The sequence below is a fragment of the Pempheris klunzingeri genome, chromosome 7 (genome assembly GCF_042242105.1).
Source record: "Pempheris klunzingeri isolate RE-2024b chromosome 7, fPemKlu1.hap1, whole genome shotgun sequence".
NCBI classification, from domain to species: Eukaryota; Metazoa; Chordata; class Actinopteri; order Acropomatiformes; family Pempheridae; genus Pempheris; species Pempheris klunzingeri.
In genome coordinates, this window is record NC_092018.1 from 18,043,632 (window position 1) to 18,108,363 (window position 64,732).

General features: G+C 42.1%; 2 protein-coding genes across 2 annotated transcripts; one reads left to right on the plus strand and one right to left on the minus strand.

The window, feature by feature from the left end:
- The first annotated feature begins 978 nt into the window (after positions 1–978).
- hapln1a (hyaluronan and proteoglycan link protein 1a) lies at positions 979–9,484 on the plus strand. The gene is made up of 4 exons (XM_070834206.1): positions 979–1,245; positions 5,985–6,329; positions 7,025–7,327; positions 7,526–9,484. The coding sequence occupies exons 1-4, from the start codon at positions 1,155–1,157 to the stop codon at positions 7,813–7,815; spliced, it is 1,029 nt and encodes a 342-aa protein (XP_070690307.1). The 5' UTR covers positions 979–1,154; the 3' UTR covers positions 7,816–9,484.
- Positions 9,485–13,211: 3,727 nt separating this feature from the next.
- Positions 13,212–53,319, minus strand: LOC139203621 (neurocan core protein-like). Its single transcript, XM_070833442.1, has 16 exons — positions 53,256–53,319; positions 50,840–51,223; positions 49,538–49,712; positions 49,257–49,384; positions 46,808–47,101; positions 42,626–43,876; positions 37,003–37,938; positions 29,977–30,195; positions 18,844–19,401; positions 18,625–18,738; positions 18,352–18,465; positions 16,633–16,791; positions 16,242–16,324; positions 14,090–14,234; positions 13,768–13,950; positions 13,212–13,674 (listed from the first exon to the last, which is right to left on the minus strand). Exons 1-16 carry the CDS (start codon positions 53,317–53,319, stop codon positions 13,517–13,519), a joined length of 4,965 nt encoding a protein of 1,654 aa, XP_070689543.1. The 3' UTR covers positions 13,212–13,516.
- Between the last annotated feature and the right edge of the window lie 11,413 nt (positions 53,320–64,732).

Sequence of the window (64,732 nt, forward strand, 5' to 3'; positions counted from 1 at the left end):
CGAGAGACCACACAGACCACACTCTGCTCATGGCTGGTCGCAAATCAGTGTCCTGCCACCCTTGATCTGCTCTACTGTCTCTGCTCTGCTGCAGCATCATAAGAGAGTGAGAGAAACATGGAGGCTGGGTATTAGCAGACTTGGTCTCTTACCTTCTTGGGTACAGATGTTGAGACTGTTGAAATAGGAAGAGAGAGCCTCTAGTGTATGTACAGAACAAAGTCTATAGAGAAAAGGAAGAAAGGGAAGAAAAGAGAAAGTGATAAATAAAAGAAGCAAAGAAGAAGGACAAAGGAGGACCCGCTAAGTACATAATCTTTACGGCTCTTTTAGGTTTTATGGTCTTGCGTCAAACATACATATAAGCTGACAAGGCTGCAAAGTGACTGCACATTGCTTATATCACAAGTGTGTGTGTGCGTTTGTGTATGGACAGGAGGGAGGTGCATAGAGTTATGTATGACAACAATATTTAACTTATGAACATTAATTATGATTGAGTAATTGAAACAGAAATACTGAAATGGGGCGTAAAACCATAATGAATCAGAGTGAATAAGAATGAAAACATACCAAGGCTGCAAGTTGTTTGATGTGATGAAAAGTGATTTTTTAATTCTAAGATTATGTTTCACTCACTGCTTCGCTCTGTGTAATCAGCTCAATAACATGACATAAATCTTGTAATTTTTAATGAATTGCATTCATCGCAAAACTTGTAATTGTAGTTCCACTTCTATCTGATATACGTAATACTGTAGATAATTATCTGCAGGTTAATTGTCTGGAGTTTTGCTGTATCCTCCGCTCTCCCGGAGAGGAGGGAGTTTTTTTCGTAAATCATGTGGCAAATGGGAGCCAGTATAGAGCTGTGCATGGTGATGGGCTGAGGGGAGGGGGAGTGGTCTCAACCATGCTAGGCTACAATAAAAGGCACTTGTCTGGACCTCTGAGGAGCCCAAACTTTCCAGTAGCACCACAGACGGCTGCTGCACAAAGACAGACGGACAGAGGGACAGCTAGATGAATAAAAATTAAAAGAGAGGAAAAATTAGAATATTTAAAGCTTGGCTATCTTAGTGCATTTTTTTTTCCTTTCAAATCTAATATTTATATTTTTATTGAAGAGGGCCCTTTGTGTGAAAAAAGAGAAAATGACGAGTCTGCTGTGCATCACAATAATCTCCCTGACGTTGGCTGCCAGTGCATACAGTCAGGTGACAAGCGCTACCATGCCACCAACAGGTAAGATTTAATTTATGTAAAACATTTGATATGTAAGTATGTGGTTGATTGTGTGTGTCACCATCTTTTGTGAATGTGTGTGTGTGTGTGTGTGTGTGTGTGTGTGTGTGCGCGTGCGTGCGTGCGTGCGTGCGTGCGTGCGTGCGTGCGTGTGAGTGTGTGTAGGTGTGTGTGTGTGTATATGCAGCAATGTTACCGTGGAGAAAAAGGATGAGCTGTGTAAGGGACCTGAGTAAAGTGGTACCACAGCTCAGGCTTGTGCAACAACAGGGTCATTGTAGCAGTAGGTAACACGAGTCGTCTCTAGGGTAACACACACACACACAGACACAGTGTGACTCACCATTGACTCGCTGCATACAGACCACCACAGCATGGACTGACTGGTGAAAACTGTAAATCATCCCGTCATTCACAAAGGCTCACTGCCTGAATGAGGACCACACCACTAGTACTACTGGTTGAACCCTGAAAATGGGTCACAAGTGCCTCAGTGGCTGAAACTGGGCTAGTAGTGCTTGTCCCTGTTTGGATGTAAATCCCTACCAGTAGTAATAATAATAGAATTTGCTACAGTAAAGTCTTGACCTTTTGATTCGTTCTGTCATTTTATCATTTTCTCCCTGTTGTATACAGAAAATGAAAACCTGGAAAGACATCTTATCAGAGGGCACCTGCACTCTGTTATGAGCCTGTTATAAGTCAAATTCACAGGATGACACTCTGAGATAGTTGCTGCAACTGCAAGGTATGAAAATACCAGAATAAATCCGCTGCTGTGGTGGAAAAAAAAAAAAAAAAAAAGAAAAGCTAGTTACAGTACCATCTCTCATGTTATATGGGTGATATTCAATACACTCTCTGCAGAGAGCTCTGCAGGCTGACTCGGTAGATGTCAAATTAGGGATGTCTCAGCTCTCTCTCTTCCAAGATGGGAGGGAATGTTTTTTTTGTGCAGAAAGAATAGTTTCACTGTGGGAGAACAGCTTTTTTATCCAAATATTGAAATTGCTCCCATTGGCTGGTGATGTCAGGTACATGCATGTTTATACATGACCTCACTGTGTGCATTACGCGAAAGCATTTGCTCAGGCCAGCTCAATCGTTGTTCCATACAGAATAGCTTTTATTAGCCATATGAGCAATGTATTCTCTGTCTGTTCATGGGGCGTTGCCTGTCCTTATACCTACTGACTCACTCTAGCATTGGGAGCTTTTGGAAATCTGCCACGGTAACGGGAAGCCTGACAAGAGCGAAGTTAAGATTAACGACCCTCAGCCAAACGTATAGAGCCCCATGCTGAACAGTAGCCAAATTACTCTGTTTTTCCCTGTGAGGTAATAGTCTGTTAAGTCAAATGCAGACTGTAGTTGTTGGTTACTGAGGCTTGGCCTGGTTGCCAGGGCTGGGTGGGAAAAGGAGCTTGGCTGGAAATGAGCTGAGGCTGGGGGCTGAGTGGGAAATGTGCTCAGGCCAGGAGATGAGATCCTGATGGAGCCATATTTGGTGCTATTTAGTCTGAAACGACTCAGATGACAATCTGCATGTGTAGTGCATATGTGTACTCCTGTGAGCACACACATACACACTGTGTTTGTGCTTGTTCTGCATAGAAACAAAGACAGAAAACAGGAAAGAGTTTATTGGAATGAGTGTGTAGGAGTTCACCTGCTGGGTTTGTCCCAGCTGTGCTTGTTAATTATTTCTCCATATTGACACAAGCAGGCCAGCAGCAGAGGAGAACAAAAGTTGTGGAGCATTGTAAGGCATCTGTCTAGCTTCTCTGTCAGAGGGCGTGGCACATTGTGCACACTGTGATACAAACATACTATGGCTGTTTTCTGATGATTACAATCCTTTAATAGAAGAGGGAAGTGAGCCAATTAAACATTTTGTTCATTCAATAGTTTAAAGTGCAAATTATCGGTTTAGCGGTTTAATTGCATAATTACACTCTTGCAGTTTCAGAATATATAGTTCACTGGCTTGGACCACTGTAATGTTGTTGTTAATTTGCAGCTCGGTGTTACGAAGAAGCAGATGGTTTTAATCACTTGCTAATACACCCTTTAACAGAGTGAGAGAGAATTGTGCTCCGTCATAAAATGGCAGTAGGCCTTGGCTACAGCTGCAGAGCTTTTTTATTGTCATGCACATGCGTTCATTTACTTCTTTGCTGTGTTTTCATTCCCTCCGTACTCCACCAAAAATAATAGTTTTTTTGTGCAGACTGCAAATTTATTTCATTGCGCAGCCCAGTGTTGTGTTATAGAATCACATATGAATTTTATTTTTGTTATGTTAAATGTGACACCACCTATGACCTCAGAGCGTCTTGTATAAATAGGATGTGGTTTGAGGTGTGACAAACAAAAGAAAGGCTCCCTTCGCTTCCTGAAAGACTAAGTACACATAACAGGCTGTTGCTTTACGAGTGTAGCGTGCCCCACATGGCCGGGGCCACATTTTCCTGTGGGACATGTGTCTGCCGGTAACTGCAGGAGCAGGAAAGAGTGTGGAATTACTTTGAACATGCTTGTCTCTCTGTCTGCTACTGCTTTCTCCCAGGCATCATTACCTTCAAGGTTGCTTTAGAATATATGATATATCTGAGAGGCTCTTTATGCATCCATTTAGTGTTCTTTTAAGGATTAGGTCAGCGTGTATGCAGTATTTAACTCCAGTCTCTTTCTCTCTCAGTCCTTCCATCTAAATTTTAGGATTACAAACCACATCCAGTGGTTGGTTTTTCATCTCTGGATAGAACAATGTTTCCATGAAGCAGTACAATGAACCCCTTTATTCTCTTTACTCCGATTTCCTCAATTTGGAAACATTTAAGCATGTTGGATAGCATCACATCTGGTGAGCTCGTGCTGACGTCACCATCGCCATCACCTTTGCCAGGGCTTCTGATGAGCAGTTCAGTCATCCTGGATCCCTCAGGTTTAAATCACACTCACTGCAACTGCTACCCATGCAACGAATTTATGAGGCATGGTGGAGCAGTGAGTCATTCCTCAATGACAGAACAGGCGAGGAGGAATCTTGTACAGACTGCCTTTAAACTCTGCACTGCTTTCGAAGACATCCGTAATTAGCAGCGACAGGTTGTAAAGTACCTGGCATGTTGCTGAACAGTCAAGCGGCGAGTCAGACAACTGGGTGTGGTGACTGGCTAATAGAGGTCGTCTCGAGCATATGAGATGTTTTGCAATGAAAGAAATGACAAAATGGAAGAAAAAGTGGCATGAGGTTGGACTGAAGGGTAGATTAAGTCTGTCAGCAGTGCTTCTGCTAATTAAATCCTTCTGCAGGAGAGCTCAATACTAACGATCTGAGCACTACTCTACAAAGTCCAGGCGTCTCCTGTGTGGTTAGAATGGAGTATGGAGACTGTTGAGGCATGGGGTTCAGTTTCATCCGTTTCAGTATCACTGCTCTCTGGGAGCACATGTGGGATTGGTGGCAAGTTTTGGGTTGATCAAAGCGGAAGGCAGCAAGACAGTGGCTCCTGTAATTTCCTGTATTGCTCGTGTGGGAAGCATTTTCCCGGTTGAAGAGTCAGTAGAACAGTATTCCAGTCATGGCTCTGGTGCTGCTGCTCGAAGTGAGGCGCCTCAACATAAATACTGGCATCAGTCAGAACGGAGAGGCAGACTGGTTTGGACGAAGATTGTCCATATTGAGCTACTGGAAAGAAACAGAGCAGTTCAAGGTTTTTAGTGAACATTAGACATGGCAACCCAAGGACCACTTTTATAGCTCAAAAGCCAGATGAGCTAATCACTTATGTAATTACCATATTATTACCGAATTAAGTCCTAAGCACTGCAGAGTTTGAACTCTGTTGGTAAGGTTGATTTTTCAAGGCAGTAGATGAGGTGGTCAGGGTCAGGGGTCGTGTATATCCATCCATCTGGTGCTTATTATTGCCTGGCAAAGGCCACCCTATGCTGGCTGGGGTCATCTTAACTAAGCAATCCCTGTGAGGTCTAAACATGGAGGTCAAATGACCTACCGCTGTGAGTTTAAGGGTGGCCTAGTTTGGCCCGGGAGGGTAGAATGGGAGTGTGCAAAATAAGCACACGAAGGAAGAAAAATTATGATGACAGCCAGATTCTTTATAAAATTAACTATTATCTGGTTACTTTTCCTGTTATTCACTTAGTTCCGGAAATACTTCACACAAATCAGATGGAATAGATGAAAGATAAGACTTCATTTTGAGGGTGAAGGCTGAGGAACCAATGGTTTGTAAGTGCCAGGACTGTCAAGAGCAGGAAGGAGGCTGAAGAGGACAATTGGCTCCGGGGGCTGAAGATTGGCTGCTGCCCAATACTGTATCTATTAAACTGAACAGGATACCCCCAGGCTCTTTGATAGTTTTGTGTGCGAGAGTGCTTTTGACTTTAATTGGATATGTGTATGCATGTGTGGTAAAATAATACAGTATACACTAACCAAAACATTCTGTGGAAGAGTTATGTACAAGAAAGGATGGCCAACAAAGAAAAAAGAACTGGGAAAAGCAGTGTTTGGGCCTTTTTCCTATTTTGGTTTTTCCTAAAACTGAATTTTGCTGCATCAGTTTCATGCCAAGCACAAAATCAATGCAATTTTGGATGGGATCTTTGGAATCAATGTATGAAAAATTGTTCAAATTTATATAAACATTACATAAGATTTTCCACCACTGAACCCTGTTGATGTTATATCATGTTTTCCTCTTCTGCAGTTATGGTTTTTGCTGAACTAGGCGCCAATGTCACCCTGCCCTGCCGGCTGTTGTCCAGAGACATCATGTCCTTTGGTAGCATTGGTATGCGAGTCAAATGGACCAAGGTGGCAGATGATGAGGCACTGAACGAGGATGTGCTGCTTTCAATGGGATTCCACAAGAAGACCTATGGAAGCTTTGAGGATCGTGTCTTTTTGCAGGAGCAAGACAGTGAAGATGCATCCTTGATAATAAGTGATGTCTCCATGGATGACACGGGAAAATACCACTGTGAGATCATCAATGGGATGGAAGACACCGTGCAAGAAATTACGTTGGAAGTGAAAAGCAGTCTCCCTGATGGTAAATCTTGTTTTTTTTATATTTGTTCACAAGCTCTTTGTGCAGTCATTTCATACCGTATACATGCATCCTTTCCCTGTTAAAACTGTATGATTCAGAATTAATCATCTTCTCCACCAATGTTTTGGTTTCTATTTATTGAAAACATCCACGTTTCCTTTTCTTGCGCAAAAAGAAAATGAAAAGAACAGACAGCTTGTGATGATTTATCCAAACCGCTGTAATGATTCAGTCATGATTACATTTGAATACCGTTCAGCATAAGTAAACAGAAACACATTTTCCATCTTTCCTGGTCTATATTCTCTCACATTTGACTGACTCAACAGATTTTATAATCACTAAATTGTCTTCCTTTTACAAAGAGCCATATAAAGAGAAACTGCTTTTATTGCAAGTTAGGGTTATTTACATATTTATACACAGACTCCTGAAACCTAGCCTAGTGACACGCTAAAGACTATCAGGGTGTTTAAAACATTATGTGCATACATTATTTCTACTTTGGGTCCATGCAGTTAATGCAGTTTAAAGTAACACATAGCTTGATTTTTTCGTCCTTGTAGAAGAGTAGGTTTGCAAAGTACCAACATTTTGCAAGCTGCTGGACTTTAAAGACTAATAGGTCCACATCATAAAACTAAACACAGAGTGACATATCATTACATTAATTCAATCTTCTCTTCCTCTCTCAGATGGTGTTGTGTTCCCATACTCCCCCCACATGGGCCGCTACAACCTGAACTTCCAAGAGGCTGTGCAGGCCTGTGCGGACCAGGGTGCCGATGTTGCTACTTATGATCAGCTGTATAACGCCTGGATGAGCGGTCTGGACTGGTGCAATGCTGGCTGGCTGAAAGATGGCACCGTTCAGTATCCCATCACAAAGCCCAGAGAGCCTTGTGGTGGCTCCAACAGCGTGCCTGGCCTCAGAAACTATGGCCTCCGTGACAAGATGAGTCAATACGACGTGTTCTGCTATTCCCCTGCACTCAAGGGTGAGTTTCTTTTTATTTGTCTATCCATTTTCTTGATTCATTATTTTTGTTATTCATTATTCTTGTGGTGGGCTTGTCCTGCATGACCTAACTTGGTAGACCAATATGGAAATAATAGAAAACCTTCGACTACTTGAATTCTTAATTAAGATGGCAGTTCTTTTCCTGATCGCTTCGCTTTTTTGCTTCTGCTGTCAGGACGTTTCTATTGGCTGGTCCAGCCCGACAGTCTGACCTTTGACGAGGCCGTGCAGGCATGCTTAGATGATGGTGCAGAGATCGCCAAGGTGGGCCACATATTTTCTGCCTGGAAGCTCGAGGGTTACGACCGCTGTGATGCTGGCTGGTTGGCTGATGGAAGTGTCCGCTACCCCATCTCAAGGCCACGCAAGAACTGCAGCCCCACAGAAGCTGCCGTGCGCTTCCTTGGATTCCCAGACAAAATGCAAAAGTCTTATGGTGTCTACTGCTTCATGGCTGAGCAGTGAGGGGTTAGATAGGAGTAGGGAAGCCATAACCACCAAAGAGCAGCAAAAACCACAACCAGTAAAGTCAACAATAAAGCATAGAGGCTTTGGATTTTATCTAGCATGAACTCAATATGAAACTGTGATAACCCTTTTTAACTCATAAAAAAAACAAATACTGTACACCTTACATCCATATGCAATGAATGACAAAATATTTTGTAGCCATTAAGTTTTGTTTTTCTCTAACTGTGCATCCATTAATTTTACACAGACTGTCGGGAAAAAGGCAACAGTGTTAATGTGTGACTGATGTGACAGAGACAAGAACTTGGTGGTTGTGAAACATCATCTAAGTTTGGTTTGTCTTCCACAGAAATTTAGATGTGTGAAGTTTAAGATTTAGAGCATTTATGTTCATGAGCAGATGGCTTTTGCTGCTTTAAAATTTTTCTACAGAACAAAACAATGTGATATTTTATACATTCATCAAGTATCACATCAATGAAAGATTGATTACAGAATCCTAAACATAACTTGACTACCACTGCTGAGCTATAGATACAGTATGTACATGTTTTATTGCAGTAAATACACAACTGGATCCCTCTCTAATCAGAGTTGAAGCTCTTATTTCACAGCAGAGAGGTTTTTTCAACCTGAGGAGTTGTGATCATATTTTACTGCTAGACAAGAAAATGAATGTAAATGTCTTGATGGACTGTGACCTGATCTGCATTGATAGTTCCCATTAGATCAACTCCTAGTTACAATTTGAAAGTCATTTTACTATCATAACCTTATGCAGTATGTTTTTTGTTTTTTTTCATTAATTTGTTTGTCACAATTTTTTTTTATTTTTACATGTATGTAATGTTCTTTTTAAGAAAAAAAGTACAGATTCTGTCAATGAAATATTTTTTTGTGAAGTGTAGTGTTTAGACAACTTACATCTGGCACATACAAAATAGCAGTAGCAGCAGAAGTATATATCTTCCCCTTTTGTCCTAAACAAAACCTTCCAACAAATCGCAGGCAAACCTGGTTGTCTAACAACAATTCTCCAACATATTACAGTGGTTACAAGTACAACTAACAAATATATGGGCTGAAATCCAGTCTGACTGCTGAGACAGTTTCGCAAATTCTCACTGAGGTTGTGAACTGTAAAAGGTAAATTTCCACTTGCACTCTATTCTTTAAAAGACCTGAGTAATTCTGATGTCCATTTACACTCTTAAAAAAGGATTCAACATGGATTAATCATGCCGTAGTGACTAGATCTAAATGAATATTTGTGAATAAAGAATCAAAACCAACAGTTTCCTGTGGATGACAGTGAGAGCGTATTTTGGACATACAGAGCTGATGATATAAATGTGTGCCACAACTAGGAGACAGCACTCTTTTTGGGTATAACTTCCAGAATTTGATATTTTGTGTTTTGTTTTTTGTTACCTTATCCTTTTATACCTTTTCTAACCATGGGCACTGGCATATAGTACTTCCTGCAGGTTACAAGTGGTAATATGGTGATGCATTGTTTGTAAAAGCAAAACTTAAAAATGTCTGTTACACTTGTGCATTTGTACACACTTGTGCATGACAAAAAGGTGACGGTATTTTTGTATCTTAGCACCATGTACCTTTTTCAACAAAGCAGTTTGAAATAAAGATTACAACTTTTGAATCAATTTTTTCCCTTTTTCAACAATGAACATTTTGATTTCAACAGGATCCAAACGTGTTACCACATGCTTTATGTGAACATACAGAGGCTTAAGTGGAGATTAACCAGTATTGTTTATGCTGCCATGGCCAGGAGCCATGTATCTGGCATAAACCCACTTCACTGAGAGGACTTAAGATTAGACTCTTTTCACATTTATTTATTCTTTGGCATTTTTTTATTCAGCGCCAGGCTGCCAGCACACCACGAAGTTAGACAAAGGGAACAATGCCACAGTCTTTAAGAGTGCTTGTGGGAATGGGGTCAGATTTAGATTTAGTTTGATACAGCAGTGAAATGCGAGACAAATGTAAATGTGTCTGATGGTGAAAAGTCTATTGATGCAAGCTTTCTGTCCTCGGACGCTGAAGCTGATAGCAACATAAAAAAGGAGAGATAGTGTAGATCTTTAGATCAGCATAGAGCATCCTAATAATGATGTTGAATTTTAAGAATCAAATCTGAAGAGTAAACTATAGTATTACTTCCCAGGTGAATGCACAAACCATTGATGCTTAAGCACACTTGTGGCATAAAGTGAGCTTTTTGTTGTCTGAGTTTGTTTATGCTGGAAGCAGACAGTAAAATTGATAATTGCTGTTGTGGACAACCATTGTCTCATTGTTGGCTGAATTTTTCAGTTGTATGGCTACATTTAATTTGGTTTGCTTCTGTGGTTTAGATTCCAAACCAATCAAACTCTGTGCAGGTCTGATGATGCTACATCCCAAATGCAAGTCACTCACCAGTATCTAGATTAAGTTACGTGACAGGAAAATAGCAGAGTAATGAGTGAATGATAGACACTCTGCATTGAACTAGACAGGGTCTGAGGCGCCTGTCAAGCCCAAGAAGCTGTCAGGAAGAGCCAGGGTGCATTTCCTTTCCAAAACAAACACAGAAAGCTTATTAAAGCCCAGGGAGACCTGGGCCGAGAGGTCTAGGTTTTTCCGCTGATCACCCACGAGACATCTGCATTTCATGAGGCAAGAATGTAGGTTTTACTCTCGCTGGGGCATCCAGGAGCAACCTTTAATTACAAACCAAGTCCTCTCTAATGACAGAGTGGGCAGTCACACTGAAAACCACAGCAACCCTCACTTACACAAAGATTACATCCACCAAGTTGATGTTATTACCCTGGTAATAGTGGTGAATTGTAATGTATTCAAAAGGCTTCTGATTTTACACCAAGGGAATTCATCTGCTGACATTTAAACCACCATTAGAAGTATTTGCCATTCAAGAGGAGCTACCTACAGCCATGCTATCGACTAAAGACACCGTGGTGTGGTATACATATGCAGGTCCACAGTTCTGCAGCATCAGACCTTTTTAGCATATGCATCACTGTCCCCCATCCTAGATCTTACTCTTTATGCTCGCTTTAATTCACATTGTTGCATCCTATCTGCTCCCCCTGAATGCACCGTCTGTCCACCGAGAGGCTTGTTGAATATGTCTGATAGGATTTGTCTGATATATGTACAAGAGACTGCAGTAATTTGAAGATGGGACATTGGTTCTACGGAGAGTGACCGTGATTCACAGAATTTTAGTGTGTATTTTCACATGATGTTTCCTTTAGTTGTGTGAGTGCTTTTTGGGAGGAAATGAAATATTTAGAAATTAGTCTGACAGCACTACCTGCTGGTGAAACGATAACACTACTTACTCCATACAACATGTATCTTAGTGGCAGGTGACCCAACACCCGAGATCCTTTTCAAGCTTGCTACTCTATCAAAGCCCAACAAAACCAAAAGACAAATGATGGACAGTTTAGTCCCTCCGTTCCACCAAACCTGCATGTCTTTGAAGACACAACATCTGGAGAAAATCTACGCATAACACAAAACCAACGACAGCAAGCACAACACTCAAATGCCATACACTGTTCCAAGTACCTTTCAAAAATTTCTGCAAAAGGTCCAAAGTAAATGTTATTAGTATATAATAGCCCTCTGATTGACTGGTGCTGCAGCCACCAACCCAGCCCCACCTCGTCCCTCTAAGGAAAAGCAGTATGGAAAATGAATGAATGGATGTATAGTATATAATATCCATATATTTTATTTCTTTTGGTGATTCAAAGCAGGAAAAAAAAGTTTGATCTCATTTAAAAAAAAAAATCACAAACACCCCAGACATTCACATTGTAAGATAAAAAAACAAACTATTATAAATATAAAATGATAGTATATGCACATTAAGTCTGAAACACACACACAGACATTCACAGGCAGACAAAACAAATACATTGTTCCATTAAAAAAAGAAAAATTTAAATGCTGGAGACACACATAACCATCTACATGTACAAACATATTGTTATTGTTTCGGAAATAACATTATTGCAGCCGAAGGGCCCTCCAAATTCTTTGGTCCACTGCTGGCATTAAAGGTGTAAAAAGACCTATAAATCCATAAATTTTTGTGTAATTTCTCATCTTCAATGCATCTCACTTAGACAGTCTGTGATTGTAGCTGGTCTCCTGATGAGCATTCAATAAAAAATATATGAAGAGCACTTTACTGTTGAGTATAAAACAAGTAAGGAGACCAAGAGCAGCTTGAAAATAAATTATATGCATCTCTGCCAAAACAGCCGTTACGTTCAAGTCTTTTTGAGTGTTTCACAAAATACATTCTCTTAATGGCTGATTCCAATTGACCACAATAACAGAAAAGTAGAGTGTGCAGAGAAAAAGAAGTTACCTAGAAAACCACCTCAAGCTACAGCACAACAGCGACAGATGAGAGCAAGACTCTTTGGTGTGTAATTATGAACAGTTATTGTAAACATGCAGTGGCAACTAATTGTAAGTTACACACATGAGCGGAAAATGGAGGCTACTTGAGCCACACATCCCTTCTTCCATTCTAAAATAGTTGATGGACATCGATTTCCACAAGTGGATAAAGGCTCTGTTGGTAAGTACTTAGAGAGCACTCTCATATCAAATTACAAAAAATCATACAAAAGAAGTATCAGTGAGTTTTAAAAAAGTATCTCTATAGAAATCCATCCATTAAATTCATCTCGACAAGACATCAATGACACCCAGTGAAGGCTGGAGCTAATGAAAGATGGTCATTTGGTACTCTGAAAGCTGCCATTACAATTCTCCAGCAGTTAACTGAGTAATTTGGTGAAATTTCCCCAGACTTGCGTGTATTATTAATCTGATATCTGAATAACCACTACCAGCGAAGCTATGAAATCATGTTTTAGATTTGTGCCTCTGCTGATTAGGTCTTAAGATAGGAGAAAGATTCTTTATAAAGGTTTACAGCTCTGTAAGTGTGTGATATAGTTTTCTACTAATGTAAACTAGTCCTTTGCATGATCACTGATGCCTCCATTTGTGTTCTGAGAAACCACACTTAGATCTCTTGACGTATAATAAACAAAGATACAAATTTGAGGACTTCAATATATATATATATACATATATATATATGTATATATATATATATATATATATATATATGCATGCTCATTAAAATGAAGTCCAGCTTAAAACAGCATGACAACATAATGGATTCCTTTACATAAGATAAGCGCTATAATTTCAAAATAGCTTTTTTGTCCATGACTACAGAACACTTATGGTGATTTTAAATAGCACGGTCGGTGTACAAAGGTATTAGACAACAATCATGAAAGTGTTATTTGATAAGCTAAGGACAAAGGAAAATCTTCCGAGAATGATGAGTGTACTTTTTGCTTTCCAGTAGCCAGCTGAAAGTATTTTATCCACATCGGCAATGTTATAAAACAGTGCCCCTTGATAAGAAAAGTCATGAATCAACATCTCTTTAAAAGGCACTTCATTGAGATTCCATCATCATCCAAAATGCAAGAAATCTGCAGGTTATCCTCTTGGTTTCTTTGATGAGTTCTCCCTTGTGGGAATCCTTTTCCTCTCTCCACACAAGCTTCAGCCATGTGTTCTCGTCTCAGGGAAACAGCGCCATGTTACATTGCAATCACTGTCTCTTCCGCTTATGTTCAGTCCTGTCTCTCCTCCCTCGGTAGCGCTGGTGGTGTAAGCGGAAGGCCTCATCCGGCCATCTCTTGAAGTTGTTGATGCTGTAGAGACTGTTGTGTTGATGTCTTCTCATAAAGGTCCTCTGGTAGTTTGACGCTGTCAGAGAAAAATCATATATTAGCTCTAAGACAATGATGGTGTTTATTGATCCTATGCAGTGAGAGCCATCAAGAACAATGGTGTACTTACGGTTCATGCAGCTGATTTTGGGGATATCCCATCGTCCATCCCCACGACAACGGATGGTTGGGACGTGCCTCTGAATAAAGCCTGTCCGGCACTGGTACCTCACCAGCGAGTTGATCTCATATCTCTCGCGCTTCTTACCAAAGGTGCGTGCATTCTCCACCAGAGGAGGCTGGCTACAGGCCACTGAGAAACAGAAGGGCCACGAACATTGAAGTGAGGAACTTTACAGTAATATTTGCGTTGTCTCCTCATCGATCCATGCATTCACTTAAATAAGAGATCTGAGAGATTATTGGTACTAATTCAGCAGTCATTTTTTTACCTGTGCCCTTCTTGCAGGTGAAGGTGAGGTGGTAGTTGCAAGGAACATCGTTCCACTGGCCGTCCTCATGCCATATCATCACTACGCAATCCTCACCAGAAGTGAAGAAGCTGTCAGGTTGGTTGGGCCTCCAGTTTTCATATTGCTGAGATAAGACCAGAGCATAAAGAGTGAGACACTATGATGACAACTTTCTTTGATGTAAATATCTATTAAACCTGCCATAAAACACAAATCTGACCCAAACATCAATAAAGATGATATTAGATTTTATCATTACGGCCTATTTATAGACTACTTATCTATTATGTATATCTAGTCTGTCAGATAAAGTGCATGACATCACAAGATATCTTGGTAAAGATAACCATGTCAGCAGATGAATGGCACAGAAGTATTCCCAAAAATAGAAATCCTGTGCTGCTTTGGCAGCGGTTTCCCATCACTGTCATTTAAATTAACATCCACAAGAGGGAGCAACTACATCTTTCTGGGAGCTAATTTAGACACAGTTGTGACCTCATCATAGTTCAGCTCTGAGGGACCCGTGCAAGCTCTGTGTAACAAAAGTCACAGAAACCAGCACATTTATCAAATGAGCTTTCAGGGAACTGGCTGCCTTACTGTGCACAGGATGACCAGCTATAATAGTGGACAGGACAACGAAGTTTCTAAGATACAATGCTGTCCACTGTACTTTAATTTAGATTTTTAACGAGCACACGCTTGCATTACTTCATATACTAGACATGACTGGTAAATAATACAGGTATAGGACTATAGGGCTTCGCGACAATGGAAACCTGTAAGTGTTATGTCATTACATCACACAGTCTGCATGCCTAGCATAACATGTGTAATTATGCAGGCAGAGAAATCCATACACACACACACAGATGAACATCTACACATTAATACAGTATACACACAGCTGTAGTGCTGCAGGGTATTCAACCAGGAATTGATGCTACCTGCGGTCTTTCAGCGCATTCTAGGTTCAAACGGTCTCTTCAAAGCTACGACCCCCCTCCACTCCTCCAATCATGCCCTGCGGCTCTGCTACTCTGTCATTATGGTTAACAAACACACACCGACTTCCTGCTCAGCTCAAGTTAACAAATGGGTGACCCATCAACTGCACAGCAGGTCTGCATCCTCCTCAAAATAATCAAACAAACTTTGATCACCAACCCAGCCACACACATATAAATATACATCATCTTAGGTGTTTCAATGCCCTTCTTTTAATGCTAACCAATTTTCTTTGGATTTTCCCAAATGTAAATATTTCACAGTTGTTTAGAAGTAGTCCTATTTATTATATTTAAATCCTCTTGAGGTGACCACCCACTCAGCCCCCCTGGGCTGCTTTTATCCAGCTTTTTCTCTCCAAGCACAGGTGCTGTCCATCTGTGTGTCTGCTTGCCTGGTGGCCCTTCCCCCGGGTGGCTGCCCGCTGGCCGTGTCTTCTGCTGCGTGTGGGGGTTGAAGGGCGGCCATACCTGTCTACGCCTGCCAAACTCCCCTCTACACAGCGTCACTCACACCCTCATCACCCCTCAATCTCTCAGCTGAGGAAGGGTCTCCGTAGGCAGCCTATGCTTATCTTTTAACCCCCAGGCTTCCTCTATGCTTCCCCTATCTCTGGCCCTGGATGATAATCTTTGAAGTGAGGACATCACTCTGTACAACATGGATGCACATAGTAATTAGCCACTTTCTTGTCTAGTGAGGGGGATCCTCATCAGCTACAACCACTATAGCAAACACAATCCCACTCATGTGTTGTTTTATAAATACTGCATGTGTGAACAATGTGCATATCTCTCTGTTTCTCATTCGATTACATTGGGGTGTCATCTCCATGCATTTTTGCAGCTGTTGGTTTCGTTGTGCTGGCTCACTCTAAGTAAAATGATTCTGTGGTGCCTTACAGCATGCTCTGCATCAGATTTATTACCAGAGCAGACACACTCCAGGGTGTAGAGACACGACGCAGAGGAGAGTACGTCATGAGAAAGCCACCACCCCTGAAAAGAACGACTCTCCCTAGATGACTGCATCAGTCATCGGCATCTTTTTCCAAATATTTACGTTGTCTCCGTGCCATGCTTGTTGAGACAAAAATATGTGAGAAAGCAACCTATCTTACCATAGGGCTGCCGTCAGTCCAGCGGAAGTCGCTGTCGAACATCTTATCATTCAGGCCGATCCACTGGTAGTCCTGTCCAAGACCTGCCATACAGAGTAGAGTGAAACACAGCACATTACGTTTCTCTGTAGCCTTATGTCCTTTTTAGGACTGCTCAGTTACAGAAAGCGCAAGAGGAAGAGAGAGATAGCGATAGCATTTTTGATGCCTGACTCAATCTCCTGTATTCACTGTACAACTACATTTGTATATTTTGTGTGGCTTTAAAGGAGAAGAACTTGTTCTGTTCATTTTTATCACATAGGTTTCATAAAGTGGGACTTAAACATGTACAAGTAACATGTAACATATACTAATAATTAATTATTTTCAACTGTGATCTTTAACTTACGGTTGACAAACTCTTGCTCCTCATGGGAGAGGATGCTGGTGAGATGAGCCCCCTGCATGCGACACTCTCTCTCTGCTCCGTCCCAGTTTCTTCTGTTGGGGAAGTACTTGTAGCAGTGACCCTGAAACTTATGCCAGCCATAGTCACATGCTTCTGTATCTGATAGGACAGAAAGCGAGAGGGAAAAGAGGTTTAAAGGAAAACAGCAGCAGCAGCAGATCAATGGATATAAAATGCATTAAACTTTTAGCTGTCACTTTTTGTCTACGCATGTATTTACCTTGCCACCCTGTCATTCGTAACATCTTCTAATCTACTGCATCTACAGTACTCTTAACACCTGAGTATACTGACCCTTCAGGCCTGCTGTAATGTTTTAGTACTGTCTCTAATCAAGGTGAAAGAGGAACAACATGATGAATTAGTGTCTCCTAAATCAGCGCTATGGGACGTGAAGTCAAAACAAGAAGGAATCCAATTAAGTGCTTAAACATGTGATTATTGTGCAAATTCAGATTATTCTTCTCAGAGTTCTTCAAGGGTATTCATTAATGCAAAAGCAAATCAGTAAAATAAGATTTCAAATTACAGTCAGGCTCATTAATGGAACATGAGCTATGCAGTCATAACCAGGTCAAATTAAATTCATAGACTTAATGAAATTTAAAACAGTCTTAAGATAAAATGTGGTGATGAAATGTGTGTACATTTTGCACCATCTCAGTAGAGATTTCCCAGTCACACCATGATACCACCCTCATCTTGACCCTACCGACTGTGTGTTTATGTGTGTGTGTCCCAACATCTACGGCAGCATTTCAGTTTATTGTCTGTTTGTTCCTCCCTCGCCTCCTCAATCCAGCTTTCAAACATTAACAGAGGTAGAATCTTTCTCTCCGTGTTACTTTTCCTCCCTTTTTCCTGGCAAAACTTTGTGGGACAGCAGCTGCATCTGAGTACACAATCTGGGTGCGATTCACTGATGAGTGACCCCAACAAAATTAGGGTGTAGACATTGGTCAAGAGAAATCAGCCAAGGCAGATGATGCCCTGGGTTCAACACTCTTGGGATGACGGTGGGACGCAATAGGGAAAATAAAGTGAAAAACAGGGATATGAGAACTTCAGATTAAATTCATCTACTATATTTCAGAAAGGCCTAAGAACTTAGGAACTTCATTTTAATTTCCAGTCTAATTTTGTTGTCCTAGATGCAAATATCAAGAAGTGACTTGAAGTCTGGCACACCTGGAGTGAAGTGTATGCCACATTTGACTTGGCACTAAGATCTGAATGTCTGAAATAGGGTACGCTGAAAATGCGTCAACTGTCTGTGCGTCTGAAACTTGTAGTAACTGAAGCACGAGGGTGCTTGACGTAACCCAGGTACTATCAGATAAGACAGACCTTCAGGCAATACTGTAAACAGACCATAAAAAGTAATTGTGTTGATCAGATAAATGTGGTTGTTTGTGACTCAACTAACGAATGGGAGAAACCTGGCACTCTATTTTTTCTGATTTATTTATCAGCTACTCAGAGGACTGATTACATTAAGTGTCTAAATATATTACCAAATGCAAGGCAAGAAATAGTTTATATTAAAATAGTTGATTTAGATGGATGGTTGGAATAAGTTACAACACTAATGAAATGAAAGCCCCCCCCACCCTCAGAAGAAACTGGGGAGAGAATCAATCAAATTCAACACAAACTTACCCTCCTCACAATACAGCCCAGAGTAGCTTGGGAGGCACACACATGTGAAAGAAGCCAGCCCATCCACACATGTACCTCCATTGCGGCAAGGGTTTGATTGACACTCATCAATATCTGCACAAGAAACAGACAAAAATAATGATAAAAGACAGCCAGAACAACTCCTAGTCCCTGTGACATTAAAACTAGTTTTAGGATAAATGTGATGCTTCTTGGGTGAAAGTTAAGGCAGCGACATATTGCAAGAGGAACTCTCAATGCACAATATGTTACCTGTTTCACAGCGGTCTCCGGTGTAACCAAGTGCACAGCTACATGTTTGGATGCTGCCACTCTTGAAGCACGATCCTCCATTCTGACAATATTTTTCTGAACACGAGTGAAGTTCTGTTTGTAGATTGAAAGAATAGCAAGATAAAAGTTGCGTGGTTACATTTATTCTAAGTTTATACATTTGTTATTTTCCAATGAAAGTAATTTGAAGACATGTACCTGGAATTTCAACAGTCTCGCCAACAATGGTGTGCCCCAAATTGACTCCTATGTTAGTTGGAGTTGTTTTCGCCCCTCTTAGTGGTGGTTCTCCTCCATCAAAAGATGATGGGGTGGTGGCTAAAGATGAAACTGTCGATGGCTGGCTTTGTGCTTGAGCTAATGTTGTCTCTCTATGGAGTGTCATGGGTATTTCAGTGGGAGATAAGACATCTTCCTCAGTTTTCCCAACAAATTCCTCTTTCCCAGAGGTGTTATCAACGCTAATGGACTCCATTGTTGCTGCTGTGGTTGTATCTACCTTAAATACAGTCTGGATTTCATCTGGTGACAGAGACTGTTGCTCAGTCATGTTGATTTTTGGCTTCTTTGTTGTCATAATCTCTCCAGACATACTCTCAGAGCTGACAGATGCACTCTCCAAACTGTCTGACCCACTTTCAGATTCAACGCTAGCAATAGAGGGTGATTGAGTCGTAGCAGACACTGCTTCCTCTCTTGGTGTTTCATTGTTTGGTGGAGGTCCTTCAATCATGTCAGGGTTAGATGCTCCATAATCTGGGGTCAGATAATCAAAATTCTGAAAACTGTAATCTGGAGATAGTTCAATCTTCACACCACTTGAAACCTGATCAACAGTGGGTTGAACTGTCCCATCTTCCACTGAAGCGTCAGCCACCGAAGGAGAGATGGCAGGTACAGTTGTTGATTCTGTAATCTGGCTTGTTTCATGGTTTACATACATAAGGTGTGTTGTGGTCAGTGGCACATCCTGAGAAGAATCATCAGTGTGAGGGCGGTGTGTCAGCGTGATCTCTGATCTGGCTTGTTCAAATGACTTCTGGGGAGTTGTTAGGTGTTGTACAGGGGAAACTGTTGCAACATATTGGACCATAACATCAGGCTGCGAAGGTGCTGATGTTGAAAGGACATTTGAAGTAGGTTCAAAGGAAATATGTTCAGCTGGGTTTGGAGTTGCCACTACTTTCATCTCTGAGCTTGTAGAGATGTCTGCAGTAGGAGTGACAGAGTCAGAATTGATGATATCAGATGTCCTGTCACCTTCTGGTAAAATGACGCTAGTTTCTGTTGATACAGAGATTTCCTCACTCTCTGATGATGTCTTTTCATAACTTTGTTTATCTGTTGAAGTGTCTGTCTCAAGTGACACTGCAGTTGATTTCTCGGTGGCAGAGGGGGAAGTGGCAGTCTGTTCACTCTCTCCTGTCACAGATTTGGGTGATGTTGATGACTCTTCAGAAGCCACTTGATCAGTGACATCTGAAATGGAGGGCACCAATGGAGTCTCAGTGCTTAACAGTGAAGATACAGTTGGGTATGTAATCTTTTTTGTTTGCACTGAAAGTGAAGAAGTTGTTGCCTCTACAGTTTGTTGACTTGAACTCTCTGCAAACGGGTCTACTGAGCTGAAGTCTGAAGAAGATGCAGTCTCAACAGCTGCAGTTTCTTCTTCAGGTTTTACAGATTTATCAGTTCCACGTTTTGGAGTTGTGGATTCAACCCCAGTAAGCTCTGTGCCTATGGAATCTAGGGTTTTCTCTGTATCATGTGAAGTTAATGCAGCATCAGTAGATGTTTGCTGGAATCCACTGTCTATAGGTGCTCGGCTTGGTGCTACACTTGTCTTATCTACCAGTGATGTGGCTGTAGCTCCAGTCTGGGGAGTCACATCACTCGGTTCAAAATGCTGGCTTGACTCCTCACTAGGCAACATTGTGCTTGTTGTGGCCATCACAGTTTTCTCAGAGGATATGTCAATGTGGGGATGATGAGTGAATGTGATCTCAGACCTGGCTTGTTGAAAGGACACCTCAGACAGTGTTGTATCTAGTTTTGGGAGAAAGGTTGTGACAAACTGAATCATCACATCAGGTTTTGAAGTGCTTGTGCCCTCTTCTTGTGCTGGTATTGACACTGCTCTATCTGTAGGGGATGAAACAGTTTCCGACAATGATGCTTTCTCACTCGGTTGAGTTTCATTCTTTTGGGTCACTGTGGTGAGTTTTTCTGTGCTGATCAGAGGGGATAATGGAGTGGCAACAGCCTTTTCACTCTCAGATGTCACTGATGATGCAGTTGTGGCTTGTGAGGTCTCATCCCCAGAGCCTTCCATACCTACAACATTTCTGTTACTTGCCACTGAAAGATTATCGGTGCTGTAGGGAGGATATAATGTTGTTGTGGATGGCATTTGGTCCAGCTTCAATGTACTATGCAGAGGAGCACCTGTCTGCGTTGTGGGCTCTAGAAGACGTTTGGTAGTCTCAATAGGAGAAACTGTATATGGTGTAGTTAAATCATATGTTTCTTCAAAGCTTGACTTAGTGGACACAGTAGTAGCTGGGGTGGCCCGTGGTGTGGATGTGACCTCCTCTTCAGTGGATGCCTCCATACTAGAAATACCTTCAACAGTTGATGGTTTTGAAGTGGACAGTAAATATTCAGAAGATGTTGACGTTGATGATGAATTACTGGTTGAGGTTTCATGTAAAGTTACTTGTGTAGGATAAAACAAGGTGGCACTATCAGTCCCTGAACCCTCTGGTTCTTCTGTGGCTTCCAGCTTTTGTGTCATTGTAATTGCTGTGACACCCCCAGCTTCCTCTGTCTGAATGGTTGGGTAAAATGAAGAAGAGGGAACTATGGAGATAGTATCTGCATCGATGATAGTATCATCTTTGGTGATGAGCTCAGGAGTGAGGCTCTTTTCCCTTATACTGTCTGTAACTGCAGAGAACAGCTCATCTTCATTGTTTGCATTTTCTGTGAATATGATGGTTTTGCTAGTTGATGGTTTAGACACATGCAGGACCATGGTAGGTGTTTGTTCAGTTAGGTCAGTCTTGGCTTGGCTGCTGGGAGTAATGATCACAACCTGCTGGTCTGTAACACTATGATATATAATGGAGGGAATAGGAGTGGATGTCAGTGTGAATCCATCAAGCTTATGTTCCCTGCTGGAGCTTACTGTGGTGACGTCAACCGAAGTGTGATCACTAGCTGAACTTCTAATTGTATGGGGGGACATAGTTGCAAAGGATTGCGTTATGTCCTCAGCTTCACTAACATCATCTTTCTCAGTGATCGAAACAGGATGTTCTGTCACTTCAAAAGTGACAGGGCTTTCTGTTTCTGGAGTAATTTCACCCTCCTGTGAGGAAACTTGCTCATCAGATGTTGGTGTAACTGAAATAAAGGTTTCGGTTTCACCTGTTGCTTCTCCAAAAGTGACACTCTCCATCACTGATGGCCTTAGGGTGAAAGTCTCAGTGGTTTGGTCACCAGAACTGTCTTCCTCTGTCAAAGTAAAGGCTGGACTTGGTGATGATTTTTCGGTTGCGGATGTAGTCGTGTTAACCGACTGGGCAGATGTGACAGCATGTACTATTGTAATGTTTGGTTTCTCAGTGCTGTAGAGAGAAGAACCTGCAGTTACAGTGGATTTTGAAATATCCGATACTCCATATTCCATTTCATGTGATGCCGTTGTTGTTTGAGGTGTCTCTGTGCTGAACAGGGAAGAGCCTGTGCTCTTTCTACTATCTGCAGATGCACTTTCATGAAATGATGCTGTTATTGTTGGTTTCTTTGTGCTAAGCATTGAAGACACTGTAGTATCCAATTTAGAAAGCACATCAGCAGTAAAGACACCTGAACCACCCTCTTCTGTATACACTGAGCTTGTACCTGGGGAGGGAGCAGTGCTACTCATAGGTGGCTCAGCTGGCCTTTCAGTGACTCCTGTGGAGGAAGACACTGGTTCCAAAAGTAAAGGTGTCTCCGTGCTATAAAGGGTTGATGATGACACAGACGATATCTGGGTGAAAACATCAGCTGAGCTATCCTGAACTGTTGAAGTGTACATTTTTGGAGACATTGCTGTTGGCTTCTCAGTACTGTAAAGAGAAGAAGCTGCAGTGTCGGTAGGTTTTTGTGTAATAGCATCATCAGCAGACTTATCCATTGTTTGGTCACTTGGGCTTGCCTCAGTTACAGCCACAGCACTGGATGAGAAAGAGACTTGTTTTGTTGCTGCTTCAGTAGTGGACATTACAGGAGAACTTGTGACTGGTCCAAATGTAGTTGACCATTCGAAAGACTCAGTACCTGAACTCTCTTCCTCAACTGCACTGTCTTCTGTAAAGTCGCCACTGCCTTCCTCAGTAATGTAAATCTCGGTTCTTGTCATGTGTGGAGATTGGGTCGATGACATAAATTCCTTTGTAAGCTGTGTGCTGGAGTGAATCGGAGAAGAAGCACTTAATATTTCAGATGTGTTTTTAGTTTCATCTATCTCAGTCTCATCTGTGGCTACAATAAAAGCCTCCTCGGGTTTTGTGGTAGTCTCAAAGGGTATCTCTGCACCAGATCCGTCTAGACTTGACTCTGAATCATCCTCAGATGAGTCACCAGAACTTACGATGTCAATGTAAGTAGAGGTTTCCTTTGAGGTAAGCGCAGTGACACTGGGGATTGCCATGGGTTGAGAGGTTTTAAGTGTATGGGGGCTTGTTGTTACAGTTGTAAATTCTATATTACTTGAACTTTCTTCCTCAACAAATGTGAAAGTTATCGATGGTCTGAATGTGGGTGTTGCTATGGTTGTTTGTTCCACATAGGGTTGCTCAGCCACGGTGGGTGCTGAGGATTGGGTTGATGTCTCAGCTATTTGACTTACATCTGTTGCTGCAGGGAATAGGAATTGGCTTTGAGAATCTGGCACTGGTGTTGGTTTCTCAGTACTGTAGAGAGAAGAAGCTATGGTCACATCAGATTTTAAAGCTTCACTTGAACCAGTACTTTCAGTAGTTGTGATCACAGAGTCCGTTCCAAGAGTCACTATGTTCTTTTCTGTGTCAGGTGACACAGGTTTTTCAGTAATGTTTAAAGAAGATGTACCAACTGGAGATTCTGAGCTAGCACTTGTTCCAGTGGCAAGTGATGCAGTTGTTAGTGTTGGCTTTTCAGTCCTGAACAAGGAGGAGATGGTGGTTGATGTTTTACCAGAGACTTTGGTGGTAAAATCAGGGGATAGATCATTATACTCAGTGCCATCAATGATAGGAATGGATGGACTTGTGGAGCTTGGAGATGTAGTAGCTGTGCCCTGTGAGCTGCCAATCACTATAACTGATTGACTGCTTGGTTCCAGTGTTTGGTCTGTAGTTGGCATAAAAGAAAGGGTGGATGATTCCTCTTTTAAAATTTCAGTTGTTTGCCCAGTTGAGCTGTCTTTGTCTGTAAAAGTGATTGAAGAACTTGTGTGAAATTCCTCAATGATCTGGATGGCTGTGCTTGATAACTTTTGAGGTTGCTGTGTAAACTTAATGCCTGATGTTGACTGCACAGATGTGGTATCGCTGGACATTGGTGGTCCAGTTGTGTAAATTACTCCACTGGTTGTAATGTGTGTCACCTCATCTCCTGAGCCTTCGGGGTCTTTGGAAGACAGGATTGCACTCATCTCATGGTCTCCAATCACAGGAGTTAGTGTTGAGAAAACAGATTCAACAAATGCATCTGTTCCTGTGCTGAGATCCAAGTCCATATTCATTGGCACAGATGATATGGCAACAGTTTCCTCTGTTTCAGGTGAGAGTGACATGGGATTATTCACACTGTAAAGTGGAGGGGCTGCAGTAAAAGTACTTGGTGAGGAAAACCTTTCAGTTTCATGTGAAACTGTCACTGCTGGCTTGTCTGTGATAGGCACTGAAGAGACAGTGGCTGCAACAATTGATGACACTTCAGGGCTCAAGGTGATGGAAGGACTGGACTCCACCATTGTAGGCTCACTGCTAATCACATCATCTATGATGTCTGTATGAGTCGATGATATTACAGAGGCCAAACTTGGAGACGCTGTTGTTGTGCTTGTTACATTCTCATCAGTGACTGAAGAAACTGATGGTTGTCCTGTAAGTGATTTCGTATCTGTTTCAGGACTTTCTGTTGTTCCAGGTGACATTACTGCTGGTGCATCAGTGCTGTGGTGAAAAGACGTACTTGTGACAGAAGAAGACGTCCGAGTGAACATGTCTTGGGTTCGGTCACCTGAGCCATCTTCATCTGGTGGGGTTGGGGTAGAGCTTTCCTCCATCTTCCCAGAAAATGGTGTCACTGAAGGGCTTTCTGTATGACTTGTGACATTAATGTCTTGTTCTTTAACTGACAGAGCTGTTGGTTTCTCTGTGCTAAATAATGAGGAGGCTGAAGTGTCTTTGCTGGACATCTTAGTTGTCTGTCTACCTGAGCTCTCTTCATCTGTTGTTGGGAAAGTAGTACTTTCCATTGGTGTGCTTGATATTTTTTCAGTCTGACGTGTGGTTGCAGTGTATTGAGTGTATTCAGGTGACTCTGATGTCGGTTTCTCTGTACTGTAGAGTGATGAAGCTGCAGTAACAGCTGGCTTTGAAGTAACACTTGTTTCACTTTCAGGTAACTTTGTGACTGAAGGTGACTGAGAACTCAACATTGAAGAGATAGTAGTGGCTGTGATGATTGACTCTCCTGTGAAATCAGCAGTGCTGTCTCCAGAACCCTCTGCATCTGTAGTACTGAGGAATGATGCTGTTTCAGGTTTCGAGGTTGATCCAATGATTGAAGGAGTGGACTCCACCATTGTTGAACTAACCTGTTTTCCTTCAATGTCTGAAAAAGCAGATGATGTAACGGGAGATGTTGCTGATGGTACCTCAGTGCTGTACAGAGAAGATGCACTTGTGAGTGAAGAGGTCTGGGTGAACATGTCGTGGGTTTGGCCTCCTGAGCCATCTTCTTCTGGTGGAGTCAGACCAGAGCTTTCCTCCATCTTCTCAGTAAAAAGGGTCACTGAGGGGCTTTCTGTATGACTTGTGACAGTAATGTCTTGTTCTGTAACTGGCAGAGCTGTTGGTTTCTCTGTGCTAAACAGCGAGGATGCTGTAGGGACTGAAGTGTCTTTCCTCAACATCTCAATCGTCTGTTCACTAGACCTCTCTTCATCTGTTGTTGGGAAAGTAGTACTTTCCATATGTGTGCTTGATATTTTTTCAGTCTGACGTGTCATAGCAGTATCTTCACTTTCAGGTGACTTTGAGGTTGGTTTTTCGGTGCTGTAGAGTGATGAAGCTACGGAAACAGCTGGCTTTGATGCTACACTTGATTCAGTTTCATGTGATGCTGTCACTGATGGAGTCTCTGTAACAGACATTGAGGACAGGGTGGTTGCCAAAATAAATGACTCTCCAGTGAAATCAACACTACTGCTTCCAGAGCTTTCAGAATCAGTGGTAGTCATAAATGAAACGGATGCTGTTTCATGGCTCTTGGTTGATCCACTAATGGAAGGACTGGACTCCACCATTGTAGGCTCACTGCTAATCGCATCATCTATGATGTCTGTATGAGTCGATGATATTACAGAGGCCAAACTTGGAGACGCTGTTGTTGTGCTTGTTACATTCTCATCAGTGACTGAAGAAACTGATGGTTGTCCTGTAAGTGATTTCGTATCTGTTTCAGGACTTTCTGTTGTTCCAGGTGACATTACTGCTGGTGCATCAGTGCTGTGTATAGAAGACGTACTTGTGACAGAAGAGGACGTCCGAGTGAACATGCCTTGGGTTCGGTCACCTGAGCCATCTTCATCTGGTGGGGTTGGGGTAGAGCTTTCCTCCATCTTCCCAGTAAAAGGGGTCACTGAAGGGCTTTCTGTATGACTTGCGACAGTAATGTCTTGTTCTTTAACTGACAGAGCTGTTGGCTTCTCTGTGCTAAATAATGAGGATGCTGTAGGGACTGAAGTGTCTTTGCTGGACATCTCAGTCGTCTGTTTACCTGAGATTTCTTCATCTGTTGTTGGGAAAGTAGAACTTGTCTCTGGTGTGCTTGATATTTTTACAGTCTGACGTGTGGTTGCAGTGTCTTCACTTTCAGGTGACTCTGATGTTGGTTTGTCAGTACTGTAGAGTGATGAAGCTACGGAAACAGCTGGCTTCGATGCTACACTTGATTCAGTTTCATGTGATGCTGTCACTGATGGAGTCTCTGTAACAGACATTGAGGACAGGGTGGTTGCCAAAATTAATGACTCTTCAGTGAAATCAACACTACTGCTTCCAGAGCTTTCAAAATCAGTGGTAGTCATAAATGACATGGATGCTGTTTCATGGCTCATGGTTGATCCACTGATGGAAGGACTGGACTCCACCATTGTAGGCTCACTGCTAATCGCATCATCTATGATGTCTGAATGAGTCGATGATATAACAGAGGCCAAACTTGGAGACGTTGTTGTTGTGCTTGTTATATACTCATCAGTGACTGAAGAAACTGATGGTTGTCCCGTAAGTGATTTCTTATCTGTTTCAGGAATTTCTTTTGTTTCAGGTGACATTACTGCTGGTGCGTTAGTGCTGTGGTGAAAAGACGTACTTGTGACAGAAGAGGAGGTCTGAGTGAACATGTCTTGGGTTCGGTCACCTGAGCCATCTTCATCTGGTAGGGTTTGCGTAGAGCTTTCCTCCATCTTCCCAGTAAAAGGGGTCACTGAAGGGCTTTCTGTATGACTTGTGACATTAATGTCTTGTTCTTTAACTGACAGAGCTGTTGGCTTCTCTGTGCTAAATAATGAGGAGGCTGTAGGGACTGAAGTGTCTTTGCTGGACATCTTAGTCGTCTGTCTACCTGAGCTCTCTTCATCTGTCGTTGGGAAAGTAGAACTTGTCTCTTCTGTGCTTGATATTTTTACAGTCTGACGTGTGGTTGCAGTGTCTTGAGTTTCAGGTGACTCTGAGGTTGGTTTCTCTGTACTGTAGAGTGATGAAGCTGCAGTAACAGCTGGCTTTGAAGTAACACTTGTTTCACTTTCAGGTAACTTTGTGACTGAAGGTGACTGAGAACTCAACATTGAAGAGATAGTAGTGGCTGTGATGAATGACACTCCTGTGAAATCAGCAGTGCTGTCTCCAGAACCCTCTGCATCTGTAGTACTGAGGAATGATGCTGTTTCAGGTTTCGAGGTTGATCCAATGATTGAAGGAGTGGACTCCACCATTGTTGAACTAACCTGTTTTCCTTCAATGTCTGAAAAAGCAGATGATGTAACGGGAGACGTTGCTGATGGTACCTCAGTGCTGTAGAGAGAAGATGCACTTGTGAGTGAAGAGGTCTGGGTGAACATGTCGTGGGTTTGGCCTCCTGAGCCATCTTCTTCTGATGGAGTCAGACCAGAGCTTTCCTCCATCTTCTCAGTAAAAGGGGTCACTGACGGGCTTTCTGTATGACTTGTGACAGTAATGTCTTGTTCTGTAACTGGCGGAGCTGTTGGTTTCTCTGTGCTAAACAGCGAGGATGCTGTAGGGACTAAAGTGTCTTTCCTCAACATCTCAGTCGTCTGTTCACTAGACCTCTCTTCATCTGTTGTTGGGAAAGTAGTACTTTCCATATCTGTGCTTGATATTTTTTCAGTCTGACGTGTGATAGCAGTATCTTCACTTTCAGGTGACTTTGAGGTTGGTTTTTCGGTGCTGTAGAGTGATGAAGCTACGGAAACAGCTGGCTTTGATGCTACACTTGATTCAGTTTCATGTGATGCTGTCACTGATGGAGTCTCTGTAACAGACATTGAGGACAGGGTGGTTGCCAAAATTAATGACTCTCCAGTGAAATCAACACTACTGCTTCCAGAGCTTTCAGAATCAGTGGTAGTCATAAATGAAACGGATGCTGTTTCATGGCTCTTGGTTGATCCACTGATGGAAGGACTGGACTCCACCATTGTAGGCTCACTGCTAATCGCATCATCTATGATGTCTGTATGAGTCGATGATATTACAGAGGCCAAACTTGGAGATGCTGTTGTTGTGCTTGTTACATTCTCATCAGTGACTGAAGAAACTGATGGTTGTCCTGTAAGTGATTTCTTATCTGTTTCAGGACTTTCTGTTGTTTCAGGTGACATTACTGCTGGTGCATCAGTGCTGTGGAAAAAAGACGTACTTGTGACAGAAGAGGACGTCTGAGTGAACATGTCTTGGGTTCGGTCACCTGAGCCATCTTCATCTGGTGGGGTTGGGGTAGAGCTTTCCTCCATCTTCCCAGTAAAAGGGGTCACTGAAGGGCTTTCTGTATGACTTGTGACATTAACGCCTTGTTCTTTAACTGGCAGAGCTGTTGGCTTCTCTGTGCTAAATAATGAGGAGGCTGGAGTGTCTTTGCTGGACATCTCAGTCATCTGGTCACCTGAGCTCTCTTCATCTGTTGTTGGGAAAGTAGAACTTGTCTCTTCTGTGCTTGATATTTTTACAGTCTGACGTGTGGTTGCAGTGTCTTGAGTTTCAGGTGACTCTGATGTCGGTTTCTCTGTACTGTAGAGTGATGAAGCTGCAGTAACAGCTGGCTTTGAAGTAACACTTGTTTCACTTTCAGGTAACTTTGTGACTGAAGGTGACTGAGAACTCAACATTGAAGAGATAGTAGTGGCTGTGATGAATGACTCTTCTGTGAAATCAGCAGTGCTGTCTCCAGAACCCTCTGCATCTGTAGTACTGAGGAATGATGCTGTTTCAGGTTTCGAGGTTGATCCAATGATTGAAGGAGTGGACTCCACCATTGTTGAACTAACCTGTTTTCCTTCAATGTCTGAAAAAGCAGATGATGTAACGGGAGATGTTGCTGATGGTACCTCAGTGCTGTAGAGAGAAGATGCACTTGTGAGTGAAGAGGTCTGGGTGAACATGTCGTGGGTTTGGCCTCCTGAGCCATCTTCTTCTGGTGGAGTCAGACCAGAGCTTTCCTCCATCTTCTCAGTGAAAAGGGTCACTGAGGGGCTTTCTGTATGACTTGTGACAGTAATGTCTTGTTCTGTAACTGGCAGAGCTGTTGGTTTCTCTGTGCTAAATAATGAGGAGGCTGAAGTGTCTTTGCTGGACATCTTAGTCGTCTGTCTACCTGAGCTCTCTTCATCTGTCGTTGGGAAAGTAGTACTTTCCATTGGCGTGCTTGATATTTTTTCAGTCTGACGTGTGGTTGCAGTGTATTGAGTTTCAGGTGACTCTGAGGTTGGTTTCTCTGTACTGTAGAGTGATGAAGCTGCAGTAACAGCTGGCTTTGAAGTAACACTTGTTTCACTTTCAGGTAACTTTGTGACTGAAGGTGACTGAGAACTCAACATTGAAGAGATAGTAGTGGCTGTGATGAATGACACTCCTGTGAAATCAGCAGTGCTGTCTCCAGAACCCTCTGCATCTGTAGTACTGAGGAATGATGCTGTTTCAGGTTTCGAGGTTGATCCAATGATTGAAGGAGTGGACTCCACCATTGTTGAACTAACCTGTTTTCCTTCAATGTCTGAAAAAGCAGATGATGTAACGGGAGATGTTGCTGATGGTACCTCAGTGCTGTAGAGAGAAGATGCACTTGTGAGTGAAGAGGTCTGGGTGAACATGTCGTGGGTTTGGCCTCCTGAGCCATCTTCTTCTGGTGGAGTCAGACCAGAGCTTTCCTCCATCTTCTCAGTAAAAAGGGTCACTGAGGGGCTTTCTGGATGACTTGTGACAGTAATGTCTTGTTCTGTAACTGGCGGAGCTGTTGGTTTCTCTGTGCTAAACAGCGAGGATGCTGTAGGGACTGAAGTGTCTTTCCTCAACATCTCAATCGTCTGTTCACTAGACCTCTCTTCATCTGTTGTTGGGAAAGTAGTACTTTCCATATCTGTGCTTGATATTTTTTCAGTCTGACGTGTCATAGCAGTATCTTCACTTTCAGGTGACTTTGAGGTTGGTTTTTCGGTGCTGTAGAGTGATGAAGCTACGGAAACAGCTGGCTTTGATGCTACACTTGATTCAGTTTCATGTGATGCTGTCACTGATGGAGTCTCTGTAACAGACATTGAGGACAGGGTGGTTGCCAAAATTAGTGACTCTCCAGTGAAATCAACACTACTGCTTCCAGAGCTTTCAGAATCAGTGGTAGTCATAAATGAAACGGATGCTGTTTCATGGCTCTTGGTTGATCCACTGATGGAAGGACTGGACTCCACCATTGTAGGCTCACTGCTAATCGCATCATCTATGATGTCTGTATGAGTCGATGATATTACAGAGGCCAAACTTGGAGACGCTGTTGTTGTGCTTGTTACATTCTCACCAGTGACTGAAGAAACTGATGATTGTCCCGTAAATGATTTCTTATCTGTTTCAGGACTTTCTGTTGTTTTAGGTGATATTACTGCTGGTGCGTCAGTGCTGTGGAGAAAAGACGTACTTGTGACAGAAGAGGAGGTCTGAGTGAACATGTCTTGGGTTCGGTCACCTGAGCCATCTTCATCTGGTGGGGTTTGCGTAGAGCTTTCCTCCATCTTCCCAGTAAAAGGGGTCACTGAAGGGCTTTCTGTATGACTTGTGACATTAACGCCTTGTTCTTTAACTGGCAGAGCTGTTGGCTTCTCTGTGCTAAATAATGAGGATGCTGTAGGGACTGAAGTGTCTTTGCTGGACATCTCAGTCGTCTGTTCACCTGAGCTCTCTTCATCTGTTGTTGGGAAAGTAGAACTTGTCTCTTCTGTGCTTGATATTTTTACAGTCTGACGTGTGGTTGCAGTGTCTTGAGTTTCAGGTGACTCTGAGGTTGGTTTCTCTGTACTGTAGAGTGATGAAGCTGCAGTAACAGCTGGCTTTGAAGTAACACTTGTTTCACTTTCAGGTAACTTTGTGACTGAAGGTGACTGAGAACTCAACATTGAAGAGATAGTAGTGGCTGTGATGAATGACTCTCCTGTGAAATCAGCAGTGCTGTCTCCAGAACCCTCTGCATCTGTAGTACTGAGGAATGATGCTGTTTCAGGTTTCGAGGTTGATCCAATGATTGAAGGAGTGGACTCCACCATTGTTGAACTAACCTGTTTTCCTTCAATGTCTGAAAAAGCAGATGATGTAACGGGAGATGTTGCTGATGGTACCTCAGTGCTGTAGAGAGAAGATGCACTTGTGAGTGAAGAGGTCTGGGTGAACATGTCATGGGTTTGGCCTCCTGAGCCATCTTCTTCTGGTGGAGTCAGACCAGAGCTTTCCTCCATCTTCTCAGTAAAAGGGGTCACTGACGGGCTTTCTGTATGACTTGTGACAGTAATGTCTTGTTCTGTAACTGGCGGAGCTGTTGGTTTCTCTGTGCTAAACAGTGAGGATGCTGTAGGGACTGAAGTGTCTTTCCTCAACATCTCAATCGTCTGTTCACTAGACCTCTCTTCATCTGTTGTTGGGAAAGTAGTACTTTCCATATCTGTGCTTGATATTTTTTCAGTCTGACGTGTGATAGCAGTATCTTCACTTTCAGGTGACTTTGAGGTTGGTTTTTCGGTGCTGTAGAGTGATGAAGCTACGGAAACAGCTGGCTTTGATGCTACACTTGATTCAGTTTCATGTGATGCTGTCACTGATGGAGTCTCTGTAACAGACATTGAGGACAGGGTGGTTGCCAAAATTAATGACTCTCCAGTGAAATCAACACTACTGCTTCCAGAGCTTTCAGAATCAGTGGTAGTCATAAATGAAACGGATGCTGTTTCATGGCTCTTGGTTGATCCACTGATGGAAGGACTGGACTCCACCATTGTAGGCTCACTGCTAATCGCATCATCTATGATGTCTGTATGAGTCGATGATATTACAGAGGCCAAACTTGGAGATGCTGTTGTGCTTGTTACATTCTCATCAGTGACTGAAGAAACTGATGGTTGTCCTGTAAGTGATTTCTTATCTGTTTCAGGACTTTCTGTTGTTTCAGGTGACATTACTGCTGGTGCATCAGTGCTGTGGAAAAAAGACGTACTTGTGACAGAAGAGGACGTCTGAGTGAACATGTCTTGGGTTCGGTCACCTGAGCCATCTTCATCTGGTAGGGTTTGCGTAGAGCTTTCCTCCATCTTCCCAGTAAAAGGGGTCACTGAAGGGCTTTCTGTATGACTTGTGACATTAATGTCTTGTTCTTTAACTGGCAGAGCTGTTGGCTTCTCTGTGCTAAATAATGAGGAGGCTGTAGGGACTGAAGTGTCTTTGCTGGACATCCCAGTCGTCTGTTCACCCGAACTCTCTTCATCTGTTGTTGGGAAAGTAGAACTTGTCTCTTCTGTGCTTGATATTTTTACAGTCTGACGTGTGGTTGCAGTGTCTTGAGTTTCAGGTGACTCTGATGTTGGTTTCTCTGTACTGTAGAGTGATGAAGCTGCAGTAACAGCTGGCTTTGAAGTAACACTTGTTTCCCTTTCAGCTAACTCTGTGACTGAAGGTGACTGAGAACTCAACATTGAAGAGATAGTAGTGGCTGTGATGAATGACACTCCTGTGAAATCAGCAGTGCTGTCTCCAGAACCCTCTGCATCTGTAGTACTGAGGAATGATGCTGTTTCAGGTTTCGAGGTTGATCCAATGATTGAAGGAGTGGACTCCACCATTGTTGAACTAACCTGTTTTCCTTCAATGTCTGAAAAAGCAGATGATGTAACGGGAGTTGTTGCTGATGGTACCTCAGTGCTGTAGAGAGAAGATGCACTTGTGAGTGAAGAGGTCTGGGTGAACATGTTGTGGGTTTGGCCTCCTGAGCCATCTTCTTCTGGTGGAGTCAGACCAGAGCTTTCCTCCATCTTCTCAGTAAAAAGGGTCACTGAGGGGCTTTCTGTATGACTTGTGACAGTAATGTCTTGTTCTGTAACTGGCGGAGCTGTTGGTTTCTCTGTGCTAAACAGTGAGGATGCTGTAGGGACTGAAGTGTCTTTCCTCAACATCTCAATCGTCTGTTCACTAGACCTCTCTTCATCTGTTGTTGGGAAAGTAGTACTTTCCATATCTGTGCTTGATATTTTTTCAGTCTGACGTGTGATAGCAGTATCTTCACTTTCAGGTGACTTTGAGGTTGGTTTTTCGGTGCTGTAGAGTGATGAAGCTACGGAAACAGCTGGCTTTGATGCTACACTTGATTCAGTTTCATGTGATGCTGTCACTGATGGAGTCTCTGTAACAGACATTGAGGACAGGGTGGTTGCCAAAATTAATGACTCTCCAGTGAAATCAACACTACTGCTTCCAGAGCTTTCAGAATCAGTGGTAGTCATAAATGAAACGGATGCTGTTTCAGAGGCCAAACTTGAAGATGCTGTTGTTGTGCTTGTTACATTCTCACCAGTGACTGAAGAAACTGATGGTTGTCCTGTAAGTGATTTCTTATCTGTTTCAGGACTTTCTGTTGTTTCAGGTGACATTACTGCTGGTGTGTCAGTGCTGTGGAGAAAAGACGTACTTGTGACAGAAGAGGAGGTCTGAGTGAACATGTCTTGGGTTCGGTCACCTGAGCCATCTTCATCTGGTAGGGTTTGCGTAGAGCTTTCCTCCATCTTCCCAGTAAAAGGGGTCACTGAAGGGCTTTCTGTATGACTTGTGACATTAATGTCTTGTTCTTTAACTGGCAGAGCTGTTGGCTTCTCTGTGCTAAATAATGAGGAGGCTGTAGGGACTGAAGTGTCTTTGCTGGACATCTCAGTCGTCTGTTCACCTGAGCTCTCTTCATCTGTTGTTGGGAAAGTAGAACTTGTCTCTTCTGTGCTTGATATTTTTATAGTCTGACGTGTGGTTGCAGTGTCTTGAGTTTCAGGTGACTCTGAGGTTGGTTTCTCTGTACTGTAGAGTGATGAAGCTGCAGTAACAGCTGGCTTTGAAGTAACACTTGTTTCACTTTCAGGCAACTTTGTGACTGCAGGTGACTGAGAACTCAACATTGAAGAGATAGTAGTGGCTGTGATGAATGACTCTCCTGTGAAATCAGCAGTGCTGTCTCCAGGACCCTCTGCATCTGTAGTACTGAGGAATGATGCTGTTTCAGGTTTCGAGGTTGATCCAATGATTGAAGGAGTGGACTCCACCATTGTTGAACTAACCTGTTTTCCTTCAATGTCTGAAAAAGCAGATGATGTAACGGGAGATGTTGCTGATGGTACCTCAGTGCTGTAGAGAGAAGATGCACTTGTGAGTGAAGAGGTCTGGGTGAACATGTCGTGGGTTTGGCCTCCTGAGCCATCTTCTTCTGGTGGAGTCAGACCAGAGCTTTCCTCCATCTTCTCAGTAAAAAGGGTCACTGAGGGGCTTTCTGTATGACTTGTGACAGTAATGTCTTGTTCTGTAACTGGCAGAGCTGTTGGTTTCTCTGTGCTAAACAGCGAGGATGCTGTAGGGACTGAAGTGTCTTTCCTCAACATCTCAATCGTCTGTTCACTAGACCTCTCTTCATCTGTTGTTGGGAAAGTAGTACTTTCCATATGTGTGCTTGATATTTTTTCAGTCTGACGTGTGATAGCAGTATCTTCACTTTCAGGTGACTCTGATGTTGGTTTGTCGGTACTGTAGAGTGAAGAAGCTACGGAAACAGCTGGCTTTGATGCTACACTTGATTCAGTTTCATGTGATGCTGTCACTGATGGAGTCTCTGTAACAGACATTGAGGAAAGGGTGGTTGCCAAAATTAATGACTCTCCAGTGAAATCAACACTACTGCTTCCAGAGCTTTCAGAATCAGTGGTAGTCATAAATGAAACGGATGCTGTTTCATGGCTCTTGGTTGATCCACTAATGGAAGGACTGGACTCCACCATTGTAGGCTCACTGCTAATCGCATCATCTATGATGTCTGTATGAGTCGATGATATTACAGAGGCCAAACTCGGAGACGCTGTTGTTGTGCTTGTTACATTCTCATCAGTGACTGAAGAAACTGATGGTTGTCCTGTAAGTGATTTCTTATCTGTTTCAGGACTTTCTGTTGTTTCAGGTGACATCACTGCTGGTGCGTCAGTGCTGTGGAGAAAAGACGTACTTGTGACAGAAGAGGAGGTCTGAGTGAACATGTCTTGGGTTCGGTCACCTGAGCCATCTTCATCTGGTGGGGTTCGGGTAGAACTTTCTTCCATCTTCCCAGTAAATGGGGTCACTGAAGGGCTTTCTGTATGACTTGTGACATTAACTTCTTGTTCTTTAACTGGCAGAGCTGTCGGCTTCTCTGTGCTAAATAATGAGGAGGCTGTAGGGACTGAAGTGTCTTTGCTGGACATCTCAGTCGTCTGTTCACCTGAGCTCTCTTCTTCTGTTGTTGGGAAAGTAGAACTTGTCTCTGGTGTAGCTGATATTTTCTCAGTCTGATGTGTGGTTGCAGGTGGCTCTGAGGTTGATTTCTCAGTGCTGTCAAGTGACGAAGTTGTAGGAACAGCAGTTTTCAACGTATCTCTTGTTTCAGTTTCACGTGATGCTGTGACTGATTGTGAGTCTGCACTAAGTGTTGAAGAGACAGTGGTTGCTGTACTGATTGAAACTTCAGTGAAATTTACAGTACTGTCTCCAGATGTTGGTTTGTCAGTACTGTAAAGCGATGAAGCTGCAGAAGCAGCTGCCTCTGAAATATAATGTGATTCAGTCATTGGTGCTGTACTTTGTGTTGAGTACTGACTGAAAAAATCAGTGAACGAGGCCATTGTTGTCTTGATAATTTCAATAGCACTGTATAAGGGGGAATCAGTGGTTGTAATGTGAGAGAGAGGAGTTGTTGTCTCTTCTTGTTTCCACTCCTCATGCATAGTGGTGGGTGTTGACGTTCTTTCTGACTCACCAGTGGCAGTTGCTGATGTTTTATCTGTCCCTGTTGTTTGTTCTATTTGTGATGTTACCTCACTCTCCCATGTAGCTCGATCTCTTACATTTAAACTTGAAGGTGATGTTGTAGTCTCTGCAGAGAAATGCGAAGGTGGGTCGGTTGTAAACATGTTTACTGTTTGAACCCGTGTACCCTCCTCCTCTGGTGCAGACATTACATCAGTCGCAACTTTCTCAGTAGGTGAGACAGAATGCATCTGACTGTCTGTACTCTCTCCCTGACTTGTTACTGTACCCTCTGAAGATTCAGCCAGGGTAGGTGCTACAGATGCTGATGAGTCAGTGCTGCCTACATCTATTGCTGATGATATCTCAGTCTTGTCTGTCTGTTCAGGAGAGGCTGAACCACTGGGTACTGAAGGAGCCGATGTGCTGAATACAAATTCATTTGGGGTTTGGGTCTCTTTTCCTCTCTTCATATCTTGAGTGGAGCTCTGTGAATCACTAATTGTTGATGTTGCTTTCCCACCAGCGTCATCAGAGGAGGGAGTGTACACAGTCTGTAACGTAGACTGAGTGCTGTACTCGACAGCTGGAGTGGCAGATGTGGTCTTTGTTTCCTCTGTGGTTTCAACTTCATCTCTGGCTGTGTAAAGTTCAGTTAAAGAAGTAACAGGGGATTGGTCCGTAGCCGTCTCTGCCTGAGTCACTTCTGAGTCACTTTTCACATACATGGGAGTCCTCCCTGACTCGCCCACCTCTTTTTGTACAGATGTGGTGATGACAGTGGTGGTTTCCTCAGCCTTTGTTGTTTGGGTTTCTTTAGTTCCTTTGGTGATCTGTGGCTCAGCTGGTGTTACTGTAGGAGCAATATCAGCAAAGGTAGCTGAGACATCACTTATCCCCTCTGTGGCATCTGTGGCAGCTGGACCAGCCTCAGTTTTTTGGGTAGTTTTCAATGGAGCCACGTAGTCCACTGTTGAGGCCGGAACAGAGGTTGTGTCTTTCTGTGTGGGCCCCCTTGTGGTCAGCTCATCTACTTCAGGGAGTATTTGAGATGTTGATTCAACCATTATCATATCTGGGTCATAGGTATCAACATCCGGGGTCTCTGTAGAGGTCAGTATTATTGTGATTTCCTCTGTAGATTGGATTCTATCAACAGAGGGGTCAGTCCAATTACTATCTAAAACCGTGGCTATTTTGTCGCTTTCTCCCAGAGTCGTCACATCCGTCAAAATCTGGGCACCTTTGGCCTCTTTTCCTTCTGGGCTCTTTGGCTCCAATGTGATCTCGTGTTTACCATTAATAAAGCTAACAGTTGGAGTGATGGTTACAGCAGCTTGATAGAAATGGTCTGGGTCTCCACTGTGCTGAATGGGCTCACCATCGGCTATGGAGGGGGTGGGATGGTCAGGCACGACTGGTATGACAGGAGACTGAGGATCTTCTAGAGCCTGGTCAACTGCAAAGAAAGTAAATGATAAAAGAAAATGAGGACAAATGGTGATAGCAATACTATATTGATTTACCCCTTTAAAAACTCCAAATACAATGTACAGATAACTGATAAATATATCAGTCTGCATCCTTCAGTCCATATATCACTTTTCTCATATGCTTTATATAGACTGCATGAAGTGCAAGTGCATTCATGAAACTGAAAGCTGGTATGTATATTAAACAAAGTAATGTCTGGAATATTGAATATCATTTTGTTGTTGTATTAGGGAGTTTTATGTCCGAACACTTGTGAAACACATTGTATGAATTACTTTTTCTCACGTAATAACTGCTATGTCAGTGGATAAAAAAAAAAAAAAACACAAATAAAAGATTAAACTGAATTTCTGTGTGTTCACTTGTGATTTAGAGTGAAACCCTATGATTATCACAGTGAAAAACACTAACAGTTCTCATGAGTATTCTCACAATTTATTTATTTTAAAGCTAAAAAAGTTCTGAAATAAACAAGCAAAAGGCTGCAAATAAATCTCTCTCCAACATATTTTCAAGCCTTTGCCAAGTTGGTGTCTGAACTTCATCCAAACCATAATTCAAAGATTCATATTCTAAATTGATGGGAAAAGAAAATATTATCAAGAGGCCTCATGAATGGAGACATAGCCAAGTCCTTCAACAATGCAAGCAAAGTCTGTATCTGTTGATTTACTGAACTACTACTACTACTAAAATTTACAAAATGAATGACATGGAAGGTGAAACAGTACTGTCTTCAGTGAAAAAGGATAACCCATGCAAAACAGATGTCTGCTCCTAATTTTAAGTATTAAACAGAGACAGCATTCAATTCCTTTTACAGCATGCAATGTTACAATTGTATCATCATCCACCTGCACTATGTTGACTCAGATGGGTTTATGTATTTGTATACATAGACAATATGTTGGTTGGCTGGAAATAATCCACCTTCTCTAAAAGATTGCTGCCTTGCACTACTTCACAAAACCCAACTATCAACATATTAAAGCTGCTGTAATACAGCCCAATTTAGTGAATTAATACATGCCAATTATAACATTTTAAGCTAAGAAATGGGTTTGAGTCCATGCTCCTCTCTCTAAGAAAAATAAGAACTGGTGTTAGGAAAAAAATCCTGATGAGACCCACTGAATGTTCACATAACATGTCTGTTGAAATCTGTTCATTTCTGGAATTCATCTTTATCTCTCAGACTCATGTGGCTATCCTCCCTACAAGCATTTCAGGTTTGTTTCGCATCTCCTTAATCATTAAAAAAAAAAAACATTCACAGTGAGCCATAGCATCAAGCCTTTGACAAATCCGATAATATGAATAAGGCGGAGGGCAAAAAGAACAGAGCTACGGTTAATCCTAAAATGAACAGTTTAGTCTGATGGGGCTGAATTGTTTGCCAGTGTTTGCATAATGTAGTACAAGCAAAGAGGAGGAAAAGATTATTCACACACAACAACATGAAATCCTTTGGTAAACAAGCTTTACTACCCTCACTCTTGCTCTCTCGCTCTTTCTTTCTCTGTCTCTCTCTCTCTCTCTGCCCCTTGTCCCCTCTCTCTGTGTTTCCCACAAATGGTGATTCAGAAAGATTATTGGTTGCACACAAGAACACCTGCATAAGCTCAGCTCTGCAGAAAGACACCTGTTTAAATCCCAGTTCAGGCCTGGGAACTCAGGCAATGACTGACTGACCCATATACACTTCATACTAACACACACACACACACACACACACGTCGGTCCCTCTAGACAATTGGCTGTGCAGAGGCTCCCAGAAGCCACATTAAACATGAATGTCCAAAGTATCCCACAAACGCACTGGTCACCTTAGTCTTTATAGTGGGTTTAGGCTCAAACACAACTGTGTGAGGCAAACAAATACCTCAGCTGGCCTCAGCTATTATTCCTTTTTTTATTTCAGGGATTTCTAAACATTTCATTTATTATTCAACAATCAACAATTGTACATACTCCCCTAGTAAAGCATATAATAACCTAATGTATCATAACCACCATTATCACCTTCCTCAAAATGACTTCACATAATGTAATTAACTATAAAACAATGAGCTTAAGATCATCCATAGTGTATTTGAAACGGACCAATCAATAACCAATAATAAATATATGCAGTACATTTTAGAATTGGATGAAGATTGATAATCAAAGGTTGCAAAAATGAAGGGTTGTGGTGTGTGCTGCATTTTACAGAGGTAAAAAAGTCAAACTAAAGTTCAGTAATTACTTTTGCACCCACACCTTTCACCAATATTCTCACAGCAGATGATGCACAACCAGTATATTCAGGTCTAACATTGTAGGCGATGTAGATATATTTGGGCGGCAAGCATTTAAAGGAACAGTTCAACATTTTGGGTTTATTTACTTTCTGGTGGAGGTTAAATGAGAAGATGGATGGCACTCTCATGTCTATCTGTTCAGTATGAAGCCAAACCCAACAGCCGGTTAGCTCAGCTTATCATAAAGACTGGAAACAGCAGGAAACATCTAGCCTGGCTCTGTCCAACCATTGGTGCGAGATATGATGGGCCGTAGGGACATGGGTGGGAGGCTCTGCTGTGATTGGTTGTTGTGTGTAGTTTTCTTCTGTTTGGTTAATCGACTTGTTCGTTGACTCACAACAATAACGTTGGTTACGTTGTCTAGCTTTGCTATCCAGCTAGAAATCAACTTTGTTTTTGTCACTGTAATGCCGGTCCATAGTCTGAATAATAAACATAGTCTTCAACTCCTCCTCCACTCCCTTGATAAAACAGTCTAGGTCAGGGAGTTATCAAATGTCATGTTTCAGTTTGACATCTGATTCACACGAGTGCAGTCAGATACAGCTGAAATCCTCCACACTGAAATCAGTCAGATTGTGACAGTTGCCTCAGAGTAACAATTTCATAATATGTCATATAAGCACTTTGTAAACAGCCAATTTAATAGTCTTCAATTAATCAAAAAGACATGGATTGTTTTTTTTAACATCCTGACGTTATTGTGCAACTTGTTACCATGCAGCCAGACAACAAACTTCTCCCTGTGCCACAATATTTTCCACACGCTGTTCCCACACAAACTGGGAGGGCAGAAAGAGACCTTGAGTGTCTCAGCTGAGACACATCACATGATGTAACAGTGAAAGTAACTATAATCACTCGCGTTGGTCAGGCAGCCTCCAGCTGTCCTCACAGAGAGGGGAGACTTTGCTAGCAATGACATCACCTCTTATGGAGGTGTCCAGTCTTTTCTGAAGAGAGGCATCTGTGCTTACGCAGGTAGACTGCCAACACAACTCTGTCACTGCCAGGCTGGCTGTCCATAAGCTGGTACATGCAAAGAGAGAAATACTGCAAATGCATAGTGATTTGCAGTACAAATATACACACGGCATAAAGACATGCAGATTGTGCATATATGCTTCTTTGAAACACAGTGCTGCACACGTGCACACAAACATACTCATGCTCTTGGCAACTAAAGTGACCACACTGCATAGCATTCTGATGGACACGTCACCAGTATGAACGTGTATAATTTGGAGTACAGATTGCTGCTCTCAGGCAGGTTTAGCACCTACCAGCGAGTCAGACCAAATTAAAATAAACTGCCAAATGACCAATTAATTCCCTTGTATCCTCTCCAATGCACCAGATCCCTTTCCTCCAACATGAGCTGCTCCTCAGAGACTAGGAATGAGTCACCATGGTAATGTTTGCCGCTCAGATGGAGAGCAAATTAAAGGAGTAACAAATGATACAGCTGCTGTTTGAAATTGAGATCATGCACTGCTGACCTGAAAGTCATAGCTTAGATATTTTATTACAAAGTTTCATTTTGCCCTAACTAAATTTCAATAATCTAGAATAAGTCACTCTCAAGGTTTGAGAATGCATAAACTTTTAATTAAATGAAACTTTTAGCTGTGTTGATCTACAGTATTAATCACAGATGAAGGGCTACCTAAGCTAGCTATCTCATATTTGAAAGGATAAATGATATTATGTGTTTGTGCAAAGGTTATAACAATCTTAGTAAATCATGTCTTTTTTTTTTTTTCGCTTTCTCTCCCTCTCTCTTTCCCACCTTCTCTCTCTTGTCTATGTCAAAATCATTATCAGGACATCTGCTCAGCTGGACTGACTGAGTGGGCCCTGAGGCTACGCAGTCTTTCAGCAGCAGTTCAAACACAAACCAGAGCCTGAGGGAACCAGGAAACAAAACACTTCAACTTGGTTCATTGTAGAAAAACTTAAAATTGACTCGCCATGCAAACATGACGGCAACTGCTTGTATATTACATTAAAACTACCACTACATTGTACATGAATTAGGAGAGCAAGTTATCGAAATGTAATTATGACTTAAATGCTTTGGGAACATCATAATTTTTTTATCTGATTTGCCTACTGTGCCTACTCTGTGTTTATATGACCCCAATTTACTACAACCATATCAGCAGAGAATCAAACTCTCATCAATTCAGCACCCTGGACAGCACAGCACCCACCAACTCCCTTCTTTTCATTATTGTGGCCAAATAAAGATCAGGTAATGGCATTTCCCCTATGCACAACCAAATTTGCATTACGCTTAAAGATGTCAAATAAATCTTTGAATGTTTAAGGTATGGTTTGTTGTCTTACCTGACACATTCTGCGTCTGTATGACTGTGGTCACTTGGACGGAGTGTTCATCAGTGACCACTGTACCTGGAGTGGTGGTCCTGTCAGCCACAGCTGAGGCCATGGGAGAAGACGTAAAGAACTCTGTGCCAATCTCTGTTGCTGTGCCGTCCTCTGTCAGGGCGTCACCGCTGTGCTCTGGAAACTGATTTGTGGACTCATCAAAGATGTCTACACTCGCTGACGATGTCACATCTTCGGCTGAGGTTCCGCTGTCAATCAGGACGGTGGTGGCTGTAACAGCTGCAGATGTGGTCTCTTCCTTGTGGACAACAGGTGGTGCCTCTACATCCTGCGTTTGAAGCTTGATTTGTGTTACAGTGCTGGTAGTCTCTGGTGTTCCCGTGGTGGTGAATGCCACCTCACTGCCGGGCTGGGTGTGAGACATAATGGCTGGGGAGACTGTTTGTCCAGCAATAAGACCGGTGTTGTCTGACGGGCTGAATGACAGGTCCTGCTGGGATGGCTGAGAAGGCGGCAGTCCCTCTACATGTACATCAGTTGCGATCTCATCATAGTCTGGGAATGGTGTTGTTGAATGAAGCCCAGTGAATGAGGGTGTTGATTCTGAGGACACTTCCTCACTCGTCAGTTCAGTTGATTCTGTTGGATCAATCGCTGTGGTGATCCCAGAATCCAGAATAGTTTCCTCAGTCTTCCCCTCAGCAAACATTGGCTCGGTGTTGAGAGAGGCATCTGGTATGGCAACATCTGGTTGGATTGTGTTGATCTCAATTACTAAGCTATCTTCTGGCTCCTCGCTAGGCTTGGACACCGACTCTGAGGTATCAGTGCTTTCTGTTGTGGTTTGAGGTTCTATGAATGTGTCACCACGGTGGGGAACAATTTTCACATCGGTTACATTTTCACTCATAAAGTCTTCAACATTAAAGTCTGGTGTGGTTGTTACATCATCAGTGTCCTCGTGTTCCTCTTTGATGGTGGGTGCAACTGTGATGATTAACTCTTCCTCTTGGCCTGCTGGCGTGGAGCGAGGTGGAGCCATACTGGTAGAGAACATGGATGGAGGACTTGTAGGAACTGAAGAGTCTGGAGACTCTTCTTCCTCTGGTGCAGTTTCAGATGTTGGGGTTAGAGTAGTGGTGCTACTCTCCAGCAAAGGGATGGAGGCTGTGGAGCTGATAGTGGTGCTGGTGATTTCCACCACAGACACATCCACAAAGGACGTCTGGTTGGTCACCTCTCTCTTTCCTAAGAAACACACATAAGAACATAAATTAAAATAGCAAAAGCTATAAACATTTGTCTGTTACTCCTTTAATATATTCATTATGAATCAAATGTTACATATTTATGATGTGCAACAGAGGAAATTATTGTAAAATATAATTTGTTCTTGTACCTTGTAAATACATGAATTAGGCACTTTGCGAGATAAGCCTTATGTGTCAAATAGCAGTCACAGAGCAATATGCCACAGCTGCGTTAACAGTGGGATACTTAACAGTCAAGTGACCAGTTAAAAGTTTCCAAGAAAGCTTCATGTGAAAGACTAGACTGGATGTTATTTATAACCTGCACTACAAACACCAATTAACGCAAATGTTCTGAAATGAAACAGTGGGATGAATGCAATGTTACGGAACAAAGTTTATATCTGTACTACAATTGTTGGCAAGTCATTATCTCAAGGTAACGAGAAGCCAATATTATCATGCAGATTTTCCATGTAATAGTCTGTCTCTTGTACCTGATGACTTTGGATCGTTTGGCTTCAGCTCATGTCAGATGAGGTAATTGTCAACGTGGACTATTTCCTTTGAGAAACATTCAAAGTGCACTTTGAATGTTTCTCTAAACATTTTCCTGATCTGCCTGGAAGGATTCACGTGACTGTAACAAAGGAACTAAGCAGCAGTGCTCTGGCTATGTGTGTCCTTTCTTGTACCCTTTTTTACAGTCTTTCCTCTAACAGTGCTGTCCTGTCATTGAGCAGCAGTCCCTGATTTAATCTTTTATCTCTGAGTGATGGTCTCGATGGAGTCCTCACTAATAACTTCTCTACTCACTCTTAAGGCTCTATTAATGAGTAAATCCCTTTACCTCCTTTATGTTTCTCGTGCCCCCGTGCCCCTCTGTCCTCTCATGCTCTCTCATTTACTCACACCCATAAAAAACAGTCTCACAGTTTCAGAAAGCTTTCCTCGCTGGCGCAGACAGATTGTGTAAAGCCAGCTGTTGACCATTACGTATTAGGCCTCTTTCTTCATGAAACTATCTCTGATGTAAGGTGTGAGACATGTTTTTCCCCTCACAGGAAAAATAAGGACTGCTCTCAGGAGTAGTGCATTATTTAACCAATAACGTTTAGGCTGTAACGGAGGCCTTTATTTTCTTCAGGTCAATCCAGAAAGCAATCAGACACCAATTATCCCCCTTTTCCCTCTGCACCAAACGCCTTTCTCCCTGTCTTTCCATGTAGTCCAAGTGACGCAGGTTTACATAATATTTCGTTTTGAGATATTATTGGAAGAGGGAAAGCAGGAAATGATGGAGCGAGTCCCACTAAACAAGGGTACTTGAAAGGCACTTAGACGCGGCGTAAATACAACAGGGTTGAGAAAGCTGACGCGGAGTACGCAGAGCAGGAGGTGAGGGTGGCCTGTTTGTGTGCCCTCTGAACTCCATGGGGACTTATCACCGCGAGAGTTAGCATAGCTCAGGGGCAGTAAATGGCCAGGCGGGGACCAGCTTATCTGTCCAACCTCTCATTTGTAAAGATGGAAAGGGCAGGTCAGGGGTCACCGAGGATGACTGAATTTAGAAGTCCAGCAGTAGCTTTGTCCATTATCCAAACGTCTGCTCTGATAAGTACAAGTGAGAATGACAGAGGACAAACTCTGACAACGGAAATGAGACGAGAAAGGCGAAAAGAGAGTTAGATAGTAAGACTAAAAGGGCTGACAGGTTTGGTATTAGTTACTTTTGCTGCTTCTCTAAATGGCAACTATCATCTGTCAGTGGTTTTGCCCTGAGGGATGTTGATTAGTTAAGAACACTCACATTTTGAGGGATTAGCCTAGCTCTGCTAACTTCCAGTCAACCATGAAGTGTCACTATTTATAGGGTTCCCTAGCTGTATCCTCCTACTTTTCCCATCATCGGTTATCACCATGGTTAAAGATTAGTTTCCTTTAATACCAACATGTGCCCTACAAGCAAGTCCACAGAAAGAGAAAAAGGTTTACAGATGTCACAACTAATTAAATTTCTAGATCGCCTACAGCTTGGCTACTTAGATTTATTTTGAATCTGTTTTGACTGGAATAGTAATTATTTTCCACTTTCATAAAGGTGATAATATTACCTAAAACGCTAAAGTTGAATATCTTAAATAACACTCAAGTCCAGAAACTGTTTTAGTTAGTTTCGCATCAGCAGTGAGGTTGAATAAGGATAAAGCTTAAGAGGCCTTGATTGACCCAGCTGGAAGTAATAAAAAAGTAATAAGAAAATAAATAAATTAAAAAAACAGACAAATGCTGACTGTTCACAAAGTCTCAAGCAATCTATTGGTTATTAATCTCCCCATTAGAATAACAGCTGACATGTCCATTGCTTTTAAAGTAAGTAGAGTTCATCACTATAATCTTACTTTCCTCTTGACTAATTCTGTTGCCACAGAAATGGGTGGGAAACTAAAATGTGAGACAGTGATGTCAACGGGACACTGCAATCTGTATGACTAGTCGGTACACGGCACGCAAATGCTCTTGAGGAAATCATTTGTCCTCTTTGCTCATGTTGTTGTCGTCATCAAAAAATATATACAATCAGAAAGCGAAAAACAGACACAAAGTGAGCAGAACAAAGGACAGAAGATGAGACAGGTCGTAAACAGTTTCAAATGCTGGTCTGGTTCAAATGTCAGAATACGTACGGTGGTGAAAAATCTAAGGGTGGGGAGCAGAGGCAAATAGGAGATGAGATCATAGCTCCTCACAGTTCAGGCCTGGGTTTGACAGGGAAGGGCCTGTGCTTTCAATCAATGTCTGCCCTTGTCTAACCCAAAGTATAAACACACACCATATGACCCACTACATGCAGGTAACACTTTGTTCCATGACAAACTGTAAATAAGCTTAAAAAATACAAACAGCAAGTGAGTGTGAGTGAATTTACCATGAAAACAGTAAGCTCCAAGCTTCTTAGTTGGTTCTGGGAAGCCGGTCTGGTTTCTGTAGCGGTACATGGTCCTGACACCGAGCAGGCCTCCCCCACATTGCATTTTGGGTACTGCAACAGGATGCCGTGCACTGCCATCGGAGAGCCAGCCATAGTCACACTTGTCCAGACCTTGTCGCCAGGCAGCGTGCAGCTGGCCAGGGGTTGCCAGGACAGCGTTCCTCTTCTTGCACTCTTCTCTGGCCTCCTCAAGAGTCATCTTATGGTTCACAGGAGCATAGTACACTTCACCTGCAATCCAGAATAAATGAAAGACTTAACAAAAAGGGCTAGCTCGAAGGCAGCACGGCAACAAAACATCAGTGATCATGGCAACAAAATCTGATTCCTCTGAGCAGAAATGCAGAGGGTTCACTCTTCACTGTTAAACCAATTCCACAAACTTTGGCATGCATCAGTACTGTATGATTAACAGATGGACAGTAATATTTCAATTTTAATTATATGAACTGAAAACAGAGCTAAAAGGCCAATAATTTGGAGTACACTCAAGCTGCAGATTTTTAGATCATTTTGACCTTTCAGTGGAGACTTAGCCCAAAAACAGCTGACAAAAGTCACAGCTGTGCAGGGCACAGACCCAAAATATCTCCCACCAATCATATTTAGGACAACAGTAGTTCATTCATTATATTAATCTGAGGTGGGATAGCAATGCAGGCAATGTGCCTGGCCTGTCAATGAATGAGTCAGTACTGTAGGACATAAACTTTCCCCTCGGGGTGAGTGAACTAGATCACACCTTCCATGTCTCCTTCCTTCATGCTGTTCGTGTAAGCATCTCACCTCCCGAAAGGTCATTGCACTATGAACATTTGTCTTTGCCTACAGGACAATATAGATGAAAGACTACAGAAAGGTAAGATCTTAATTGAAACCAAACAACATCACATGTGAGGATGACTGACTGACTACTTGTTTTCAGTTCAGTCTTGGGCGTAACGTTTCAGATACTCCATACTGGTTGCGTCCCATTGATTTACAGTGGCACTGAGATTAGGAGATGCTTTCCACCCACAAAGGGCTTCCCTCTTAGAAGCTGACAAGAGGCATAAAATCCTCCACAGTCACTTTCAATGACCAAACTTCACTATTTTACACAATCTCTTTACTGGACATTTCATACCCTTCGCAATATATCAATGACTACCAGTAACTTATTGATAAGTGCACATTTAATATTGGTAACAGCTAATTTTTCATCTATATCCCAGACCCTTCTAGACTACATAAGTGTGCATCTTAATGCTGCGAGATAAATTGTTTAAGTTTATTCAAAGCATTATCTATTTAGATTCCACTTCAAAGCCAACATGTGTGAGCAAGGACAGAAAAGTGTAATGATATTAATTAATATCATAATACTATTAGACTAGGTTGTTGTGGCGTGCCATCAGTCTAAGACACATGCGGATGTTACCACAATGTCCCCAGTGCAGTTCCAGAGGAAGACCTTTGTAGCATGTCATTTCACTTTCTCCCATGTATTGGGTCACTCTCTACTTTAAACATAAAAATGTAATAAAGTCAATTATTTATGTACTTCTAGCTTCACTTACACAAAATAATGATTAAACAAGTTATTAACTCACTCTTAAGTGGAGTGTTTTGATGTATGTGCGTTAAACACAGTTTGATAAGAAAACAGCTACCCGTCATGTACAACTGGCCCAGAATACAGTGGGTTCAAAGATGCATGCATAGACTAGAGAGGGATTGAAGAGCTAAGTGAAGATATATGTATGTGCATGTCTGTGGTGGCTGTGGGGCGGGGTGATGTCCCCTGGCTGACACCACTGTCTTCATCTGCTGATAACATCCCAGTAGTGACTGATATCTTCATATTCACAACTAACTGATTTGTAACTAGTGCCAAAATAATTTAAACATGTGTTATGTACTGTAGCAGCGCTGCACAGTACCAATGGAGTTTAGATGTGTCGGAGTTGAGTCCATCAACAAGCTGGATGATGAACAGACAGAAGAAGACTGTTGGCCGTGAAGTGAAGACTTCCCATAAGAGAAGTGAAGAGTTCCCATAAAACCCCTATTATCACATTTTTGAAAACCACTATGGTGGAGAACGAATTTGGATTCCTGCTTTAGAAAGAAATTATTAGGATCTTCTCTCTAACGCCAAGTCCCTTTCTACAATACGTGAAACTGTTTGGTGCAACGAAATATATGAAAGAAACTTTGTCACCAACGCAGCATTCAAACAAAAGAATTCAGTGTATTTCTGCAGTGGTTTTATAGGCTGTAAAAGAAATTTGCTTTGGCACTGTAATAATTTTGAGGTTTGATCATTCAGCCAGAGGTTGTGTCAGCCTCTAAATGACACCTCATTACTTTACATTAGACAAGCCTAAGTTTGTGGCTAACTTACCATCAAGTTTGTCTACGTAACAGTATACATCATAGGTGTCCGTGGGTTTCTTGATCCCATATGACCTAATACCAGGTTTATTCTGTAGGTTGCCATAGCAGCCATTCCTTGGCTTTGTAATTGGGTATCTGTAAGGACAGAGGAACAAAAAACATTTAGAACCACTGGGTCACCTTTGCACAAAAGCAATTTATATCACATCAGAATACACTTAAATTGAATGGCAGTTCTGTTTCAAAGGCATGACTTTATGGCAGATAATGATAATAAGTGCAGCTAACCTCACTGTCTGGTCAGCAATCCAGCCAGCATCACACTGATCAAAGCCATCCTCATAGGCTGATTTCAGCTGCTCAAATGTAGCAATGGTTGCTCCAATATTCTGGCAGGTCTGGACGGCTTTCGGGTAATCCAAAGTATACCGGTTGGTGCTTGCTCGGTAGTGAAACACAACACCTGGCAAAAAAAAAAAAACATCCAAAATTGTAATATAATGACGTTTTGTATAAAAACATAAAAATAATGATCAGAAACTCATCTGCATAATTTCATTGCTATAAATTACGGCAAATGTCTTATAAAGCACACACCATGAGTGAAATAATTGAGTCTCTCAGCCTCTTTGGAAAGGAAGAACTTTGCAATAAACCAAAAGGGTAAGTGAAATACTCTTCAGTTCACCACAAATGAACAAGATAAATGCAGATGATGCCACGGCCCTGAAATCCCCATATTTGTGGACAGCGAGCAGACGCAGAGGATATGATTGATGGTCCTAATTAACATTTCAGATTGTTGGAAAAGAGGTCGTGCAGACTGTAAACCCGTGAAAACCAAAACTATCCCAGCATCCCCTCCTCCCATGTTTTCTAGATCCCCCAAACATGAGTTATATCTCCCAGAATACCTCTCATGTGATGTAGTATGCTTATAATGATGCTAGGTAAGGATGGGCAATCCCCCCCAAGGAGACTGTAACTTTTGGTTTGGAGGTACTGCAGTAATGTTGCATTATCATATACATGATTTAAAACATGTGATGAGCGATATTAGGGAATACTGTTATTTCTCAGAGACAGTAAAGGAAAAGACTTGGTAACACCCACTGAGTGCCCCACCAAGAGAAAAATCCCTACTGACAAAGTGGCACCCAAGATGACAGGGATGGATGAGGTTATAACATAGCTTTTGTTCTTGTGGAATGGCATCCATATTTGGGCTCTGATGGCTGATTGGGTTACATGGATGAACACTAGAATTAAAACATCGCAGTACTTGGTATGGACAGGGACCCAAAGTCTCATCTGACTCTTTTTAAGCGCGCATCGCCTCTAAAATAAGAACAACTGAAAACTGTGGTTACTCTACATAACTACTGGGTAGCTGCTGCTATCAAAGTAAGCAGTAGGGCGCCCACAGCTCTTTCATACAGTTTACATTTCTATCACCACTTGTACTGCATTTCACTATTATTAAGTCCTCGCAGAAACCCCCCTCTACATTCAGAGAGTATCTTGAGGAAGCAATTTTAGTCTTTTGTCTGATTCCAGTATGACGTGGGAAAGATGTCATGACTCTCTTACCGTTGACATCGAGGTTAACTGTATCCTGGGTGTCCTCAATGCCGTACATGACCTCGCAGCGATAAGTGCCCGCGTCACTGGCACGCAACTTGACCATTGTCAGTGAGGCGTCGCCTACATCTTCAGGGTGACTGGGCACTGATACACGGCTCCTGTAGCTGGAGCCGATTTTGATGACCCCATTTTGCGCCACCAGCACTGTGGATTCTACCTCTCCCTCTATTTTGGTCCATTTGATCCGCAGGTAATCTCTGCTATAAATGGCTGTTCCATTGGGACTGACGACTGGTGCTGATGTTGGGATGGTGGAGAAGAAGCAGGGAAGATTTACCTTCCCAGACAGGGACCCAGTGACTGGTCTGATGATTGATAATGAGCTGGAGGCTGAAAGGCAAAAAGCAAGAGGGGTAAATGCATTTTTTAAATTCCTGCTTATGTCTGCACTACTATGTATTTTATCTATTGTTTGTAGCACTTTGTATCCTTCGTGTCGTTCTTCCATATAAATACATGTCCCTTCTCCTTACTCACTCTAACAGATGCAAGTAGTGTGATGGAAAAATACTGAAATGACAATTAGTTGTTGATGACCTTTGAAAGCACAAGTGTAACAACACTGAAACATGCCAAATGTATATATCTGCCCTGCAACTGATCCTAAGAAAAGGACATGGCGAAAACAGGAAAACATCTGGAGTTGAGTTTGAGGGCATTTGATCAGAAAACAGGAAACCACCTTGATTTTAGCGTTGGGGAGGATGACCAGAAATTAGGGAGTTACCTTGGCTATTGTCGCTCTTTGTGTCTGTGATTTATAATGCTATGTTTTACTTAGATTCTTACCTTATAAGGAAGAAAACCATTTGTGCTTATGATACGCCCAATTGCCTATAATATTCTGTCTGATATCTCTTTTGCCAGTCAACTCCTTCACTCTCCTGTGGTGTGGATGACTTGACTCTCTTGCGCAAGATAATAAAGAGTTCAGTTTGTTTGACATTGTACCGAGCTTGATTTTATTTCAAATAGCGATTTTCCACTACAGTAGGCACTATAAACTGCCCGACTCATTTGCATTGATGGGGTGTGACAACTACACCCCGCCTAATGAAAAAAAACATTCATCATGGCCTGAAAATGGCTCTCGGAAAGTCCAACATCATCCTTTAAATGATGGGTGTGGGAACGCATTTAACACTGACTGTAGTGTGTGTGTATATATGTATGTATATATATATATATATATATATATATATATATATAGCATATATAGCATATATAGCAAGTTTGTATGAAGTGAAAGATAATTGGCTAAACAGTGGAGTCATGGTTGCATCACTTTTGCATCATTCATTGCTGAGTTCTGTACATTTCAGTTTTCCTCCTCATTTCATCAATCCTTCACCTACATAACAAATAACTGATGATGACAGATAGACCCACACAAAAAAGAAGGGAAATATGTCATCGTCATGCTGCATTCAAGACAATATCATGTACTTTCATGGCCTACTACTCTATTCTCAGCTGGAAACTGCAGGACACACAGGACAAGGATATTTAATTTAATCATACGTCTTGAATATTCTGTTGCAAGAGTAAAGAATTTCCTCATTGCTAAACCAGCCCCCCCGCCCCCCTACTCCCCCTACTCCCGAAATCACCCTGAGGTCTGTCCACAGTTTAAGCTGTTGACTGTACCTCAGTCTCATTCTACTTATATGTGATGAGGCAAAGCTCAGACAGGATGCCAGACACAAATGAATGGCAACAGGCTGAATCACACTTAGCTCTGTGAAGGGGAAGAAGATTTACCTTTTTTTGGAGGAGGGGGGGGGGGGGGGGGGGGGGGGGGGAATCACAGGGAACAATGTGGGGAAAGCTCTGAAAACAGTGGTGGGACTGCCCCAGAGGCATGAGTGTGTGTGTTTTAACAGGGGACCTGAGGGGTGAAGCCAGCTGTTATTTCCAGTCTAATTGAAAGGTGTCCTTCCATAGCCAGAGACAAGGCCAGTGACTGGGGGCCAGGAGAGCCAGGGGGGCCGACGGGGCCTGGGATGCAGACCTCAGTGACCAACTCTGTCACCTCCGCTGCTGAGTAAAGTCTAGCGGGTCTCACAGGAAGAACACTGGAGGGGGTTTATCACAGTCTGCCACTTTAAGAACACAGTGAAGCCTTAATGCTGCGAAGATGAGCTGTAGAGTATGGACACCATCTGAATGTGACCATGTCAAACTACTTTTGAGTTTTCTGACATACAGAGAGGTGGGCAGAGGAAGAGAAGCGGGGGGGGGACAGAGAAAGATAAAGAAAAGAAAAGAGAGGGGGGGTTGATGGGGAGAAGGAGGGAGGGAGAGAGGAGTGACTAAGAAAAATAGAGGTAGAGAGAGATGCATTTACTTATTCAAAGCTTACCTGTTGCAGTTGCAGCTTCACAGAGACAACATAACCACAGGATGTGCTTTATATTTAGTGTCATCTGTTGGAAAAATAAAAAAGGGGCATTAGAAAACAGCTCATACAAGGTCTTTTTTATGCTATTTCTTTTAGCTTTTTCTGGTGCATCCACAGGCATATGTTTGTTCAGTCTGCTGGTTTCAGAAAAATTAAATGGTGTAAACTTATATTCCTCATCTAAACATTGCAAGAAAATATCAAATATCCAGACTTTAATGCGGCATAGAATCTTTTTAAACAAATTAATAGTCAGCCATGAGCGCGTAATCAACAGTTACCAATAGAACCAATAGAAATAAACTTTAATAAAGCGTTTTCCTATTAATGGATTGGTTTAAAATATGTTGGACACAAGGGACATCACAGTTACCTCACAGAATATTTTCATTTGTTCCCTAACAGATTTATGATTTGGAGGCAAACAAATGCCATTACATCGTCCAGGCTCACGTTTTCAGGGAGTTTGTGGGTGGCGGAGCTGACGGGTAATGCTTCCTGCAGTTTGTAAAGACAGGCGGACGTGAGCAGGGAGCCCTGCGCCCTCAGATCACCCCACTGTATAAACACAAGCGGTGGGTAACAGTTGGAGCTGTAAGCTGTTCTCTATTTAAAAAAACAACAAGACACTCACTATATAATAGCAATTGGCAATGACAAAAGATCATCATCTGAAATTATTACAGGGTGCGAATGATTGTGACTTAATGCCAGCACTCCCACAAGTTACCACGAGTTCACGGACCCACCCTAAAGGAAACTAAATGAAATGAGTCAATAAAAGAAAGAAGTCCGGACTAATAATGTCCGATATCTCTCACTGCCCATTTGTTTTTAAAATCAATTTAAAAGATATTTGAATAATGGTGTGCAGAAACTACAGGCAGTCGCAGAAGGGTTTCGAGGAAATCGAGAAAAAAAAGTCATTCAAAGAAAGATCAGCGTTTAAGCATCACACAGGCGTATAATTGGTTGCAGATTTCTGGAGTCAGTGGTCCTTTATGTGCAGCTCGGAGATGCTCCCTGCTATGAAACAAGATTATCTGCTACTGGGAGCTATAAATTATTGATTCAAACTTTGATTTTTGGTTTCTGTAACTTTTTCTTTTTTTTTTTTTCCTTCAAAGAAACACCTGTTGCTTGTGGATGCTCGGCAGAAGTCCTGAATGATTAACATGGTATTGATTATTCGAATTTCAAACTGTAATGTGTGAATTAAAACAAAAAGTCTTGGAAATTGGAAATTGACTTGTCTGACTTGGTAGCGGGACGCAACCGTGTAGGTTATCTGAGGACAACACTGGATCACTGAGTGCGTTCGTATCTAGTAAATGCTGAGAAGTTAACTTAAATAGACTGATTTGTTTTATTTGTCATGCGTTTGCTCGATATAATCACAAAATGAAATACCAACAATTGCATTAACAGCCTCGTTTAGAGCAGTTTTCTTAATTTACTGTTGAGTTCAAACAAACAACAGAAAAATACTTACGTTTAAAGATGGTTTATTCCATAAAATGTACTAATATCGATATATGTCCTTAAATCCAGTTAGTTCCCGTGCGTAACATGCGTGCGTAAAAGGTGCCCAAATATCTCCACTCCAAATCGGCGCAACAGCACTTATCCCCGCGGTGCGCTTTTCTCTTAACCTTGATGCTCCAGAGTTGCAGGGTCCCAATCCGGGATGATCCTGGTTCTGAACCAAGAGACGAAGCCGTGAAGTGCTGGCAAGCAACAAGTTCAATTTTGCCTAACGCACACTGTTATTTCGTCAGTGTGAGAGAGGAGGGGCAGAGTGCCCATCTGAAAAGTGAATGAGACACCTTTGGGAGGAGGAGGAGGAGAAGGAGGAGGAGGAAGAGGATACTTAATTTGGCCCCGTGCCTCAGAGGTACATTCTCATCCAATCAGACTGCTCCTGAATCACTCAGATCATTCTTGCAGGTAACACATCTATCATTTTAGAGTGAGCGCATCTTCACCTCAGACAGCCAAATCTGATGCTTCCACAGTAAGCATGAACGTAATGAGAAATAAACTGAGGGATACATTATACCAAATGCAGACTTTTATTATAGGTGTGTCATGTTTATATGGTTTGTTGTATAAGTGACGGATATAATCAACTATTCTCACACTGATGCTCTGTGTGGAGCACACCAGTCACGTCCAAGGGTGCGCAATGGAAACGGGGTGGTGCAGACATGTCTCTGGTTGAATTTGAGTCACAACCTACTGTTTGTTCCAGCAACACATTTCTGTCAATATTGCAAGGGAGTTCTCCCCACTGAGCCACTTTAGACAGTTTGGAGTTGCTAGATATATGTATGCATGCATATATTCACATATCAATACAGTTTCCTATAATAATAAGTTGTTTTAGATAAGTCTTAGATACACATTTTAACCGGTTAGTGGTTGTGTGTTTACATTATGAAGTTTGTGTTTAGAACAAAATGCCAATACATGGATTATCTCCAGTGGAAATGGGTTAACATGACTGACTGATGCTGAGAAGTCAGCAAACAGTGGTTACCTGGAACCCTTTGTGCTTAGATTTTCCACACGGGGGAGAGGCTGGACCACAGTTTATCAGCTCCTGTCTAATAATCACCATGATTGGCTACTGTTAGATAGGTAGGAGGGCTCAGCTGGGTGTGCTGCGCTTGTGTGGTGGGGTTGGTAATCTTCTTTCTGGCAGTGATTATAACTCCCAACAGTGTCGGGTGACATGAGTCTGTTTTACTTTACAGAAGAGCAAATCATTTGAATATATGTGATACAGATTATTAGATTGAACATAAAGCGTATTTTGACTCAGAGAAAAAAACAACAACATACTATCTGTTGTAAAACCAGAGTGGTTTTATATATTGTGTTATTTAAAAAAAAAAAAACCTGTTCCACTGTTCTCTCCTTAGTGTGCTGGGATCAATTGTACAGCAAGACTGCATAGCAAACAGCGCTTATTAGGGTGAACATTAATTACTCGATTTGTTAAGTTCTTCTTGTTTTTAAGAGTGACAGAAAAAAAAATATGTTTCCTCCAACATACTCGACACAGGAGCCTTTTCCATTTTAACACTCGAACACCATGAAAGACTTCAGCGGGTTACACAATATCATGTTTACAGTTTTCTTAATGACAGCCTCTGAATGATATACGGGCCTCTTGATGTGAATTAAAACTGACGAGCAGGTCTGGTTGCTGGCTCTAGTGGGGCAGACTAATTGTTAAAAGTCATGGCGTTGCCTTGTGAAGACGCTCACACCAGCTGAGAGGGGGAGCAGAGGTGATAAGCCTCTGGCGGAGAAGATTGCCCTCGAAGCCCGAGGGCCCTTGTAAAAAAAAGTCGTAGGTGCCTTTTTCATACCTGCATGCATTGTAATCATCTCAGGGCTCAGCTCCAGTTACCCACAGTGCATCTTTCCTCTGCAAGGCCGGACTGGTCTGGGCAGACGGACTCTGAGAAAGAGAGGAAGTGAGGGAAGCGCTGGGTGAGATGGAAAGAGAAGGTGAGTTACCAGGTTGTCAATTTTAACTAATGTCCTGCATCACGCATGTACAACCTGCCACTTACTGAGACATCAAGTGTCGATTTGACTGTTCAAATTAGACAAAATTAGAGAATGACACTTGAAAATTAGCAGTTTGAGTCATGTTTGCACAGTGATCATACAGAGGAAACAAATGCACGTCTATCGCGAGCAATCAATAATAGACTCTGACAAAGACAGATTGCATTCTGATGTCAAAGATGCAGGAAACAGATTAAAATGGTTTAACTAAACAACTTGACAAAGAGCTCAAACTGACCTGATTCTGGGTGGAATTTGCCACCTGACCCCGTCATAATTAACAACTAGTCAGTTTTAGAGTTACGGGAATCATTTAATCATTTTACTGTGCTGTCTTCTTAGCCGAGTCATCGTTAAGTTAAAAGTTGCAAGTCACTTACTGCCGTGTAAAACATCTCTACTGTATGTGTAACCATGGAAGTCCTGTTGCCTTTCAGGACCCATAAATCAATGAGTCAAAGAACCAATCAAAGAGTGTTTGATCCTGGTGATCCGCTGTGCGGGCCTCAAGATGACCCACATATCACATGACCTATAAAGGTGGTCTACCTCCGGCCCCATGCCACCTCAGACAGCATCAAAGGGGCATTAAATTTCTCCCACCCCAAGGGATCTGTCCTACCAAAACTCACTATTTTCAAGGCTAAAGCTGCTCTGATTTTAATATGTTTTAACTGACTACATGCAGCACGCAGTTTCCCCACCAGATCAGGGTGATTTTGGAGCTTTGTAAAAGGAAATTAACCAGCATCTACAAGCAGAAGAAGAGCAGAGAAAATCTGGAATCACTGCAGTCACCTGATATATCTGACAGTATGTTTGCTCCTGTATAAATAAACCAAACGAAAATATCCAACGAGTACACATCAAGATTACAAAATTACTCTTCTGGGTATTGCTAGTAGAAAAACAATTCAATAAGTAACGGTGTGAAACAAGCTGTGCAATTCAAGTGTCATACAAAAGCCAAACCTGTGACACACGTAGAGGAAAAAAAAAAAAAAAACAGCTTGCTGTGATTTCCCAAGGTCCAAGGAAACAAGCTTGTGGCGTGTGTTTTGTGAGTGAACCCCCTGTTTAGAGCAGAATATGTGGGAAAATGAAGTTGCCTCTGGACAGATGTGAGCCTTGATCCTTTGGAGCCAAGTGTGGAGGCCCAGACCACCGAGGCTGATCCCTTCAGCTTTAGCGCGAGGCCAAGAAAGAGAGGTAAGCGACAGCACAGGAACTGATTTTAATCATGTTTCATCAGGAAAAAAATCAAGTCAATGTATGTTTTGCTTGTTTTATTAAAACCGTGCTTAGTGATATTGTCTTGGGGAAAAAGTATTCAGAAGGAAACTTGAAAGAAAAGAAAAAAAGTATTTGTACATACACACATGAGTCTGGCTGGTATAGGATTTTTGAGGTCAACACTGATATTGGTAGTGGGGGGAAAAAAAACACACAGATAACAATATATATCATCCAATATCAATTATATACATTATTGGCACTGAGCCTTTTTTTGATAACATTTTGTTATCAAAGAATAGTGACAAAGGTTGTTTTACAGTTTAACATAAAATTGTAGTAATAAGCATGACATTGGCATTAAGATGAATGCACATTTTTCACAGTAAACCAATAAACATGAGATAAAACACAAATACAACAAACATTAATCAAATTTTGAACTTCTGTTAGGAAAAAAGGGGCTCAAAATAAAAAATAAAAAAATGCACCATAAAAGCTTCCTCTTCTGTAATTTCTATTCAAACATGTACCAACATAGAGATCAATATCTGTGACAAATCGTTGCCATGTTAATATATTGATCAGGTTCTAATACAGGCTATCACCATCCTGGTGGTCCATGAAACCTTAAAAAATATGTTGTTAATAAAATGTTTCCGTATTTCACATTGGACATTGGACACACAGGGAAATGTTGGACACATCTGCACAGTCACATTTGCTAGCCGAGACCAACATGTTTCAGATTAAATATTTCTAATTTGGCAATCTCACAGAGAACTATGAGCTGTGAGTTACTAGAAACACAACCAGACAGCAAGCAGAATGCCACCCTTCTTCCCAGCCGGACACACCCACTCATTTCTACGACTTCCGAACAACATAAAAATAATTGAAAGGAAAAAAGGAAAGAGGAGAAAAAAGGGAAAAAGCTGCGCACTGCCATTGTGAGGACGACTGCACAAGTGGCACAACTGTCTGGAGTCCTCCGTACCAGGTGTCAATCAGGTAGGCACCAGGTGTCAATCAACAGGCAGGAGTCGGTCGTGTTGGTGACAGCTGGTGGGCTGTCAGTCGGTCTGGGGGGTGTTACGGAGATGCGTAGGTTTGTACCACTGTCCGCTAATTGGTGCCTCTAGTGAGAACCGTAGACCTGCTCTACCTTTAAACTCCAACACTAGATTAAGAGTGCATTTCCTCAAAGGGATGTCTCTCCTACTCTACACTAAAGAGACAGCAGGTTGGAGTGTCACCCTCTCTCTCTTGGAGTCAATTCAATACGCACAGGTAAGCGCAGAGTAAAATGTGATACTACGTAAATCATCACCTGAGATGTGACGCATGCCGTGGCGAGGGTGAATCACTAAGATTCATCAGATCATCAGATTGTGAATCTGCCATCCAAGCCAAAAATCACAGTCAAAGCCCTTGTGAAAGGATTAAGTTCAAAAGGCGATTGTTTTGAGAGGCTCCGCAGACTGGAAGTTTATGAATCACTGCATCTGCCACCTTCAAGCAAACCACTTTAATCCGAAAGGATGGCGAAGGAACAAAGACAGAGGAAGTGAGTGAGGGGGGAAAGGGGGGTGGGGGGTGGGACAAAGAAAATGGCTTGATAACCAGAAACAGGCCATTCCCACGTCACAGATCTTTGCCAATTACAGTTAACGTAATGCAGCATTGTGGGACCAATTTAAGTCTCTAACCTCATCCCTTCTGCTGTAATCGGCCTATACATGACCTCTGGGGAATGAGGATTACACCATTTCAAATTAAATTTGGGTGAGTGTCATATTTGACAACTTAGCACCAATGTATTTAGAAATGTGTGATCTATGACACTTGAGCAGACTGTGAAAATTCAAAGTCTCAGAGGAGTCGTGCTTCTCACTGTACTTCAACCACAGAAAGAAAAAAAAAAAAGGGTGTGTGAGACTGTCAGTTATTAAGTCAGTCAGCAATTAGACCTACACGAGAGAAGGCAATGTGGACAGCTCACCGATCCTTTGGTCTCAGACCAAGAGGAAGTCGAGATAATAACATAATGCATCCCCGGCCATGAGAGAAAATCAAGTCGAGTGTAGAAAGTCATTTTGGTTTCTTTGGTTCCAATTACCATTTTAAAGGATGTTTTGGTAAAACTGCAATAAAACCCCTACTTGGTCATCCATTAAAATGCTTGGGTGGCATGCACTTCATTTAGAATTGCCTAGTGGTTACAGTACATTACTGTACATTTCTATGTAGAAATGATAAAACATGAAAAAATGTGATGGTGACGCAAGCCAACACTTTTTAATAAGCAAAAATGTGAGTTTTCTTATAATTAAATGGCCATGAAATTAACGTTAAGTCTTAGTTGAATAGTTTTATCTGAGTGTGAGTAATATACGCGTGTATTTTTGCAGAATCCTTCTCGACAAAAGTTGCAAACTGCTTCACATTGTGAAAAAAGAGAAAGTCCGCCTCGAGCACACTGCAGCAGGTTGTCATTATCACACACTTAATGTTCAACTACCATCCTCTTAAAACCTGCAGAACATTTGGTTTAATGCAAATAATGAGACCAATCAGTTCACACCAGCATCTCAAAGAGAAGCCACTCGTTATTTGTAATGATCAAAAGGCTGTTTTAATGACTGGTTTGAAACAAAGCAGATACTTTTTGCCACTGGCTAAACATGTAGATCAGTGGAGAACAGACTCCGTGACTAAAAGACATGTCAGCTCTAAGTGTGGAGTGGAGATTTCTGTTCTGTTTCAGCCACTGAATAAAACAGCAAGAGATGTTTTACTTGCAACAGAATATGGCTGCAATTTATGTTGCTTTTACAGTAAATACGTAGCAATGATATCTCTGTGGGCATTAACCGCTGTATTCGATGTATGTAGACCTGCTCCGATGGCCTCACACATACAGTTTGCACAAGCTTGCACGTTCAATTCAAAGTGGTCCAGCAGGAAGGCTCACTGCTGGTTTTGTGCTGCCCTGAAATATATTTTGTCAGTCTTAAACAGCCTGCACACTGCTTTACTTCCATATGTGTGCCGCCCCCAGCAGAAGCAGCAGCACTGCCCACTGTGAGCAAAAGCAGTAACAGGTAATGTGGTCTGACACCACTGGCCCAGTAAAACTGATTAAACTTCTTGAGGAGAAGAAAAAATAAATAAAAAATCAACACATGAAGTTGTGGTTAAAATTTAGTTTATTGCTCAAATGCAATTGTACTGAATCCCAAAATGTGGTTGATTCACACAGAAAGGGGGCTGGAGAGTGGAGGTAATCGATCAAATATGTCTGAATGGTGATTAAAGTGTTACTCATAACAGACTATTTGGTGATATATTCCTAAACAAGCTGTCATCTTCAGTTTTCAAACGTTGCTTGTGTGAGGCCAAGCTGTCTCAGACATTACAGCGCGAGGCGGAGAGCAGACAAAAACCACTCTGTCTCAGTGCAGCTCTGCGGCGGCAAAGCAGGAAGACTCCTGTCATTCCCATGGGTGATGGGAATCCTACAGGTGCACGCAGTAAGTGAATGACGATGATAAGCGAGAGACTGAACGTTTAATTTCAGCCTGGCATGGCCATCATCGCTCCCTCACAACCGCCGTTAACCCTTTCGGGTGCATAAGCTGCAGTACGGCCCATTGATCTACACTGGCCTTGTGTGGTTCTGAGCTCACAAATGCTATCCAGTGTGTAGAAAATCAGTAGATTAACTGGGATTCACCCATATGTAAGAGCTTAAGACTGTTAAGTGCAAGAGACAATAATGAAAACGTTAAATATTTACCAACATTTAAACTTAAGCCAACATAAAGTTCATCCTGGAAATTCATCTGACCCTTTATTTTAAAGCTCTGACACGACTGGAACTTGTGCTGTCCGATCGCCTGTCACATGGTTTTGGCTGTTTTCAATATGCAAATGTTTCTGTCTGATCACATTATTTGCTCTGCCAGGTGGTATACAGTTTCTATTACATATTTTTTAAATTGTACAAATGTGTCAACACAGGCCACCATGTACTAAGTACCAAGATAATTAAGGCTTTTTGATTTCAATGGCACTTATTTTTACTTCCTTGTAAAGTCAGCAAATGGACATGTTTAGAATGAAATACTTTCTTAATAATAAGTCTATAAAATGAATGACACGTCATGGTTTTCAACTTATTCATCAAACACATCTAGAAAATGCTGAAAAAGCAAAGAATATTGCAAAGCAAGTCCGATTAAAATGAACAAACCTTTTGTGAGACATTCCACAACAAATATTTAACTTTTAACACATTTAACATTTACAATGGTTATATATCAAAACATTGCTTTCTCCTTAACGTATTTTTAGCACACTTCCAAGAATCATTTGTTATTTTTAAACTCAAATAAGAAATTTGAATCGACTGGTGGAAAATGGAAACATTTATAAAATAAGATAACGATGCTGGTTCTATTGAACATGAGTCAACAACACAAACAGGCACATTTTAGAATATTCTGCATTTGTAACCAAGCATGCAATCGTAACTGACCGAAACATTCAGTGCTGTCCGATCTTTCACACGTTGTCGCATCCTGCACATTTCTTTGTCATGCACTCATCTGTACATTATCCTAGTAACTGATCTGGACTTCCCTTTGTAACATGCCTTGTGGATGGGCTGTATAGAGGAGAGAGTGTGACATTCCTGTGGGGATTACTAAACCAGCAAGCACCTCTTGTGGGATTATCCTGGCGGACACCCGTGGTCGTCAGCAGACATGTAGGTATCATCAGAGTCATAAAAGACAGCAGGAAGGTCCAGAAGTCAAAGGTAGAATGGTCAGATAAGGACCCTGAGTAGGTCTCCACAGGTTCATTACTGTCAGTGTGAAGACACACTGTGATGACCTCGGGACCTAAAGCTGGTAGCAGAGGCAAAGGAAGAGGTGAGGAGGTGAAGACGGTGAGAGACAACATAACCCTATTAACCCTCTGCAAAAACACCCCTCAGGTAGCCAGGGCCACAGAGCATCCACAGAATAAAAGGGCAGATGAAATTGAGAAAAAAAGGGGGAGGTCAAATTATTGTTCGCAAAATGCTGGTTTAGCAAGTGGAAATGAAAGAGATGGCATACAGTTTATTTTCATAATTAAAAGAGGGAGGAAAACATCAGCGAGACATGATGAATAAGGAGCAACAAAGCAGCTTTCGGTTCCTTGGTGGTGACACCCTGATTTCTGGGTGTAGCCTGTTGTCCCTCAGTAGTTGTTACTCTGTCTTCAGTCTCACACAGAGCCAAGGCTGAAGGGCTTGGCAGCCGACTTCAAGCTCAGGGCAAACTCTTGAAAAATTGCTTCCACACTCCTGGTCCAGATTCTCTGCCATGTTCTCCAAGTCATTAGCAGCAACCCCATCAGTTGATGGGGAAGCACTGGAGGGCGTTAAGCGCCTGTTATCACATCACCACCAACGTATTTGGCCGACGTGTTGAAGGCAGCGCCGAATGGACCACGCTGTCGTTTTGGGTGTTTCGGAAAAGAAAGCGTCATTACTTGTTCGTCTTTTGATTTATTGAAGACGAGGGACAAGCAGCAAGTCTCTCATAAGAGTCGTGGCAGGTAATTGTCAAAGTTAAAGCAAACCAGATGGCAGTAACATGCACTGGCTTTCTGAAAATTGCTTTCACAATCTGGGACGAAATCTGGCATCAAATCTGGGGACACCTCGAGGACACTGTTGCCTGGTTATCACTGTTTTGGTTGTGTGTATCGAGGTGAGGGTCGACTAGCGGAGAGTAGCTTGCCACATACCTGGATAGGGATCAAGAGAATCTGTTCATCATAAAAGCCTTCGACTTAAGGCTTTAATCGTGTTCATGATGAGTCCAGAATGCCATCGATTCAGTGAGGAGGAGGGTGGAGACAAGACAAGGACAAAGAGGGGTGAAGACAGAAGGGAGTAGAGAGTAGAAAGAGAAAAAGTTAGAGGTAATATACAATATGTACTAATAAAACAAAAATCACATTTTAAATCTAATACTTTATCCCTCAATATGGAGATGTACTTTGGGAAATACAGTTCACTATATTGATATTAACACCAGGCTGAATTATATTACCATGTATTGTGCACAGGAATTTCATGTTGTTAGAGAGAGAAAAAAAGATGTGTGCAACAAATGAAATCTGACAGAATGCAAATGAGAGAAGAAGTGCATGTTTTCATTGGAGCTCAAACACTATTGCTGTCATTGCTTGGTTGTCCCGAGCGACACTACACATTGCAGTAATTGTCAGTTTTGTTCATTTGCCAGCCAACACCCAAATGCAAGCTGCGGGAGGAAGTTATAAGGTTTTTTGAGATTTAAAACAAGTGTTATTACAACAAATGTAGGAAGAGCGATCAGCTTACCAAACGTACCACACAGTAAATGACTGACAGTATGATGACAACTGAAGGTTGGTATTACTATCCTAATACAACCACAGAAACTGGAGATCTTAAAGTTATTCTAACACGTGTAAACAGGAGCAAGCCAGGCTGCAAGGACAAATCAGTGAAGTGGGAAAAATCATAGGCATCACCAAGAAACAGGCACCTGGCACTCGCTGTACATCATCCCACTTATTAC

Coding starts and splice junctions, on each gene's coding strand:
- hapln1a (XM_070834206.1), top strand. CDS start 1,155: ATGACGAGTCTGCTGTGCATCACAATAATCTCCCTGACGTTGGCTGCC. Junction 6,330..7,024: donor GAAAAGCAGTCTCCCTGATG/GTAAATCTTGTT, acceptor TTCCTCTCTCAG/ATGGTGTTGTGTTCCCATAC. Junction 7,328..7,525: donor CTATTCCCCTGCACTCAAGG/GTGAGTTTCTTT, acceptor TTCTGCTGTCAG/GACGTTTCTATTGGCTGGTC.
- LOC139203621 (XM_070833442.1), bottom strand. CDS start 53,319: ATGACACTAAATATAAAGCACATCCTGTGGTTATGTTGTCTCTGTGAA. Junction 51,224..53,255: donor TGAAGCTGCAACTGCAACAG/GTAAGCTTTGAA, acceptor TTTGCCTTTCAG/CCTCCAGCTCATTATCAATC. Junction 16,792..18,351: donor TGGGCTGTATTGTGAGGAGG/GTAAGTTTGTGT, acceptor CTGTCCTATCAG/ATACAGAAGCATGTGACTAT.